Source organism: Schistocerca nitens, chromosome 1 (genome assembly GCF_023898315.1).
Source record: "Schistocerca nitens isolate TAMUIC-IGC-003100 chromosome 1, iqSchNite1.1, whole genome shotgun sequence".
Lineage (NCBI taxonomy): Eukaryota > Metazoa > Arthropoda > Insecta > Orthoptera > Acrididae > Schistocerca > Schistocerca nitens.
The window spans coordinates 1,302,306,717-1,302,378,805 of NC_064614.1; the positions used below are offsets into that span (position 1 = coordinate 1,302,306,717).

General features: G+C 41.7%; 1 protein-coding gene across 1 annotated transcript; it reads left to right on the plus strand.

Annotated features, from left to right (window-relative positions):
* Positions 1–9,181: 9,181 nt before the first annotated feature.
* On the plus strand, positions 9,182–56,489 carry LOC126202481 (geminin). Its single transcript, XM_049936870.1, has 5 exons — positions 9,182–9,366; positions 9,445–9,566; positions 19,238–19,347; positions 48,036–48,208; positions 55,502–56,489. The coding sequence occupies exons 1-5, from the start codon at positions 9,316–9,318 to the stop codon at positions 55,550–55,552; spliced, it is 507 nt and encodes a 168-aa protein (XP_049792827.1). The 5' UTR covers positions 9,182–9,315; the 3' UTR covers positions 55,553–56,489.
* Positions 56,490–72,089: the final 15,600 nt, after the last annotated feature.

Here is a 72,089-nt window from a genome sequence, read left to right on the forward strand (position 1 = left end):
AATGGTAGAACGATGGGTTCGATGACGGTTTGTATGTACCGTGCACTATTCAGTGTCCCCTCGACGATCACCAGTGGTGTACGGCCAGTGTAGGAGATCGCTCCCCACACCATGATGCCGGGTGTTGGCCCTGTGTGCCTCGGTCGTATGCAGTCCTGATTGTGGCGCTCACATGCACGGCGCCAAACACGCATACGACCATCATTGGCACCAAGGCAGAAGCGACTCTCATCGCTGAAGACGACACGTCTCCATTCGTCCCTCCATTCACGCCTGTCGCGACACCACTGGAGGCGGGCTGCACGATGTTGGGGCGTGAGCGGAAGACGGCCTAACGGAGTGCGGGACCGTAGCCCAGCTTCATGGAGACGGTTGCGAATGGTCCTCGCCGATACCCCAGGAGCAACAGTGTCCCTAATTTGCTGGGAAGTGGCGGTGCGGTCCCCTACGGCACTGCGTAGGATCCTACGGTCTTGGCGTGCATCCGTGCGTCGCTGCGGTCCGGTCCCAGGTCGACGGGCACGTGCACCTTCCGCCGACCACTGGCGACAGCATCGATGTACTGTGGAGACCTGACGCCCCACGTGTTGAGCAATTCGGCGGTACGTCCACCCGGCCTCCCGCATGCCCACTATACACCCTCGCTCAAAGTCCGTCAACTGCACATACGGTTCACGTCCACGCTGTCGCGGCATGCTACCAGTGTTAAAGACTGCGATGGAGCTCCGTATGCCACGGCAAACTGGCTGACACTGACGGCGGCGGTGCACAAATGCTGCGCAGCTAGCGCCATTCGACGGCCAACACCGCGGTTCCTGGTGTGTCCGCTGTGCCGTGCGTGTGATCATTGCTTGTACAGCCCTCTCGCAGTGTCCGGAGCAAGTATGGTGGGTCTGACACACCGGTGTCAATGTGTTCTTTTTTCCATTTCCAGGAATATATATATATATATATATATATATATATATATATATATATATATATATATATATATATATATATATATATACTCCTGGAAATTGAAATAAGAACACCGTGAATTCATTGTCCCAGGAAGGGGAAACTTTATTGACACATTCCTGGGGTCAGATACATCACATGATCACACTGACAGAACCACAGGCACATAGACACAGGCAACAGAGCATGCACAATGTCGGCACTAGTACAGTGTATATCCACCTTTCGCAGCAATGCAGGCTGCTATTCTCCCATGGAGACGATCGTAGAGATGCTGGATGTAGTCCTGTGGAACGGCTTGCCATGCCATTTCCACCTGGCGCCTCAGTTGGACCAGCGTTCGTGCTGGAGGTGCAGACCGCGTGAGACGACGCTTCATTCAGTCCCAAACATGCTCAATGGGGGACAGATCCGGAGATCTTGCTGGCCAGGGTAGTTGACTTACACCTTCTAGAGCACGTTGGGTGGCACGGGATACATGCGGACGTGCATTGTCCTGTTGGAACAGCAAGTTCCCTTGCCGGTCTAGGAATGGTAGAACGATGGGTTCGATGACGGTTTGTATGTACCGTGCACTATTCAGTGTCCCCTCGACGATCACCAGTGGTGTACGGCCAGTGTAGGAGATCGCTCCCCACACCATGATGCCGGGTGTTGGCCCTGTGTGCCTCGGTCGTATGCAGTCCTGATTGTGGCGCTCACCTGCACGGCGCCAAACACGCATACGACCATCATTGGCACCAAGGCAGAAGCGGCTCTCATCGCTGAAGACGACACGTCTCCATTCGTCCCTCCATTCACGCCTGTCGCAACACCACTGGAGGCGGGCTGCACGATGTTGGGGCGTGAGCGGAAGACGGCCTAACGGTGTGCGGGACCGTAGCCCAGCTTCATGGAGACGGTTGCGAATGGTCCTCGCCGATACCCCAGGAGCAACAGTGTCCCTAATTAGCTGGGAAGTGGCGGTGCGGTCCCCTACGGCACTGCGTAGGATCCTACGGTCTTGGCGTGCATCCGTGCGTCGCTGCGGTCCGGTCCCAGGTCGACGGGCACGTGCACCTTCCGCCGACCACTGGCGACAACATCGATGTACTGTGGAGACCTCACGCCCCACGTGTTGAGCAATTCGGCGGTACGTCCACCCGGCCTCCCGCATGCCCACTATACGCCCTCGCTCAAAGTCCGTCAACTGCACATACGGTTCACGTCCACGCTGTCGCGGCATGCTACCAGTGTTAAAGACTGCGATGGAGCTCCGTATACCACGGCAAACTGGCTGACACTGACGGCGGCGGTGCACCAATGCTGCGCAGCTAGCGCCATTCGACGGCCAACACCGCGGTTCCTGATGTGTCCGCTGTGCCGTGCGTGTGATCATTGCTTGTACAGCCCTCTCGCAGTGTCCGGAGCAAGTATGGTGGGTCTGACACACCGGTGTCAATGTGTTCTTTTTTCCATTTCCAGGAGTATATATATATATATATATATATATATATATATATATATATATATATATATATATATATATATATAGGGACACCATGCGGAGAAGAATCGGAGCTTCTCAAAAACTCGTCACACTCTCAAAACGAAACGTAAAAATTTTATTGGTACAATTAATGTGAACACCCTCACTAAAACAGGCAAATTAAAGCAACTCACCAACGCAATGGGAAAATTTAACCTGAAAATCACTGCACTGCAAGAGACAAGATTCACAGATGAAGGACACTTTAACACAGAGAATTACAGGATCTACAAGGGCAAACCTGCCATAAAACTAAGAGACAAACTACCACTTTTCGGAACAGGATTCGCCGTACACACTTCCGTACTCGACTCAGTTATTGACTTCACGTCTCCCAATGAAAGAGTCTCCCTGTTATCAGTAAAATCAGCTAATAAAGCATACACTCTGATCAATGTGCACGCCCCCACAAATCACCACAATAAAATCTACCCTGAAACAGTGGACAATTTCTGGGAAACACTAGAAGAAACAACAAATAAAGTACCTAAGCACCATGTAAAAATCTTAGTAGGCGATTTTAGTGCACAATTAGGGAAGGAAAAAAAATTCAGAGATACCACTGGTCCCCACACCAAACACAAACGTACCAACAAGAATGGTGAAAAACTAATCGACTTCTGCAGAAACTTTGGACTTAAAATAATGAGTACCCAGTTTCAAAAACCTGCACATAAATTAACCACATGGAGATCACCCAGTCTTAGACAGGGTGAATACCAAATAGACCATGTCGCAATTTCCAAAGAAAACATAAAAGAAATTCAAAACATCAGAACCCGCAAAGGTGTCTTTGAATCAGATCATCATCTTCTCCAAATAAAAACAAAATTCCAACCCAACAGAATGCTAAAAAGGCCACCCAAAAGTACCAAACCAGATCCGGAATATCTGCAACTGAACAAAGAAAAAATCATCATGCAAATTAATCAGGAAAAATCAAGACTGGAAGAAACTAACAGAGAAAATTCAGGAAGCCCTCAAATTAGGACAACCCCCTCACAACAGGAAACATCGCTGGTGGAATGCAACCTGTGATGAGGCAGTTGACAACCGAATAACTGCATGGAAAAAATTTAGCAGTCACAAAACTGAAGAAAACTGGGAGTACTTTCTTAAAACCCAAAAACAGACCTCAAAAATAATTAGAAAAGAAAAACGGGGATATGACAACAACAGACTCTCTGAAATCCAGCAGGATTTCATAAAAAATAATACAAGAAATTTTTATAAGACTTTCAGAGAAAACTTACAGGGATACCAAGCGCCTAGCTTGTGCTTCAAGAAACCCGATGGCTCTTTGGAAACCAACACGAAAAATAACTGCAAAATCTTAGCCCAATATTTCAGTTCCCTCCTCAACTGCGAACCACCCCAAGAAAAACTTGTCTTCTCTTCTCCAGTATTCACACACCCAGACTCACATGCCCCGGATCTTGAAGAAATTATGGAGATAGTCAAGCAGTTGAAAAATAACAAAGCACCAGGAGAAGATGGGATCATTGCTGAGTTCTGGAAACTAAACGATCCTATACTTATGCAGAAATTACACCGTATAATATCAGACATATGGATAACAGAGCAGATACCAGAGGACTGGAAATGCGCTCTAATTCACCCGCTACAGAAAAAGGGCGACAAGACAGACATGAACCATTAACAGAGGAATTTCCCTGCTCCCAGTCGCTTACAAAATCCTTTCCAAAGCGCTTTTAAACAGGATAGAATCCCAAGCAGATACACTAATTGGTGAATACCAGGCCGGATTCAGAAAAGGACGGTCATGTGCGGAACAGATCTGGTGCTTAAAGACAATATTACAAATGAGGAAATGCAGAAACACAGTAGTTACATTCATCGACTTCAGGAAAGCATATGATTCAGTGGACCGTGGAACCCTGTTTAAAATCATGGAAGAATTTGGGATCGACCGAAAGACACGAAAAATCACAGAACAGACACTTACAGGAACAACGGCCAAAGTGAAATTCATGGGAGAAGTATCAGAACCCTTCGAAATCAAATCTGGAGTCCGACAGGGGGACGGACTATCCCCAATCCTTTTCAATATTGTTCTAGAAAAGATAATCAGGGAATGGGAACCTCACGTAAAGGGTATCCAAATCGGTATCAAGAAAGAGAACCGAATTAAAGTCAAGTGCCTTGCTTTCGCTGACGATATTGCAATTATCACCAATAACAGAACAGAAGCGATTCACGCAGTGGAAAAACTACATGAAATTTCACAAAAAACCGGACTACAGATATGAAAAATCCCAATATATGGAAAGGCAGCCAGAAAATAAATCCCCTTTAATAACAAAATATGGTAAAATTGCACAAGTCTGCCATTTTAAATACCTCGGTGAAACTATACAGTCCTCAGGATTAAACCGAATTGCCAATGAAGAAAGAATCACCAAGCTCCAGAAAGCCTACAAGCTAACATGGACGCATTACAACAAGAAGTGCATTTCGACAGACGCAAAATTAAGGCACTATACAACAGTGATTCTTCCAGAAGCAATCTATGCAGCTGAAACAATGGTGATTGATGGTGATTCTAAAATTAAGGAAATAGAAAAGCAGGAAAGAAAAATTCTCAGGAAGATTTACGGTCCAATCAACAAAAATGGCATTTGGATGAAGAGACCACAAAACGAGCTCTATAGAAAGATCAACATAGTAACAGATGAAATCAGAAAGCGCCGAGCCAAATTTTATACACACATCTACAGGATGGAAGACTCCAGAACAGCAAAGAAATTATTCAATATTATAACAAGGAATAAATGTGGCACGGAATGGCTGAAAGAAGTCCAGAGGGATCTACAGCAGATCAACATAAAAAATCTCGAAGATCGCACCGAGTGCCGGCATAAAATCACAAGTGTGAAGTTTGGGGAAAGAACATCGCGTCAGCCTGGTAAAAAATGGACAGAGGAACGGAAGAAGGAGCATTCTGAGAGGATGAGGAGGTTTTGGGAAGCAAAGAAGAAAAACATCCGAAGATGAAATTATGAATTCAAGTTCAATCGTTCTCCTAAAGGGGAACAATCGTTATAATAATAATATATATATACACACACACACAGGGTGAAGCGAAATTCGCGCAGTCGGGCTTTGCAGTGTGACTCCTCACATGCCAGCGATAAAAAAATGTCTCTCGCCAAATTTCGTCCAGCAAGTACATCCGTCAGGAAAAGGAAGTTAAAAAGTGGCAATCTGGCAAAACTGTAACCACATGTAGGATAACTACCTCTGTCAGCATTTATTATTTTGGCTGTACAGTTGGTGCAGTGGGTAGAGTTTTGGGTTAGTGTGTAGGAGGTTGGTTCGATCCTGGGTTGAGGCGTGGTTTTTATTTGGTAAATACAGTCCAGGTGCTACATTATCTGGCATCTTAATCATCAACAGCGATTGCAGTGGGTCCTCTAAAAAACATTTCCGCTTACATACTGTAGTCGTAGAAATGGAAGATTTGTCAGCTTTGAAAGAAGCCCTTTCCAAATCGTGGACATGAATTTATTCACACCACTTCATCTACTAGATGCGAAACCTGTTTTCTTTGTACCCTCCTCCAATGGTTCCATAGATTAGTACCAACTACTATTCTTGTCTCGTTCAGGTCCATTACATTTCGTTAGGACTTTACGTTACCAGTAGGACTAGCAATATGCTTTGCGAATAATGTCCGAACTTGGTTAGTATTTGTATGTGTTACCACCAATGTCCCACTAATTATACCTTTCAACATTGAGTCTGGTAACCGCATGATGTTTAGTACATATCTCCATGCATTATTATTATTATTATTATTATTATTTTCTATCTATTGGATTGTGGATATATCATGTCTGTTACTGTTAGGGAAACAGTGTAATTCGAAACTGAATGTTTCGCAGCTAGCGTTGTCAGTATTAATAATGCAGAACAATAACTGTCAGAGGGGAAATGCACGTTAGGTGGAACAGTGGCAGGACTGATGGTGTGTTTATACTGTAAGCGCTGTCCGCCAGACAGGGACTAGTTGTGAGCAGAGTACTGCGCCTGTCACAGACTCTAATGTACATGCGCACGTCTATGGAATTTTCTCATTGTAAACCTCTCAACCAGTGTCGCAGACGTATGGCACACACAAATGATGCACATGTGGATACGCTTCTAGTCTTTGGTGCATCTGATAACAGGGCTGATGTTGCCACTCGTGAATATGCTGCTAAATATCCTCGTTCACGCCATCCAGACAAAAATGTGTTTCATCGTCTAGAACTGCGCCTCTCCTTCTACCATTGCGCGACAGAGGTCATCCTACGGACTTACCGTACTCCAGCTACTAAGGAAGCTATTCTGGAGGTCATACACCAAGAACCTCAGCGAAGTACACATAGCAGAGCAAGGCAGTTACGTGTCCCACAACGAATGGTCGTTAACATGCTGCATGAGCATGGGGTGCACCGCTATCATTATGCTTTCGTGCAATACCTACATCCTGCAGATCGCCATCAGAGGATGCAGTTCTGTGAATAGTTCCAAAAACAACAGGAAACCAACGATGACTTCGTGAGCATTGTTACACGTCCAGATGATGCAGCATTCACTCATGAGGGTGTCTTCAATATGCACAATGCCCACCATATCTGTGAGGTTAACCTGCATGTCAGCCACGACTGTGGATAGCAAGTTCAGGTATCAACGACTCGTGTCAACGACTGGGCTGGAATATTGGGTGACAGGTGTTTGTGCCCCTACATGTTGCCTGACAGGTTGACTGCATGCAGTCCTCTCAAACTATCTGCCTGATGCGCTGGAAGATGTTTCGCTAGATGTTCGGCATGGTTCTGACATGATGGTGCACCTCCACACTCTGGAATTGACGTGCGACAGTATTGGGACAGAACATTTCCAGGGCAATGGTTCAGATTTCTTCTTGTAGGGACACCTGAAGGAACATGTGTACTCAACTCCACCGAAAAAGGTGGAAGAATTGGTAGCGTGTGTTCATGCTGCTCTTGTTACTGTGGATGCAGCTTTCCTGCGAGGGGTTCAGTGTAGTATAATTCAGCGGGTTATACAATGTTTGGATGTACAGGAGGTTGCTTTGAGCATCTGTTGTTATGAGGACAACATATTATGTTGTGAAGGTCACGCAGTCATTAATATGGACATTATTATTGTCACTGGTTGCTAACATGTGACATCCTAGTGCTCATATTATGTGTAGTATAAATGACACGTAGATGTTGTGTTATTGTACTGTTTTATCATCTTTAGCATCTCGAAACTGATATTGTTTTTCTAGTTATTCTGTCCTATGACAGGTCATCTGTTTCAACTGTCTGTTTCTTATTTGTCTAACCACATATTTTTTGCGTTCAGTGTTACTAAATGTTGTAAATTTAGGATACATGTGACCTAAGAAACGGTGTATATTACAGTATGAAATGTCAGAATGAAATCAGCAAATTAAAAAAAAAAAAAAAAATGCACCCCACCTCAAGATCGAACCATCGACCTCCTGCATGCTAGCCCTAAACTCTATCCACAACACCAACTGTACAGCAATAATAATAATATCTTCTAGCAGAGGTAGTTACCATAGATGTGTTTACAGTGTTGCGAGATTGCCACTCTTTAACGTCCTTTTTCTGCCGGATCTACTCGCCGGACGAAATTTTGAGAGAGACGTTTTTTTATTGCTCGTATATGAGGAGTGCCTGAATTTCGGTCCACCCTGTATATGTGTGTGCTTGTGTGTGTCTTTATTTTAAATTAATTAGAATCACAAAGCCTATAAGGACATGTTCATGCTTCTATAATTCTTATGCCCCTTCGTCCTCTCCTATGCCCCCTCCCCTCCCCCCCACCACCACCCCAGAAAGGTAAATAATTCTGTATCTGCCCATGCTTCTGTATACTGGATAACATAAAATTTAAATGTATGTCGAGCGATCTTTTTTCATAACAACGCACTGCTAACATTCTTGAAGAACAAAGATTTTCTCTGGTGCAGTGAAGCAGAATAATAGTAATAGTAATAATAAGAGGTACAGTGTTCTTCAGCAACAAGACACTTTCGATTCCTAGGGTAGTGATAAAACTTGTTAAATTTACTTCTTACGCAATGATTAATAAAACCAATGAAATGGATTAACTTGAAAAGAATGAAACATCGATTACGCTGGCATCTGATCACGTACTTTTTCCAGGTTTTAAATTGAAGCCTCGAATGTTATAAAGACGATGTGGGACAAACAATATGATTGCAAATATTTTTACTCATTTAACATTGTGAGATAAATAACGGAATTCTTACTGCGTTACAGATAAAGTGAAACTGATTAAAGTAGCAGACTGCTAATTTGTTTATGTAATAAACTAGAGGCAATATTTTATTTTGAATTCATCTACTGGAATATCTTAATGACTACACACACACACACACACACACACACACACATATATATATATATATATATATATATATATATATATATATATATATATATATATATATATATATAATTCCGCAAACCAAATAATTGTACTAAGGGATGATATTTTATCATACATGTGGTTCTACCTAATCTTTTGTTGTCGTAGTCCGCTTCGATTTATTGGGACGAGCAGGCGATTCTGTTGGTAGGTTGGTAAACATCGAAGGCGAAATCTTATGTTGGCTGCATTGCTTGATTCGAAACTTGTGGCGGATTGTGTTGAATGTGGTGCAGAGAGTTGTTTACATTGTGTTAGCTGATGTGTTAATACAAGTATCTGCACCTCGATTTGGAGCTTTCCTCAGAGAATCCTGTGTAAACATCTCTATAATGAAGACGGTATCAGCAAGTACTTCGACCACAAAAAATGCTGACCAACAGGTACTAGCCGTTATCAATACTCACATGGTGCAATCAACTGTTAGCCAGTTACTCTACTTACATGGTGTTCTTACTTAGGAAAATCTGAAAAATGCGAGGAAATCATTACACGTACTTCAGCCTGCAGCCAGGGATAAGGAAAACCTTGTTGGCCCTGGAAGAGAGATGCCTTCTTCAGGAAAAGACAACTCGAAAATTAAGTAAATATTATACACTTTTTATGTTCAGTGTATTATTGCCATGTGTCTAGAGTTGTTACGTTACTCAATGAGTTATGTAACAGAATAATTGTCAGACGTATCCAAAATTCACAATTTAACTACCATATTTTAACATAATCTTTCAAGTTAGATTTGAATGCTTGGATGATATCTTTAAATTAACCCCCTCCCGTTATGAAACCGACAATGATAAGAACATCTTCACAACTATTACTTTGTTTTTTGGTATTAGTAAATCAGTCTTAACTGACAAAGGATTTTGTGAAATGTAGTTAAATACTGTCTGCAGATGACTGAAGTAATTGCGAAGCCGGATGGTTATTTATGAGACAGAATTTGTATATCCTGACATGTTTCCCCCTTTGGTACCTAGTGCTTAGCTTCGAAACAATATTAACGAACTTTCATGTTACATTATAGTAACTATATGAGAGATCTTGTAGAGGTGGCATATATCTTTTCTGTCTTCAGTGTTTATTCTTTTAATGCAATCGTGTCTTAGTTTGTCACAAGTTGCTATAAATTCGTGTTACATACTGTGATAATTAAGGAGAAGAGTTTAAGTGAACATCAGTGCTGCCCTGGAACTTTAGCCTACCATAGGGCCTACTGTTGTTCTGTCAGACATTAAAGATGCATTGACTAACTCAACCATTGTCAAGAGCAGTTTGTTCATAACGATTTGCAGTAATGAGCAGCAATAGCACTCTCACTACCTGCTAATTCAGTAATGGAAACAAAAAACAAAGTGTTGTGCTGTAATTTCATGGTTTGTAAGTCCATAAAGGTAATGTGATGTGCTATAGGCTGCTTCTGTTAGTGAGAAAACTTAAATGTGGGTCTATGACAGCTTATAAATTAGATTACTAATTGTTCTGTTAAGAATAGGGGCAGATTTACATAAGGGTCTGTGGCCCTTTCAGAACCACAAGAAAACATTCCTCAGGAAGTAAGTCTTCTAATGAGGCATGGCTTCAGAATTTTGTAATTCAGGGAACCTCATTGATCTTTCTTCTTAACTTATAATAGTAGCAATGTCCTGAATTTGGAGTAGTGTAGAGAAATAACTCTTAGAAACCGAATGAGGAAACTGTCAACTAGAAACAGTAGCTACTGCGTAGGAAGACAATGAGTCGATGCTGCAATTTCTGGTGTCAGGTATACTGTGTGCAATTAATGCTTCATTGCTATAAAATTTAAAGGTTTTAGTAGAATGGCATCTTTTCAAATGTTACAACAAATCACACTTTACCTGAATAAGTGATTGCCAGTTGAACATGAGAGAGGGCAATGTGTGTTGAAAATGTTGTTTCATACAGCTTTCTATAAGGAACACATAGTTGGTTTTTCATATTACGTTCAAATAAAACATCGGAAGAAACTTAATATGTTGGGAGGTCACATTAAGTATTATAGTTTAATTTATTAAGAGTTAGATATGGTACAACCCAAAAACATACCATTAAAACTTTTTCGACCATTAACAGATTCGTATTTAGTCTAGGTTCCCTATTATGGCCATGCTACTAGCCATAAGTAGACATGTGTGTGTCCTGTTTTGGCCTCGGTTAAAAATATAGGCCTATACAAAACATCTATAATACAGATTTGGTATGCTGTTATTGAGGGACTGAAGGATGCTATTGCAAGTAGGTTGCTATTGCAAGTAAGAGTTTAAGCATCTAGTACAATCATGCCAAAATATTATATATTATTCTATAATAAAGGAAATAAATTTAAATTAGATTGAACATGAGTGTGATACTGTGTAGTTCAGAATTATCAACTCTTTAATATTTCTTTCAGTATTTTGTGATTATTGTGTATGTTTCGAGTAAATGATTTAGTGTGTTGCACAGTAATGAGTTGTTACCCAGAGATAGCTAATTACCTCATAATACTTCAAGCTGTAACTTTGCAAGATTGTTTCCATAAAAGCAATGTATGATTCAGAAGACTTAAAATCTTCAGTAATTTGTAGTACTCTGCTTCTACTCAGTAACAATATATGGGGATCGAAAGTAGCATGTAGGCCTACCTGCTTAATTTCTTAATCTTTGTGGTTGATGTAAAAGAATACAAGAAGTTTTATATTAGGTTTAGACTACAGGGTGATCACGTAGTGATACCAACTTTCGGGAATTATGGAGAAGGGTAAATATTTCAATTTGAGATAAGGGACCCTGGTCCAGCAGTGACAGAATCAAAAGGTATAAGCGAAAATCTACTCAAGTCCTGCCTTAGCCTCACACTGTTCGAGCTAAGGGCCCCAGCTTCTGAATCCTCATCATGACATACAGAATTACCACTCATTACTTCCCAATGCGCTCAGATAATTTCCGCTGTTGGACTGTCAACAGTGCACAAAATGTCAGAGAGACTGAAAGTCCTAAGTCTACACTACAGTAATAACGAATCCCATTTACTTGCACAAGTTTTACAAGTTTCTACATTTACAGCAATTGTTCAAAATGGCATCTCCAGGATCAGTGGAGGCATCGCATTGTCAAACAAAGTTCTGTAGTACACATTGTAATATCCCCAGTGTTGTGACATTTTAGGCTTTCCCAGCATAATAAGTCTCGAAAGACTCTTTGGGTTTGCTGCTGGATATATCGTTGCTGCCAGTGTTCTACTAAGGGAGGTGCCACCTGCCCAGTCTTGGAGGGCAGCAACTGTGACGCCGTGTACGGTATGGTGGCCTATATAGGACGTCGATTGGGAGCTTGGTGTCAGTTCTAAGTGGGACTCATCAACAGAAGCAGCATTCTCCTGAAGAGGGCAACCAATTGGATCGCTGAAATATTGAATCGAGTTGATTTTAGGATCCAACAGCAAACCCGAAGAGGCTTTAAAGATCCACAGTGTCTTTTTGAACAGAGTTGTAGGCAGTGAGAATTCTTGCCAGGAGACCCTCTTCAGTTTTGACAGGTGTCTTGTACCCAAGATTTTTCGGGATTACAGAAGTGTCAGATTCCACCCGTCCACCCGACTCATGACGTCGTCAGTATGACGGAAATGGCTGTTCTAAGTGTCTCCAATGTGGTGCCTATGATTTCACTATATGCACACGGCAACAAACACGAAAATATGTATAAATAAGACAATAACATTTCCCTCCGAAAATACATTGAAACTAACGGGTCAACCGAGAGAAATTGGGGGTTTTAGGGAGGGGACAAGCTAAATATAACATAAAAAAACCACCAAAATCCCAAAACACACAAAATGGCGAACAAAAAAATAAATCTACAGGAAACGGACACTTCCCTTGACCACAGCTAACGATACCAAAACACCAACAGCATAAATTACAGAAATAGGAATCAGGCATTCCCTCTGACCACAGCTGATACCAGTACAGCAATACCTACCTATAAAACTACGAAAATTGGAATTGGTCATGTCCCTTGAACTATATAGGTCAACCATAATTATTGATACGAAAAACCAATACCTACAACTACGAAAAACAAAACCACAACACCTCAAAAATTCAAAAGTCAAACATCTCTACGTAAATTAAAACACATTCAATACACAAAACATTACAACTCGAGAAAAATTGACCCAAAAAAACAATTACCACCAACAAATATCAGCGGTGCAAAGTAGGCCGACCATCCCAAACACAGACACGCACCCGGAGGGCGCCATCAAACACAAAATGACATCTTCAAACCCAACCAATTCATAAACTCTGCGCCATAATGACATCACACATCACAACCAGCAGACAGATGGAATCGGACACTTCCGTTAACCTGATTTTTCAGATGGCCCCACCAAGAAGAAATCAAGTGGGTTGAGATCAGGTGAATGTGCTGGCAGCTCTGCCTACCCATTTTTCAGGGAATGTCTAATCTGGGTGTTCAGAACTCTTAGTCCAAAGTCTGTCTGTCTCATGTAATACCATTGGGAGAAAGTCTCTGCAAATATTCACACTCGTGAAAGCTGGTGGATATGCCCTATCTACTATTTTGGCCATGTTGTACACAGAAATAGACTGGCCTGAATATACTGTATTAATAATCTTTCATCAGGGGCACTGTTATAGTAACTTCTCAATGAACTGTAATAGTCTGGTCCATAAGCTGCAATTTGTTCTGGTATGTCTGCTGTACACGCCCATCCCCTAATGCAAAGGGTCCAGGGACACTGTCACTTGCTCACTCTTGATGGAGCCACTGTGATGTTTGTGGTCCCTGGTCAGATCAGTCTGACTGAAACGTGGCCGCTGGTGCTGCTGCCGAGGCTGCAGTCACCCTACCTCGGCGCACTAGTTCTCATATTCCCGCCTATGATCTCTGTGTTGCTGTCAGCAGGTAGTATCACCTTGGCAACACCACTAGTCTTCCCTTCATGGGAACAAACTCTGGGGAATTATACCTCTCCCAGTGGCTTGGCTGCCTCCTTCTTGGCTCTCTCGCCATGAGGAGATGATTTTTTGTTCTCGACCTTTGACGGTTCACCATTTCCTGATGGAATTCGCTTTTTTAACCACTTATCTTCTAATTTATGTTTTCCGTCTGGGTTCTCGGCTGTTTTAGCGAACAATACATAGGCTGTCGACTGCATATTATTTTTGATGCGTCATAGCAATATGGTGAAGGACATTTAATATTTAGTTCAGGACATCTGTTGTCTTGTGGCATACTTTATGGATCTTTCTCCAAGTCCCTGTTCTTAGTTGTCTTTCCTTCCATCGATTGTAGTCGCTTTCAACTCCTTTTTTGTATTAGTGTTCTACGGTTCTGATATGGGTGCATGTGACCTTAGTTGTTTTCCCACCCTAAAGCAAACTGAACAAACAATTTGTGTCAGGTTGGTGGAGGGAAAGTGAGAAGGACAATGCCATTGCTGTTGACTAAATTGAGGGCACAACAGAAATGTGGCTGTTGTTACTATTTAAAAGCATTAACACAATATTTTCCTTGGAGCATCTAACATACTTAATGAAATGCTACAGAAAAGTTCAAAGTTTGTTTCTGTCATCAGATTGGATGGATGTGCAGATCCTGCAGAACCCACCTCTCAGAAAATAACTTTTGATACTGATCCTTGAAAAAATGAAGAGAGATGGGATGGAATTGCCTACTGAATTTATTGTGCAGCTCAAGGTGACTAAAACACCTCATTCAGCAGGCGTACTTTCATTGACTTATTTTTCTCTCTTCTTTGCCACAATCTTCCCCGGCTTTTGTACAGTGGGGACACCACTCTCATCAGTGTTCCAGACCGACTCGTGGGCTTGTTGCCTGAGGCTCTCTGAGACAACGGTGGCTGTTTGTCCATAAAACCATGAAAAACCAGTCAATACCAGATTGACAGTTTGTTCCACCTGTGGGGTGTATTTTTGTGTTGGCCACAGCAAAATTGTATGCTTATTTAAACATATCTTTCCTAGAGAGGTCATATTTTAATTTGGTTGATTTTGTAAATTTTGTAAAGTAGTCCTTAAATATTTTTTCCTGATCTTTGGTAAAAAAATCTCTAACTTGGAAGTTTGGGTGAAGAATACTTGCAGTATTTGGTTTAGGCTTACATTTTGCAACATATCGTGTTACTGGCACTCTATGTGAAACTTCTTGGCTGAAGCTCTAACTGTAGAAAGTCCTCCTTTGCAGGCGGCTTCCATGGTAAAGCTCACAATTAAAAAAAAAAAACTGCAATACATATAAACAAAACTATTCAAATTCAGAATTTATTCGCAATAAATAATTTGTTTTCATAAATCTACATCTACGTAAATACTTTGCAAGCCACCCTAAGGTGTGTGTCGGAGGTTATCCTGTACCGCTACTTGTCATTTCCTCTCCTGTTCCACTCACAAATAAAACGAGGGATGTTTAGGTTACCGAGACAAAGGTACTATTATGGCTTAATTTTGCAAGTGTAAATATGGCCCCTAATGAATTATGCTATTAAGTAAATTGGAATTGGCTAAAGGCTTTTACAGGCGTGTTTTTGTAATAAGTTGTATAAAATGGTTCATGTGAAATAATGTCTGCTCTACAGAGTGTACCTGTGAATGTAATTTTAGCATAGGGGGTGGCTTTGTCGTGGCCTGAAAAGGACTTTCTACATTTAGGGCTTCAGCCAAGAAGTTCGACATAGAATGATGTTAACAAAATATGTTATAATATATAAGCTGATTGCAAATTATGCAAGTATTCTTTATCCAAACTTCCAAATGAGACAGTTTCCTGTAAAAAACTAAAAAAATTATAAATTCACACTTGAAACCTTTCAAATGATAGCTACCACACAGACCAAGTGATGCTAATAGTTGAGCCATTGAACTTCCCCAACCTGAGTGTCAGAAGTATCCCTATCTTCATCGTTTTCGTTCAAGTGGCTATTTCTAGGTTATGCACGCAGCCATTCAAGTGGCTATAGAACAAAAATAATGCTCAAAGTGCGTTGATTGCTTTCACTAAGTTTATTTGGTTAAACATAAAAGTTGAAAACCACTTACCAAATTTACTGCAGAAACATAAAAAAACAACAAACAAGACATCACAACACCTCTCTTGCTCCAAGGCAGCTGGTGGTTTTTTCCCTTATAAAATATTAATGAACAATAAACAGCGATACATTGACCTACAGATAAGAAAGCACGAATGGGTCAAGTTTCCCACGTGGTGAAGTATCCCCACTCTCCCCTGTGGAACAGTATTTCTAGGGCCCAATTGAGAATATTTTTCCACACTATTGACTTATCAGTACGTTCCCCTCCCTTCCTCTTGCCCTTTCCTCACGTACATACACTAGTGTCTGTTTTTGTTAGTAATTGTGATATGCACTGTATACAAATCTTGCAGTTGGGCCAGCCTTGCACTCCTCTCAGCTTGATGCTCCAAGAGGCTGCTACTAATTATGACACATCATATATAGAAATCTTGTCACAGTGCCTCTGGTGCACTTCTCAGCCTTCTTGCCTAAGAGGCAGCTTGTGTTGCTTGGGCCTTAAAACGGCCCTGAGTATTTCAACTGATGACACTAGCTAAACAGCACTTGGTGAAGAAAAGTAGACCAATAAGGTTTTTGGTATCAAAACATATGGAAAGGATCCAACTTTGGAGAAGAGTGCTGTAATCCCACAATTTCATTCTGGTTCTTGTTACTTGAGAGCCGGCCGGTGTGGCTGAGTGGTTCTAGATGCTTCAGTCTGGAACTGTGCGACCGCTACGGTCGCAGGTTCGAATCCTGCCTCGGGCATGGCTGTGTGTGATATCCTTAGGTTATATCTAAAAACAAAGATGATGTAACTTACCAAACGAAAGTGTTGGTATGATGATAGAGACACACACACACACACACACATACACACACACACATACACACAAAATTCAAGCTTTCACAGCCCGTGGTTGCTTCATCAGGAAAGATGGAAGGAGAGGGAAAGAGGAAAGGATGTGGGTTTTAAGGGTGAGGGAGCGGAAAGACTTACCTTAGGGGGGAAAAAAGGACACACACACACACACACACACACACACACACACACACACACACACACATCCATCCGCACATATACAGACACAAGCAGACGTGTAAGAGCAAAGAGTTTGGGCAGAGATGTCAGTCGAGGCGGAACTCTTTGCCATTACATATGTCTGCTTGTGTCTGTATATGTGCGGATGGAGGTGTGTGTGTGTGTGTGTGTGTGTGTGTGTGTGTGTGTGTGTGTGTGTGTGTGTGTGTGTGTGTGTGTGTGTGTGTGTGTGTGTGTGTGTGCGCGCGTGTGTGTGCGCGCGCGCGAGTGTATACCTGCCCCTTTTTCCCCCTAAGGTAAGTCTTTCCGCTCCCGGGATTGGAATGACTCTTAACCCTCTCCCTTAAAACCCACATCTTTTCGTCTTCCCCTCTTCTTCCCTCTTTCCTGATGAAGAAACTGTGGGTTGCGAAAGCTTGAATTGTGTGTGTGTGCGTGTGTGTGTATCATCATACCAACGCTTTCGTTTGGTAAGTTACATAATCCTTGTTTTTAGATATATTTTTCCCACATGCAATGTTTCCCTCTATTATATTGATATCCTTAGGTTAGTTAGGTTTAAGTAGTTCTAAGTTCTAGGGGACTGATGACCTCAGATGTCAAGTCCAATAGTGCTCAGAGCCATTTGTTTCTTGAGATTGGAAAATGAACTGTTATGTCTTGTGTAAAATGTTTCAATTTTGTGATAAAGAAGTTCGTGAATGTGTTTCCTCTACATTAGAAAATGTTAACTAATTTTTGCATCATTTTCTGCATTTGGATTGTGCAGTAGCTACCATTTGAAAGGTCGACACACCCAAACTTCTCTGTCTAATCTGTAATATATTAAAATGAGTCAATCCTTTTGATTCTTATGTTCTTTGTTTTTTTGTGGAGTCGACGTGTCCGGGGGTGTCTCACGTCTTCAAAGGCCCAAAATTGTGACCTCATTTCGTTTTCGAGACGTTCTCTGTGGTGTCCAGTGCTATCCATTGGAAAACTCTTTCTGCTTTTGTGCACGCTAGTGCTTTCTGTTATAATGTTTCTCTTTTTCCGGGTCATAAAATATGGGTGACAGGAGCTCACACTTAAAGGGGAAACCTACCTGCATGTCCCCGAAGCTTTAGGTACCCCAGGGCAGTGTCAAAAGAACTGCCTGGCCTTTCACTTGAGAGGCATTCTGAGGGTTGCAGCCAACAGTTAGTCACTAACCGACAGTCACTAGTGCTGCTGTTTATCATATTCCTTGGCACCAATTAAATATTTCATTCAGGTGGTTCTTTCATTATGAGTTTGCTTGCGTTATGTGACCATATCTGGAAAAATGGTCGAATCACACAGCATTTAGCAGTGTGTTGCTGGGAGCGATGTTTAAGAGTGGCAAGGCCTAAGTTCTGGCTGTAGCTGATGATAAAACCAGTAGTTAATGCGAACCATCAATTGAATTTGACTGGCATGCTGAGTAGGTGAATAGTTAAATATTTGTGGCAATTAGAGGTGAAATTGCAAAATAAATTCACAGATATGCACAATAGTATGTGTTGCTACAATGTACATATCAGGCTCTACTAAAATATTTAAATTAAAGATAGATGCATTAGATTGTGGCTCTCTGCCCAAACTATTGTCTGACTACAGTTTGGCTGTTGCTGACACACGTATTATGTTCGGTGGAAGTTTCCTGGAAAATATCAATTGAGAACTTATGGAGCCTATAGAAAAACAATATAAGTAACCTATTGAGTGTTTGTCTCACTGGTTTGATTGTTAAGCAGTTGCAGTTTGTTTGTTTGTTGTTGTTTGCTAGTCTGTTGGCTGTGAACTTCCCATATTTGCACAGTTGACTTAAGTGGGCTCTTGATCAAGTTGGATACCTTCCAATCCATTCTGTTGTTATAAACTGTCTGATGAGATGAAAACTTTCCTTCCAGTATGAGGTGCATTTTCAGGATGTTTTTGCTTCTGTATTTCTGTGTAACTTTATAAAGCCGAAATGCTCAAGAGTGTATGGATTTATTTTCCCTATGAGTGCAGTTCTTTTTATTGTACAGTAACTTTATCATTTGTATAACAACCCTTTGTGAGTTGCTCTTATGTTAACTTGACCCATATCATATTCCATTTATTCTGTTTCATGTACTTGTTATGAATTTTTTACCCCAAAACTTTCATGTAGGAATGTCAGTGAAAAGGACCAGAATTTAAAAAAGAAGAAACTCTGCAACAAGAGTGTACAGACAGACCCAGAAAAAGAACTTATCTCTGCAGAAGACCTAACTTCCACAGGTGAGTTGCATTCACCAGTTTTTGTATTTGCATTCAATTTGTGTATTGGACTGTTATCATGTTGTTGTAGTATGTTTAGCCACAGTGAAAATTTTACATTCTCACAAAAAGGGCAGTATTTGTCGGATCCAAATTCTCCGCTCACATTACGTGTCACATGCAGTATAAGTTTTGAACCAAGTGAACTGGTACTGTTGCCAAAAATCCATTATTCTGTGTTATTTTTACAGTAGTATGAGGCTCAGTATTTCTCACATTCAATTGAAATAAGTGAATACATGGAATCATGCTGCAAGACAGCTGTAATGCATATATGGGCACACATAGCAAGGGGGAGGGGGCAGCAGCTGTTCACTCCTCTCCCTCCTCCCACTAGTTGACTGAACAGTTCAAAAAGTGATATAAGGCAAGTAAACACCATACCCGGTATGGTATCTTACATGGTGCACTTTAATAAACGCTTAACACATGATCTATTCTGTTTAGTGGATCTTCAAAGTCCTTTGCTACCAGCGACAGAATGAGCTACATCATTGGCAAATCTATCCCCAGGCGGCTCGCCACTCTTTGGTGGGTTCATGATTGGCTACCGTGGGGCCCTAGCCTTCGCAGCATCTTTTCCCTTCTGTGCTGCATGTCTACCCTCTTACTATTCTTTTTCCCCTCCCTTGGGGAACATGTCTGGGGTGTTTTTGGGAATGTTCCGCATTGTCTGTAGCTGACATAAGAAGAGTCTTACCACTGTTTTTTGTTCCCTTTTCCTTTCTTCATTCACCTTCTGTCCTTCCTCCACTTCAGCTTTTGAGACACCTTTTTTTTTTTCCTTTTTTTTTTTTTTCTCCTCTCTGTGTACTCTTGAAGGCCGGTTCGCATGTCCCATGTGTAATCAGGTGGGGCCTACGCTGTCGCCTGCCCCTTTTTATTGATTCCTTTTTAACGGATCGAAAGTTTAGGGTACGTGTGGGTTCCGTATTGTCCGACGTCTTCCTCCAGGAGAACGGAGCGCCTCAGGGCTCCGTCTTGAGCGTAGCCCTTTTTGCCATCGCGATCAATCCAATTATGGATTGCATTCCACCTAATGTCTCCGGCTCTCTCTTTGTCGATGACTTCGCGATCTACTGCAGTGCCCAGAGAACATGCCTCCTGGAGCGCTGCCTTCAGCGTTGTCTAGACAGCCTATACTCATGGAGCGTGGCAAATGGCTTCCGGTTCTCTGAAGAGAAGACGGTTTGTATCAACTTTTGGCGATATAAAGCGTTCCTTCCGCCATCCTGACATCTCGGTCCCGTTGTTCTCCCATTCGTGGACACAAGTAAGTTTCTAGGGCTCACGTTGGACAGGAAACTGTGTTGGTCTCCGCATGTCTCTTATTTGGCAGCCCGTTGTACACGTTCCCTTAATGTCCTCAGAGTTCTTAGTGGTTCATCTTGGGGAGCAGATCGCACTGTCCTGCTTCGCTTGTATCGGTCCATAGTCCGATCGAAGCTGGATTATGGGAGCTTCGTCTGCTCGGCCATCCCTCGTATGCCGTCTCAACTCCATCCACCATTGGGGGTTACGTCTTGCGACCAGAGCCTTCTACACTAGTCCTGTCGAGAGTCTTTATGCTGAAGCTGCCGAATTACCATTGACCTACCGGCGCGACGTACTGCTGTGTCGGTATGCCTGCCGGCTGTTGTCTATGCCCGACCACCCCTCTTACGAGTCCTCCTTCGCCGATTCTCTCTACCGTCAGTACGGGTTGTATGTGTCTGCCCTGCTGCCCCCCGGAGTCCGCTTCCGTCGCCTGCTTCGACAATTGGATTTTGCCCTCCCTACCACCTTCAGAGAGGGTGAGAGCCCGACACCACCTTGGCTCCAGGCTCTGGTTCATATTTATCTCGACCTCAGCTCACTCCCGAAGGAGGGTACTCCGGCTGCAGTGTATTGCTCACGGTTTGTCGAACTTCGTGCTCGACTTGCCGGTCACACCTTTATTTATACCGATGGCTCCAAAACTGTCGATGGTGTCGGCTGTGCCTTTGTCGTCGGGGCCGCCATTTTTAAATACCGGCTCCTCGACCAATGTTCCAGCTTTACGGCCGAGCTTTTTGCTCTCCATCAGGCCGTTCAGTATGCCCGCCGCCACCGCCATTCATCGTATGTACTCTGCTCACTCAGTGCTCTTCAGAGCCTTGGAGCTCCCTATCCGGTCCATCCCTTGGCTCAACGGATACAGCAGTCCCTCCATTCTTTCGCTGATAATGGTTCTCCTGTCAGCTTTCTGTGGGTTCCCGGACATGTAGGAGTGCCTGGGAATGAGGCTGCGGATGCTGCAGCCAAGGCTGCAGTCCTCCTGCCCGGCCAGCCTCCCATTGTGTCCCGTCATCTGACGTTCGTGGGGATGTTTGTAAGAGGCTTGTGTCGTTGTGGTGGGATGCTTGGTCATCCCTCCAAGGAAACAAGCTCCGGGCAGTAAAACCGCTCCCAACTGCTTGGACAACCTCCTCCCGACCATCTCGGCGAGAGGAGGTCCTTCTGCCCATGTTGCGGATTGGGCATTGCCGGTTTAGCCACCGCTACCTGCTCTCCGGTGACCCAGCCCCGCAGTGCCCTTGTGATCAGGCATTAACAGTGCACCATGTTTTATTGTCGTGTCCCCGCTTTAGTGAATCTCGTGTTGTCCTGTCCCTGCCATCTACTTTACCGGATATTTTAGCTGATGACGCTCGAGCAGCTGCTCGTGTTCTGCGTTTTATAACTTTGACTGGCTTGTCCAAAGACATCTAACCTTTTTACTTATTTTATCTACATCTTTATTAGGTCTTTCTGGTGTCCCCCCCTCCCCTTGAGTTTTACTAGATTCCTGTGCTCTAACAACAGTGACTGGGCGCTAATGACCTCAGTAGTTGAGCGCCCTTAAACCCCACCAAAAAAAAAAAAAAAAAAAAAAGTGTAATTCCCAGCCCTGCGTCAACAGGGAGGCTTTGCACATATCCCTGGTATGGGCCAGGCCCAGGGAGGGGTGATTGCCTAAGCTGCTACCTTCCCAAATTGCCGATTGGTCCCTCTGTCAGGTGTTGGGGAGGTGTGACCTGAGGTGTGAACAATCACATAAGGCGGCTGTGCCCCCTTGTGAAGGGGGCCCCAGATGGGAGACGCTGGCAATTGTGGGGATCTTCTCACAATGAGCCAATCATCTTTACAATTAACCTCTATGAAACATAAATTGAATGAGGCCAACAATTCAAAGATTCTTCCAGCTGCTAAATGGTTCCTCATACTGAAGATGGTCAGTCCTTTGTGACAGTTATTCCATTTATTATTCATAAAGGTGTTGATGCAATTGCTGGCTCTGTGAAATCCTGCTCTTGTTTACAGAATGGCACTTTGCTTTTGGAGACAAATTCTGATTCTCAAGCACAAGTGCTTGCCACTTCGCTTCTCCACAGCTATCCTTTTCATGCCTAGGCCCACAGAACTCTGAATTCTTCCGCGGTGTTATTTACTCTAGGTTGTTCAACTGTCCGACCGAGGTCAAAATGCAAACATACCTCTTTGATCAAGGTGTCATTTCTGTCCATTGGGTGATGAAAAAGGTAGGTGCCTCCTAAGTGCCCACACACAAACACTCTTTTTCTCCCCTTTGGTAGAGTGGTGCTTCTGTCCAAAATCAAAACAGCCTGTGGAGTATCACAGTCCGACTATACATTCTGAACCAGATGCACTGTTACCAGTGTCATCGTTTCACAACCACATTCAAATGTCTTGTCGATACCCAGCCAAATGTGTAACCTGTAACAGGGAAGTGCACGAAGGCGATTGTCTGCCGCCTCCTCCCTGCTGTATCAACTGCAATGGCGACCATGCTGTCTCCTTTTGAGATTGCTTTGAGTTGGCTGTCCGGGAGATCCGGGTAAAGGAAAAAATTCCTTACCCAATCACTTGTAAGTTACTGGTTGGTTGCAAACACTGCGTTCTACCATCTGGCCCCTATAGTACTGTTCTTGCTACATCATGCTCCATGAAGGACAAGCTGTGCAGACATGCAACCTCAAATTCAGCTCTGAGGTTGTGAAATCACCCACTGTCCTGGTAGCATCACTGTCCCCTCGTCCAGCTGTGCAACAAGCCACCAAACTCTTGTCTCACGGGGCGAAGTCACAATCTACACAACCGGCAGGCAAGAAAGGACAGAAGAAATACTCCCGTGAAGACTTCCTGTGTCCCTCCAGCCAACAAACATCTGTGTCTTCCTCTGCTAAACGAAAAGACTCAATGAAGTCCCAAAAAGACAAAGAGTCTTCTCCTTCACAAACTCAAAGATCCTCTTTGAACATGTCGCCACATGATACCTTTGCCCAGGCGGCCTCTGTGTCGCCGCTGTGCACCACCAACTGTTTTTCTCCATTGGTCTCCTCAGGGCAACAGCACAAGAAAGCCGATGCTTCTGTGGACCTCATGGAGCAAGATCCTCCTGCCTCTGTGCCCTGAAGCAGCGAGTCTTCACAGACTGGCTCTCAGCAACCACCAAGGTGACACCCTTTAATTTTCGCCTCCTCATGACTCCCTCCAATGGAATGTTCGTGGACTTCAACAAAGAGGGTTTATGGTTGCTTTTAGAATCACAGCGTCCACTTGTACGCCTGCTTTCAGCTTCTGCATTTCTTCCCGGTCCGTTTTGACCTTGCGCCCCCCCCCCCCCCCCCCCCCCGCAGGTAGTATCCCTCCCATGGGGGAGTCGTACTGCTCTTATGGGATGACATTCATAGTCAACCCATCTGCCTGGCTACCCATCTTCAAGCTGTTGCAGCTCTCCTCTTCCTTCTTCACTTGACTGGTTCCCTTTGTACCACTTATATCCCAAAATCATTGAGTGTCACCGAAGCAGACTTCCTGAAGGTTACTGGGCAGCTACCTCACCAATTTCTGCTGCTCGGTGACTTTAATGTGCACCATCCCCTTTGGGGTTCTCCCAGAATCTGTCAGAGAGGTGCCCTCTTGGCTGACCTCCATATTCAACTTAACATCTTCTGCCTTAACACGTTCCTTTCCAACTCCTTGCAGTGCTATCCATTTGCTGACTCCTACCCCACCTGCGTGCACACCCAAATGGCAGCTTGCTAAGGCCGACTGGCAGCTTTTCTTCTCCCTGGCGACCTTTGACAAGATTTCCCCAGTTGTGATGACCAGGTGGAATATCTTACTTCTGCAGAACGATCCATTCCTCGCACTTCCTCTTTACCTCCCTGCGTCTCTCTCCCTTGGTGGACTGAGGCATCCCGCAACACACTTTGTGCGCAGAGACGTGCTCTCCGCATTTTTAACTGTGATCCTATGATGCCAAGCTGCATTTATTATAAACAGATGCATGCACAGTGTCATTGTGTTCTTCGGGATAGCAAAAAAGCTAGCTGGGTTTCATGCACTAGTTATTTTAAGTTCCACCCCCTCCTCTGTTGTGTGGGCCAACCTCCGACAGCTATCGGGGACCAAGATCCTTTCCCCAATTTCCAGCGTGACAGTAGCAGATGATGTCATTGTGGACCCTATTGCTATCTCCAACACCTTGGGCCACCATTTTTGGAAATTTCGAGCTCTTCCCACTATCACCCTGCCTTCCTCCTCCAGAAATGAGTGGAGGAGGCTCGGACGATATCCTTCTCTTCTCAGAATTGTGAATGCTACAATGTCGCCTTTACTATGAGGGAGCTAGATCATACTCTCAACTCATCCCAATCCTCCGCGTCAGGGTGCAGACGCTGTTCACATTCAGATGTTTTAGCACCTTTCTCTTGCAGGGAAGCACTTTCTCCTTCATAAGTACATCCACATCTGGGCAGAGGGCACGTTTCCCAGACACTGGCGTGAAGCCACTGTCGTACACATACCTAAGCCCGCTAGGACAAACACCTTCCTTCTAGCTACTGCCTGCATCCGGCCATCCTGATTTAGGTTTTCTGTGATTTCCCTAAATCGCTCCAGGCAAATGCTGGGATGGTTCCTTTGAAAGGGCATGGCCGACTTCCTTCCCTAATCCGATGAGACCAATGACCTCGCTGTTTGGTCTCTTCCCCCAAACAACCCAACCCTTTTCCCTCTTCTCTGCTGCGGCGTTTGAGACCTCTCTTCTTTCCTTTTCTTTGTTCCTCCCTTTCTCTTTCTTTCCTCCCTGTGTGTGTCTGAAGGCCGACCCACGCGTTCCCATGCATAGCCGGTGACGGGGTAACGCGTAATTCCCTGCCCCAGGTAGACAGGTAGGACTTGTACATACCCCCTGGTAATGGTCAGGCCCAGGGAGGGGTGATTACCCAAGCTGGTACCTTCCGAACATGCGGATTGGTCCCTCTGTCCATTTCCCAGGAGGTGTGACCTGAGGTGTGAACAATCACCTAAGGCGGGAATGCCCTCAGAGAGGACCCCCACAAGTAAGGAGTGTGCCATTGGCGATGCCGGTAATCATGGGGGATACTTCCGCAGTGGTTTCCTCTATGTCTGCAATTTCTGCTCACAAGCGAAAGTTGAATGAGTCAGCCACGGACAATTCTTCCATCAGTGCCACAGTTCCTTGTTGTTTCTCGGTCGGATGAAGGTCAAGATTTCTCCACAGTCAACCCTTTCATTATTCAGAAAGGTGTCGACGCAATTGCAGGTCCTGTAATGTCTTGTTCCCAATTACGAAATTGCACCTTGTTGTTAGAAACAGTCAGTGCCCTCCAGGCACAAAAATTGCTGCTAACTTCACTGCTACACACCTTCGCTGTCTGGGTGGAAGCGCACCGCGCTTAAGATTCATCAGGCGGGGTGGTTTATACACGCTCACTGGACAGATTGTCCAATGAGGAAATTCAAAACTACCTGTCTGACCAGGACGTAACAGCTGTACATGGAGTCATGGAAAGGGTTGACAAGGACGTGGTACCAACCTGTACTGTCTTCTTGACATTTGACAGAGTTCAACTTCCATCGAACATTAAAACGGGCTGTGAGATAATTTCAGTTCGCCCTTACATCCCCAACTCTACGCGTTGCTTCGGTGTCATCGGTTCAATCATACCAGCTAGTCGTGTTCCAATCCGGCCAAATGCGTTACATGTGGCAAGGATGCCCATGAGGGTGCTTGTCCACCTCCATCCCCTCATTGCATCAACTGTATGGGTGACCATGCTGCTTCCTCTAGAGATTGCGCCATTTTGAAAGATGAATGGCTTATTCAGGAAATCAGAGTGAAGGAAAAGGTGTCTACATTTGCTGCTCATAAGTTATTTGCCAGTCGAAAGCCCACTGTGCCTCCAGCAGGTAAATATAGCACTGTCCTTGCATCTCCTCGGCCTACTGAGGAGGCAGCAACGCAGATATGTGATTTCACCTTTAGTGACACGGTCGTCAGATCGGCCAGTGCAAAGATCACCTGTTCAACCTCCCCACTATCACCTGCTCACTCTACGGCTCACCCTTCATCGGCTCCTGCTAAATCACGAGCCCAAAAATCAGATACCCAGACTTCCAAAAAAGAGCCTACTCATGAAGATTTTTTCCGTACCCTGACTTCACAACCATCGATTCCTCCCTCATCTCAATGTCCTGTTTCCAAGAAGGCTCCTAAGAAACAAAGTTCCTCTCCTTCTCCACCACGACGTGTCTCATCTACAGTGCCACCTGGCGGTAACTGCCCTTGGCCGTCTTCCATGTCACCAAGGTGCACTGCTGGTGGCCGATCGCTGGTGGCAGGAGTTACCCCTGAACAACCTATGGATCAGGATCTTCTACCTTTGGCTGAATGCCGTTCCATGCTGTCGGCCGCCAGCTATCAGCAGTCATTGAGTTGGGAGCAACTGTGGTAAGATTCTTCCCTTTTCCGTCCATCCTATGTCAATTATCCATTGGAATATCCACGGCATTTCAGCCAATCATGATTTGTCGATCCTCTTATGATCCTACTCGCCGGTCATCTTCTGTCTTCAGGAAACAAAGCTGCATCCCCAGGATTGCTTTGTTTTCCCTCATTTTCAGTCAGTGCGGTTCGATCTCCCCTCTGTTGATGGCACTCCAGCACATGGGGGACATGATTCTTCTCCATGATGCTGTCCATCAGCACCCAATCCCCTTAAACAGTTCCTTCCAAGCTGTTGCTGTCCGTCTTTCCCTTTCTGGATTCACCTGCTCTCTTTGTACCGTATACATTCCATCGCCCACACCGATTGCAAGTGCAGATCTCCTTCACCTCCTTGGTCAGCTCCTGCCCTCCTAATTCCTGGTTGTGGATTTCAATGCCCACCACCCTCTTTGGGGATCTCCGCATACTTGTCCGCGAGGCTCCGTATTGATTGGTGTCTTCCACCAAGCGGATCTTGTTTGCCTCAACACTGGGGAACCTACATTTTTGTCTGCCACTACGACGAATTTCTCTCATTTGGACCTTTCGGTCCGTACTGTCCAGCTAGCTCGACACTTTGAATGGTTCGCTCTTGCTGATACACACTCCAGTGACCACTTTCCATGTGTCCTTCAATTGCAGCCACAACTGCCATATATGCACCCGCGACGCTGGAAGTTTGCCCAAGCCGATTGGACACTTTTTTCGTCTCTAGCGACATTCGATGACCGTCACTTTCCCAGCGTCGACGATCAGGTCACTCGTGTTACAGAAGTTATTCTTAGAGCCGCGGAACGTTCAATACCTCGCACCTCCGAATTGCCCCGGCGCCCCCCTCTTCCTTGGTGGAACGAGGCATGCCATGACGCAATACGTGAGCGGCGACGTGCTCTTCGCGTTTTCCGCCACCATCCTACTTTGGCCAACTGTATCCGCTATAAATAGTTACATGCGCAATGCCGTCGTGTCATCCACGATAGCAAGAAGGCAAGCTGGGACTTCTTTACTAGCTCTTTTAACACCTTCACTCCCTCCTCAGAAGTTTGGAGTCGGATTCGACGGTTATCTGGCGCGCCTGGTTTCTCCCCGATCTCTGGGCTCAAGGTCGCGCATGATACCTTAGTGGACGCCGTCATAATTTCTAACTCATTGGGTCAACACTTTGCTGAGATTTCAAGCTCTTCAAATTATCCGCCAGCCTTTCTCCCGAAGAAACGTGCAGCAGAAGTGCGACCTCTTGCTTTCTCGTCTCAAAATAGATAAAGCTATAATACTGTTTTCTCCATGCGGGAACTCCAACACGCACTCACTTCTTGCTCTTCCGCCCCAGGACCGGATGGTATCCACATCCAAATATTCCTGCATTTATCATACCATAGTTTGCGTTATCTCCTTCGCCTTTATAATCGAATTGGGACCAACAGTACTTTTCCCAGAAGATGGCGGGAAGCTATAGTCATTCCTGTTTGAAACCTGGAAAGGACAAACATCACCCCTCTAGCTATCACCCCATTTCTCTCACGAGTAGTGTATGTAAGGTTTTGGAGTGTATGGTGAATTGCCGTTTAGCTTGGTGGCTGGAGTCTCGAAGTCTTTTAACACCTGCCCAATGCGGTTTCCAAAAGCATTGTTTCTGCAGTTGACCATCTTGTTGCCCTCTCCACTTAGATCATGAACAATTTTCTCAGGAAACGCCAAACGGTAGCAAAATCTTTGATCTGGAGAGAGCATACGATACCTGTTGCAGGACAGGCATCCTCCGCACACTGTTCTCTAGGGGCTTTCGAGGTCATCTGCCCCTTTTTATTCGTGAATTTATGGCAGAGCGCACATTTAAAGTGCGAGTGAACACTACTCTCTCTCCCGTACTTTCTCCCAAGAAAATGGGGTACCCCCAGGGCTCCTGCCATCGCCATAAATCCAATTATGGATTGTCTCCTTCCCGATCTCTCTGGCTCCCTCTTTGTGAACGATTTTGTGATCTTCTACAGCTCTCAATGGACAAGCCTTCTTGACAACGTTTCCAAGGCTGTCTCGATCGCCTCCAGTCTTGGAGCATCAAAACCGGCGTTTGCTTTTCTCCCAGTAAGACCATTTGTGCCAATTTTTGGCGTCGTACAGAGTTTCTTCTGCCTTCCTTACAACTAGGCCCTGTCGACCTTCTATTCGTGGATGTCGCTAAATTCTTGGGTCTTATGTTTGACAGAAAATGTGATGGTCCTCCCACATTTCCTATCTTTCGGCATCGCTGTCTGCGATGCCTCAACACCCTCCGTGTTCTGAACCGTACCTCCTGGGGAGCAGACCGAGTGGTCCTTCTCCGCCTCTATCGCACCTTAGTGCACTCGAAATTGGACTATGGAAGCATAGTTTACTCCTCTGCTCACCCGTCTATTCTTCGGCATCTCGACTCTGTACTTCACCGTGGGTTGTGTTTAGTATCTGGAGCTTCTTACACCTTTATGCTGAGACTACTGAACCTCTGCTGTCCAATCGGCAAGCTGCCCTTCTGAGTTGTTATGCTAGCCATCTGTCTTCCATGCCTGCTAATCCAGCCCATGACCTTTTTTTCGATGCCTTCTTGGATTTAGGGTATGCAGGCCACCCTTCCTCTCTACTACTACCGGGAGTCCGCTTCCGCCAACTGCTATTTTCTCTTTCCTAAAACTTTCTTGACAGCTGGGGGTACAGCACCGCCTTGACTCTGCCCCCGGACCTGCCTGCTCCGTGACCTTTGTCAGCTTCCCAAGGCTGGTACCCCTTCTCTCGTTTATCGTCGGGCATTTGCTGCTCTATGTGCACATTGAAGGATGTCACATTTATTTACACTGATGGCTCAAAAACCTCGTTTGGTGTTGGGAGTGCCTATGTTGTTGGTGACACTCCTAATCGATTTTGGCTTCCCGACCAGTGTTCGGTTTTTATTGCGGAGCATTACGCTGTTCTCCAGGCAGTCCAATACATCCGTCGCCATCAGCGGATACAGTATATTGTATGCTCAGATTCGCTCAGCTCTCTCCTCAGTCTCCAAGCTCTTTACCCTGTCCACCCTCTGGTCCACTGGATTCAGGACTGCCTCCACTTGCTGGGGCGTCTCTGTGGCATTCCTCTGGATCCCAGGACACGTTGGTATCTGTGGAAACAAGGCAGCCGATATAATGGCCAAGGCTGCAGTTTCTCTTCTCCAGCCTGCTGTTCACATGGTTCCCTTCGCCGATCTACAGAGTGTTTTATGTCGTCGTGTTGCTCTTTTATGGCACGCACATTGGTCTACACTTCCCAATAATAAATTGCGGGTCCCTGTGCTTGGACCTCTTCCTCCCAAACTCATTGTCGGGAGGAGGTAATTTTAACTAGACTCCGGCTAGGGCACTCTCTTTTTAGCCATTGACATCTTATCTTTTAAGTGGCGATCCTCCCCCGCTTTGTCCCCACTGCTCTCAACTGTGGACGGTGAGACACCCTTTACTTGAGTGCCCCTGTTTTACTCCACTACGTGCCCATCTACAGTTGTTGCCTGATAAGTCTTCCATTTTAGCAGATGACACGTGCTCAGCCGATCGCGTCCTCGAATTTCAGTGTCGGTGAGTTGATGTCAGTGATTTGAAGCTCTTTTTGGGTGAAGACACCCCCCCCCCCCCCCCCCTTTTATAGTGGTTTTCTAAGCTTTCCTTCTGTTTTTTTAGTTTCCCAACTTTTTGATTTTCGCACCCATTGCTGCTGATTTCCAATTTTTATTTTTAATATTATACCTAAGCCACAGACCAGGCGCTAATGACCGTAGCAGTTTTGCCCCCTAAAACCAGTAAACAAAAAAGAGTACTAATACTAACGACTGCCTACAACAAAATGTGTCAAAGGCTTCAGAAGACTATGCAGTACTTCAGAACAACAAATTGCCACTGATGGGTGTGACGTCACAACTGTTTACATTAGATTCGTTTGAGCAGTTATGAGTGGGCTCGTGCACAGATGAGTCACGTATGAGTTGTACCTTCTCCTGCTTCTGGCTACAGAAGTGTGGCTGTTAGCGTTAAAAGTAATAGCAGCAAGCAGCCAGATGATACCTGGAAAAATTTTATTTGCGCGCCCAAGCTGCCAGATTCACGCAAGCACAACAGGTGCGGATCTGGGAGGGGGGGGGGCAAACTGGGGTATCTGCCCTAGGAGGTAATTTCAGGGGGGGAGGGGGCACCAAATTCATATTCTTCAGGAAAAAAACCTTGTTTTGCAAAGCACCTAGCATCCAGCGCATTTTGGTATGACGATTATTCATATTATTTTGAAATGCATCCCTGTTGGTTTTGAACACATTCTAAGTTGATTTTTGAATGCGTGCATAGTGAAAATGATGTCTCTGCCAGGGGAATCCCCATCACATCTAGAAATAAACTTTCCTGCAGGGAAAAGGGGTCAGGGCTATACGAGCTGAGCTCATTAAAGCCGAATGGGTTAATGCCAATCTCTGTTTACGTGGTTGACTGTGTTTGCGAATGATCAGCATTGTTACAGTTGCTAGCGAAAGCCATAGATTCAGACTCTCAGAATGGAAATAAAGGAATAACAGGTAAGAAAGATTACGTGTTATCTTCTCGGTGTATCCAAGAAAATGAAATTTTGACAGAAAGTGTTTGGCTAGACTGCTACACTAGTAAGGGCCAGTTGTACAGTTCCTGGCTAGCAGGCGCTTAAATTCTATTCTGGGAGTAGTGCAGAAAACGCCTTGTACGAACATGCAATAACGCCTAACTGGTCAATAAATGCGGGATAACTGAACCGGTCATTGTGGCAAGTTTAGTGAAGCTAACAGGAGAATTAGTTTTCAAACGGACGGGAATAGTTACAGAATTAGTCATGACAAATTTGTAAATGTCTGCTTGTGTCTGTGTATGTGCGGATGGATATGTGTGTGTGTGCGCGCAAGTGTATACCTGTCCTTTTTCCCCCCTAAGGTAAGTCTTTCCGGTCCCGGGATTGGAATGACTCCTTACCCTCTCCCTTAAAACCCACATCCTTTCGTTTCCCTCTCCTTCCCTCTTTCCTGATGAAGCAACCGTTGGTTGCGAAAGCTTGAATTTTGTGTGTATGTTTGTGTTTGTTTGTGTGTCTATCGACGTGCCAGTGCTTTCGTTTGGTAAGTCACATCATCTTATATATATATGTCACATCGATGATGTGACTTACCAAATGAAAGTGCTGGCAGGTCGACAGACACACAAACATACACACAAAATTCAAGCTTTCGCAACAAACTGTTGCCTCATCAGGTATATATATACACCTTCCACGCTGCCCTACAAAATTGGTGATCCCTTGATGCCTTAGAACATGTCCTACCAACCAATCCCTTCTTCTAGTCAAGTTGTGCCACAAACTTCTCTTCTCCCCAATCCTATTCAACACCTCCTCATTAGTTATGTGATCTACCCATCTAATCCTCAGCATTCTTCTGTAGCACCACATTTCGAAAGCTTCTATTCTCTTCTTGTGTAAGCTATTTATTGTCCACGTTTCACTTCCATACATGGCTACACTCCATACAAATACTTTCAGAAACGACTTCTTGACACTTAAATCTATACTCGATGTTAACAAATTTCTCTTCTTCAGAAACGCTTTTCTTGCCATTGCAAGTCTACATTTTATATCCTCTCTACTTTGACCGTCATCAGTTATTTTGCTCTCCAAATAGCAAAACCCCTTTACTACTTTAAGTGTCTCATTTCCTAATCTAATTCCCTCAGCATCACCCGACTTGATTCGACTACATTCCATTATCCTCGTTTTGCTTTTGTTGATGTTCATCTTATATCCTCCTTTCAAGACACTGTCCATTCCATTCAACTGCTCTTCCAAGTCCTTTGCTGTCTCTGACAGAATTACAATGTCATCGGCGAACCTCAAAGTTTTTATTTCTTCTCCATGGATTTTAATACCTACTCCGAATTTTTCTTTTGTTTCCTTCACTGCTTGCTCAATATACAGGTTGAATAACATTGGGGAGAGGCTACAACCCTGTCTCACTCCCTTCCCAACCACTGCTTCCCTTTCATGCCCCTCAACTCTTATAACAGCCATTTGGTTTCTATACAAATTGTAAATAGCATTTCGCTCCCTATATTTTACCCCTGCCACCTTCAGAATTTGAAAGGGAGTATTCCAGTCAACATTGTCAAAAGCTTTCTCTAAGTCTACAAATGCTAGAAACGTAGGTTTGCCTTTCCTTAATCTAGCTTCTAAGATAAGTCGTAGGGTCAGTATTGCCTCACGTGTTCCAATATTTCTACGGAATCCAAACTGATCTTCCCTTAGGTCGGCTTCTACTAGTTTTTCCATTCGTCTGTAAAGAATTCGCGTTAGTATTTTGCAGCCGTGACTTATGAAACTGATAGTTTGGTAATTTTCACATCTGTCAACACTTGCTTTCTTTGGGATTGGAATTATTATATTCTTCTTGAAGTCTGAGGGAATTTTGCCTGTCTCATACATCTTGCTCACCAGATAGTAAAGGCAAAGGACTGCTTGTGTCTGTGTATGTGCGGATGGATATGCGTGTGTATACCTGTCCTTTTTCCCCCCCTAAGGTAAGTCTTTCCGCTCCCGGGATTGGAATGACTCCTTACCCTCTCCCTTAAAACCCACACCCTTTCGTCTTTCCCTCTCCTTCCCTCTTTCCTGATGAAGCAACTGTTTGTTGCGAAAGCTTGAATTTCGTGTGTATGTTTGTGTTTGTTTGTGTGTGTGTCTATCGACCTGCCAGCGCTTTTGTTTGGTAAGTCTCATCATCTTTGTTTTTTGATATATTTTTCCCACGTGGAACTCATTTGGACCTTTTGGTCGGTACTGTTTGGCTAGCTCGGCACTTTGAATGATTTACCCTTGCTGATAAACATTCGAATGACCATTTTCCATGTGTCCGATTACAGCCAAAACTGCCATCTACGCACTCAAGATGCTGGAAGTTTACCCAAGCTGACTGGACACTTTTCTCCTCTCCAGTAGTATTTTATGATCATCAATTTCCTAGCATTAACAATCAGGGCACTCATGCTACGGAAGTTATTCTTACAGTCATGGAACGTTCAATACCTTGTACCTGCCCTTTGCCCTGATGCCCCCCAAGTTCCTTGGTAGAACGAGATGTGCTGCGATGCAATGTGTGATGCTGTCACATCATACGCAATAGCAAGAAGATGAGCTGGAATTTCTTTACTAGCTCCTTTAATACCTTCATTCCCACCTCTGTTGTTTGGAGTCGAATTAAACAATTATGTCGCACGTCTAGTTTCTCCCTGATCTCTGGGCTAACAGTTGTGCAAGTTACCTTAGTGGACACAGTTGCAATTTCTAACTCATTGGGTCAACACTGTGCTGAGATTTTGAGCTCTTCTAACCACCTACCAGCCTTTCTCCCAAAGAAGTGGGTAGCAAAAGAGCGACCTCTACCCTTTTCCTCTCAAAATCGCGATAGCTATAACGCTGTTTTTTCTGTATGGGAACTCGGACATGCACTCTCCTCCTCTCGCTCCTTTGCTCTGAGACCGGGTGGTAGCAGAGTCCAAATGTTGCTGCAATAGTGTGCATTACCTGCTTTGCCTTTATAATCGAATTTGGACAGACAGTACCTTTCCCAGAAGATGGTGGGAAGCTATTGTCATTCCTATTCCGAAACCTGGAAACGACATTTATCTCCCCTCTAGCTATCGGCCAATCTCTCTCACGAGTAGTGTATGTAAGGTTTTGGAGCATATGGTAAATTGCGATTTAGGCTGGTGGCTGGAGTCCCAAAACCTTTTAACATCTGCCCAATGCGGTTTTCGAAAGCATCGTTCTGCAGTTAACCATCTTGTTGCTCTCTCCACTTATATCATGGACAATTTTCTCAGGAAACGCCAAACGGTTTGACCTGGAGAGAATGTGCAATACCTGCTGGACGAATGGCATCCTTTGCACATTGTTCTCTTGGGGCTTTAGAGGTCGGCTACCGCTTTTCATCTGTGAATTTATGGCAGAGTGGACATTTAAGGTGACCAGGGCTCCATGCTAAGTGTTGTACTCTTTGCCATCGCCATAAATCCAATTATGGATTGTCTCCTTCCAGATGTCTCAGGCTCCCTTTATGTGGACGATTTTACAATCTGCTATGCCTCTCAACAGCCCAGCCTTCTTGAACGTTGTCTTTAAGGATATCACCTCCACTCATGGAGCATCAAAACCGGCTTCCGATTTTCTCCCAGTAAGACTGTCTGTGTAAATTTTTCGTATTTTACAGAGTTTTATCCGCCTTCCCTACATCTGGCCCTGTTGACCTTCTGTTCGCGAATATGACCAAATTCTTGGGACTTATGTTTGACAGAAAACTATGCTTGTCTTCCCACGTTTCGTATCTTTCAGCTCGCTGTTTGCAATCCCTCAATACCACCCATGTTCCGAGTGGGACTGAGTGGTCCTCCTCCGCCGATATCGTGCCTTAGTGTGCTCGAAATTGGATTACAGAAGCATAGTTTACTCCTCTGCATGGCTGTCTATTCTTGGGCATCTAGATTCTGTCCACCAACGTGGATTGTGTTTAGCATCTGGAGCTTTTTACTCTAGCCCTGTGGAGAGCCTTTGTGCTGAGACTGCTGAACTTCTGCTGTCCAATCGGCGAGCTGTTCTGAGTCGCTATGCTAGTCATCTGTCTTCCATGCCTGCTCATCCGACCCATGCCCTTTTTTCAATTTGGATTTTGAGTATGCAGGCATCCCTTCCTCTTTACTACCACCAGGAGTCTGTTTTCGCCAACTGCTAAATTCACTTTCCCGCCAATTTCCTACAACTTTTTTGACAAATGGGGGTACGACACCACCTTGGCTTCGCCCCCGGACCTGCCTTCTCCGGGACCTTCGTCACCTTCCCAAGGATAATAGCCCCCCCCCCCCCCCCTCCTCCCCCTATAGTTTATCGTCGGGTATTTGCTGCCCTATGTGCACAAATGGAGGATGCCACATTTATTTACACCAATGGCTCGAATACTACCTTTGGTGTCGGGAGTGTCTATGTTATTGATGACACAGGTACAGTATATTATATTCTCTGATTTGCTCAGCTCTCTTCTCAGCCTCCATGCTCTTCATCTGGTCCACTAGATTCAGGACTGCCTCCACAAGCTACACTAGGGGGCATCTCTTATAATTCCTCTGGATCCCAGGGCATGTTTGTATACGCGGAAACGACGCAGCCGATATAGTGGCAAAGGCTGCTGTCTCTCTTCCTCAGCCCGCTGTTCGCATGGTTCTCTTTGCCGATCTACAGAGCGTTTTATGTTGTCGTGTTGCTCTTTTATGGCACATACTCTTCAGTATTATAAATTGCGGGATGTAAAATCTCTTCCCTGTGCTCGGACCTCTTCCTCCCGGTCTCGTCGTCGGGAGGAGGTAATTTTAACTAGACTCTGGATTGAGCATTGTCTTTTTTTGCCATCGACATCTTTTCAGTTGCGATCCTCCCCCACTTTGTCTCCACAGCTCTCAATCGTGGATGGTGAGAAACCTTTTACTTCAGTGCCCCTATTTTAATCTACTACGCGCATGTTTACAGCTGTCACCTGATGTATCTTCCCTTTCAGCAGATAACAGGCGCTCAGCCGATCGCGTTCTTGACTTTATAACTGTTAATGAGATGACGTTGGTCATGTGAAGCTCTTTTCGGGGAAAACAGCCCCCCTTTAATTGCACTTTCATAAGATTTCCTTCTGTTTTTAGTTGCCTTCCTCCTTGAATTTCACTCTCATAGCTGCTCATTTAAATTCCTGTTTCCATCCTTCACTAAGTCATAGGATGGGCACTTATGACCATAGCTGTTTTGTGCCCTAAAACCATAATCCATATATATTTTTTTAGGTCCAATAATGTAACCTGCTAATATCTTAATTGCAGTTATTTTCTTACTGGACTAATTGACTAAGATATTTTTTTTTTGGCTTTATTTACTGCTCTTCCAAAAGACTGAGTACATTTTTAAGTCACAATATGAGAGTTAAAAGTATCTGTAGTTGAATCTACGCCATCTTCCTTTTTCTACCTACCACAGTCTCTTTCTCAAATCTTCCTTCTGTTTTCTTCAAGCTTTTTGTTTTTATCCTCTTTTTTTCCTTCACTTTCAGTCTCCTAGTTTCCATGATCCCTTTCTCTTTCTAAATGTTTACTCTACTTCACTGTGTCAGATTTCAACCATTTATAGAACTTCTTAATTTGGTTGGACTTAACTGCTGTTGCAGGCTCCATTTTCTCAGCACACCAGACTAGCCTTAAAGTCACAAAAATTGCACAATGAATTATTCAGTTATAAAAATTTTAATTAAAATGTAAACTACTTAAATTCTTACTAATGTAATACCTTTGACGAAATCATTTAACACCCAGTACAAAAAATTTTGTAACACCCATTACAGTAAATTGTCAGATAATTATTAAATATTCTTATAATTGTGGTTTCTTGAATACCGCATGTTTAGTCTGACTTTTCTAAAGATGCAATATCCTGCTACAGTGTGTCTCATGAAAGACACCCGGGACGGGTCACACGGCATGCCCATCGGCCGCAGCCACGGCGTCCATTGGCCGCTGCAGCACCTGACTCGCAGACACTAATCTTCCAGTAGTCAACTGTGCATGTGATTCCCCTGAATTAAGCGTAAGGTACAGTAGGTGCTCAAAATGGTGTCCCTGTGTCGTAAGAGCAGCCTGACATCTCCTGAACACATTACAGACACTCGACGAATTTCGGTGTCAAAATCTGGGAAATGACTAGTTGAACCCTGTCTTCCAACTCTTCGAGTGTGTAGGGATTGGTTACATATTTAACATTCCCTAAAGATAAAAATCACACAGATTTACAGCAGATCCGGAGAACAAGGAGATGAGTAACTATCCTATCATCAAAAACACTTTTTATTGCTGTCGTAGAAGCATTGGCGATGTGTGGTCTTGTGTTACCTTCATGAAATAACCATACCTCGTGTTGCCAGGTATTAGTTCTTGAATAAAAGGGTGCAGCATATTGTTCACATACCTGTCAGTCGGCAGCGCGTGGTGTAGTGGCTAGTGTTGCTACCTTTAGATAACGGGGTCCTGGGTTCAATTTCTGGCCGGGTTGGGAATTTTCTCTGCCCGGGGATTGGGTGTTTGTGTTCTCATCATTCCATCAATTAATGAAAGTGGCTAGATTGGACTGTGTACAGACTGGGAATGTGTACGGGCGCTGATGACCACGCAGTTGAGTTCCCCGTAAACCAAAACATCATCACATACCTGTCAGAGCATATTGTTTTGTGGGAAAAGATTGCTCCAATAATTTGTCTTGCCCTAATTGCACATCGCGCTTCTGATTTCAGATTATGCAGAAGTTGTTGTTGTAATTCGTGAGGATTTTTGGAGCTCCAGTGTCAATTATTCTGAGAATTTACGTACCCTGACAAATGCAGACATGCTTGATCAGGAGAAAAAGCATCTTAAGATCAGCTTCCCCATCATGCACAGGTTGTAACAGCCAGTTGCAATAACAACGTTGAGTAACAGTACCAGAGTTCCTCAGTTGATGCACTACTGTTATGGCATATGGTTCCAGCACAGCTGTGTGGCAGATGATCTTGACACAAACGGCTCAGAGATTTTCTTGGACTTCTTTCCAAGGCCTCCACTATCTTCTCTAATTTGTTTTCGGTTAAAACACTAGATTCTTTAGGCCTTCGTTTGTTTAACACGGATGCAGTCTCTTGAAATTTCTTCACTAATCTTCATATTGCTGAATCATTGGGAGCATGCATACTGGGGAATTTTCATATTAACTCAAGCCGACATTTGAATTCTGTTTTTGCATAGTTCACCACACGAAACACTTGTTAATCCTTCATGTATACCATACTAAATGGAAACTAGGCAGGAAACTCGAAACAACACACCCGAAACTCAGTCACACTATAGAAGACACGCATACAGTGTTTGTGTCTGAAGGTCAGGCCCAGTGACATACAGGCAGGGAAAGCCCTGGATTCGGTGCAGTTGCAATAATGAAGTGTACCAACAATATTTGAAGCAATTAAACTTGATATAAGAACTCAAGAGAAAACACCAATACACTCAGTCATACAGTGTAGGAAGGCATGCGCAAAGTATTGGTGTACAAGAACTACGCATAGCGACAACCACCATACACAGTGACAATAGCCGACAAATGTGCCATGCGACCTGGGGACTCCTCCTGGGCATCTTTCGTGAGACGCACTGTATATTAAATTACAAATTTGTAGAAACTTTTCTAGTTTTTGTATGACAGGTGTTAGTAACAACATACTTCTAAACAGATCATAATTTGCTCTAAATCTTTTATTTCCTTACTTTCACAATGACGGTTGTAATGTTCTAAACAATCCCCTCTACTTCCTGTTGCAGTGAAATAAGCATTGCTACAGCTAATTTGAATTCAGGACGACAACATTATGATGAAAAATTACTGTTATGTATCTTGTTGAAGCCTGGTCAAAAATAAATGTTTCTAGGAAATGAAATGCTACATATTTTTTAAAAACCAATCTTATATGGAAGAAATACAGCATTTAAGCTATTTATGAACATCATTTGTAATTATGTAAGTCAATTTTAAAAAATCGCTCATTAGATCCACTTTAAGCTGGAATGCCTGTAGAGCGTAAACTGTTGTGATATTGAAGCAGCCAGAACTCTTTCATGGGAAGTTCTGCTATTACTGGTGGGTTAATCAAACTATCTTTGAGCTTCATCAGACTGATATCGTCCTTTTTTCCCCCTAAGGTAAGTCTTTCCGCTCCCGGGATTGGAATGACTCCTTACCCTCTCCCTTAAAACCCACATCCTTTCGTCTTTCCCTCTCCTTCCCTCTTTCCTGATGAAGCAACCGTTTGTTGCGAAAGCTTGAATTTCGTGTGTATGTTTGTGTTTGTTTGTGTGTCTATCGACCTGCCAGCACTTTCGTTTGGTAAGTCTCATCATCTTTGTTTTTAGATATATTTTTCCCACGTGGAATGTTTCCCTCTATTACATATATAAAAAAATAAAAGGAAGGAGTGGATTAGAATTTGTGACTTACTTACATTGCGTGACATTTACCAATAGACCACCAGCAGATATGGCATTGTAACAGCTCAGTCTGAATACAACACTTCCTCCAGGCACTTCGGCATCCTACAGCATTGTCATATCATGCAGATGATCAGACTTAGAATTATCTGGTGCAGCTAATTTTATTGGGCACTTAGGTGAACGACTCAATCTTAGTCTCTGCAGTGGCCAGGATTTATGTCAGAGAGTTTACATATCTATCCAATGCATGGTAAACTATTCTTTTAAACTTGAGCCACAGTTGTTCCTCATGCTCCTATCCACAGGTGTGTGCTTTGAGTTCCTCTTTGAGATGTGACACGACTGCCCCTCTAACTTGTGAAACACGTAAATCTTCCTTCTTAGCTGCCTCCCCCGTCTGCATTTTAGTAGTCATTGTTGCTACAACTAGCTGGTGACCAACACATGTGTCATGTCTGTGAATGTCCTTCTCTACTGAATACTTCATCTGTGGCTTACCATACTGCTCAAAGGGTGAAATGATTTCCATGGCAATGTGAGGAGCAATATGCCTGATGACATCCTCTGTTGTATAATTAAAGTAAAGTTCCACCTGTATTATTATTATTATTTCTTTTCTTTCTCAGACGTTATGTCTGGTTAAAAATGGAAAGTGACGCGGACCTTGATCAAGCGTGACTTCCTTTTAACTGTACGGTATATGTTACATTGCATTTAGGAACTTCCGGGTAATTGAACATGTATCAATAATTACCGATTTCTGTAGTTGTATATATAAGTTTGGATGTAGCTGTATTGTGTTGATGTATTGGTGGATATTGTGTGGTATGACGCCTGTAGTTGATAGTATAATTGGTATAATGTCAACTTCATTCTGATGCCACATGTCCTTGACTTCCTCAGCCAGTTGGATGTATTTTTCAATTTTTTCTCCGGTTTTCTTCTGTATATTTGTTGTATTGGGTATGGATATTTTGATTAGTTGCGTTAATTTCTTCTTTTTATTGGTGAGTATGATGTCAGGTTTGTTATGTGGTGTTGTTTTATCCGTTATAATCGTTCTGTTCCAGTATAATTCGTATTCATAATTCTCCAGTACATTTTGTGGTGCATACTTGTTATGTGGGAAAGTGTTGTTTTATTACTTTATGTTGTTTGGCAAGTTGTTGATGTATTATTTTTGCTATATTGTCATGTCTTCTGGGGTATTCTGTATTTGCTAGTATTGTACATCCGCTTGTGATGTGATCTACTGTTTCTATTTGTTGTTTCCAAAGTCTGCATTTATCTCTTGTGGTATTGGGACCTTTAATAATATACTTGCTGTAATATCTGGTGTTTATTGTTTGATCCTGTATTGCAATCATGAATCCTTCAGTCTCACTGTATATATTGCCTTTTCTTAGCCATGTGTTGGATGCGTCTTGATCGATGTGTGGCTGTGTTAGATAATACGGGTGCTTGCCATGTAGTGTTTTCTTTTTCCAATTTACTTTCATCGTATCTGTTGATGTTATGTGATCTAAAGGGTTGTAGAAGTGGTTATGAAATTGCAGTGGTGTAGCCGATGTATTTATATGAGTGATTGCTTTGTGTATTTTGCTAGTTTCTGCTCGTTCTATAAAGAATTTTCTTAAATTGTCTACCTGTCCATAATGTAGGTTTTTTATGCCGATAAATCCCCTTCCTCCTTCCTTTCTGCTTAATGTGAATCTTTCTGTTGCTGAATGTATGTGATGTATTCTATATTTGTGGCATTGTGATCGTGTAAGTGTATTGAGTGCTTCTAGGTCTGTGTTACTCCATTTCACTACTCCAAATGAATAGGTCAATTTTGCTATAGCGTAAGTATTTATAGCTTTTGTCTTGTTTCTTGCTGTCAATTCTGTTTTCAGTATTTTTCTTAGTCTTTGTCTATATTTTTCTTTTAGTTCTTCTTTAATATTTGTACGAGGGCAGTTCAGTAAGTAATGCAACACATTTTTTTTCTCGGCCAATTTTGGTTGAAAAAACCGGAAATTTCTTGTGGAATATTTTCAAACATTCCCGCTTCGTCTCGTATAGTTTCATTGACTTCCGACAGGTGGCAGCGTTGTACGGAGCTGTTAAAATGGCGTCTGTAACAGATGTGCGTTGCAAACAACGGGCAGTGATCGAGTTTCTTTTGGCGGAAAACCAGGGCATCTCAGATATTCATAGGCGCTTGCAGAATGTCTACGGTGATCTGGCAGTGGACAAAAGCACGGTGAGTCGTTGGGCAAAGCGTGTGTGATCATCGCCGCAAGGTCAAGCAAGACTGTCTGATCTCCCGCGTGCGGGCCGGCCGTGCACAGCTGTGACTTCTGCAATGGCGGAGCGTGCGAACACACTCGTTCGAGATGATCAACGGATCACCATCAAACAACTCAGTGCTCAACTTGACATCTCTGTTGGTAGTGCTGTCACAATTGTTCACCAGTTGGGATATTCAGAGGTTTGTTCCCGCTGGGTCCCTCGTTGTCTAACCGAACACCATAAAGAGCAAAGGAGACCCATCTGTGTGGAATTGCTTGTTCGCCATGTGGCTGAGGGTGACAATTTCTTGTCAAAGATTGTTACAGGCGATGAAACATGGGTTCATCACTTCGAACCTGAAACAAAACGGCAATCAATGGAGTGGCGCCACACCCACTCCCCTACCAAGAAAAAGTTTAAAGCCATACCCTCAGCCGGTAAAGTCATGGTTACAGTCTTCTGGGACGCTGAAGGGGTTATTCTGTTCGATGTCCTTCCCCATGGTCAAACGATCAACTCTGAAGTGTATTGTGCTACTCTTCAGAAATTGAAGAAACGACTTCAGCGTGTTCATAGGCACAAAAATCTGAACGAAATTCTCCTTCTTCATGACAACGCAAGACCTCACACAAGTCTTCGCACCCGAGAGGAGCTCACAAAACTCCAGTGGACTGTTCTTCCTCATGCACCCTACAGCCCCGATCTCGCACCGTCGGATTTCCATATGTTTGGCCCAATGAAGGACGCAATCCGTGGGACGCACTACGCGGATGATGAAGAAGTTATTGATGCGGTACGACGTTGGCTCCGACATCGACCAGTGGAATGGTACCGTGCAGGCATACAGGCCCTCATTTAAAGGTGGCGTAAGGCCGTAGCATTGAATGGAGATTACGTTGAAAAATAGTGTTGTGTAGCTAAAAGATTGGGGAATAACCTTGTGTATTTCAATGCTGAATAAAACAACCCCTGTTTCAGAAAAAAAATGTGTTGCATTACTTATTGAACTGCCCTCGTATTATCTATTCCTATTTTTTGTCTGTATCCTAGATATTTATAGGCATCTGTTTTTTCCATCGCTTCTATGCAGTCGCTGTGGTTATCCAATATGTAATCTTCTTGTTTAGTGTGTTTTCCCTTGACTATGCTATTTTTCTTACATTTGTCTGTTCCAAAAGCCATATTTATATCATTGCTGAATACTTCTGTTATCTTTAGTAATTGGTTGAGTTGTTGATTTGTTGCTGCCAGTAGTTTTAGATCATCCATGTATAGCAAATGTGTGATTTTGTGTTGGTATGTTCCAGTAATATTTTATCCATAATTTGTATTATTTAGCATGTTGGATAGTGGGTTCAGAGCAAGGCAGAACCAGAAAGGACTGAATGAGTCTCCTTGGTATATTCTACGCTTAATCTGTATTGTCTGTGATGTGATATTATTTGAATTTGTTTGGATATTAAGTGTGGTTTTCCAATTTTTCATAACTACGTTTAGGAACTGTATCAATTTAGGATCTACTTTGTATATTTTCAATATTTGTAGTAACGATGAGTGGGGTACACTATAAAAAGCTTTTTGGTAATCAATGTATGCGTAGTGTAGAGACCTTTGTTTGGTTTTAGCTTGATATGTCACCTCTGCATCTATTATCAGTTGCTCTTTACGTCCTCATGCTCCTTTGCAACAGCCTTTTTGTTCTTCATTTATAATTTTGTTCTGTGTTGAAACTTCCTGGCAGATTAAAACTGTGCGCCCAACCGAGACTAGAACTCGGGACCTTTGCCTTTCGCGGGCAAGTGCTCTACCATCTGAGCTACCGAAGCACGACTCACGCCTGGTACTCACAGCTTTACTTCTGCCTATCTCGTCTCCTACCTTCCAAACTTTACAGAAGCTCTCCTGCGAACCTTGCAGAACTAGCACTCCTGAAAGAAAGGATATAGCGGAGACATGGCTTAGCCACAGCCTGGGGGATGTTTCCAGAATGAGATTTTCACTCTGCAGCGTAGTGTGCGCTGATATGAAACTTCCTGGCAGATTAAAACTGTGTGCCCGACCGAGACTCGAACTCGGGACCTTTGCCTTTCGCGGGCAAGTGCTCTACCATCTGAGCTACCGAAGCACGACTCACGCCCGGTACTCACAGCTTTACTTCTGCCAGTATCTCGTCTCCTACCTTCCAAACTTTACAGAAGCTCTCCTGCGAACTTTTCAGGAGTGCTAGTTCTGCAAGGTTCGCAGGAGAGCTTCTGTAAAGTTTGGAAGGTAGGAGATGAGGTACTGGTGGAATTAAAGCTGTGAGTACCGGGCGTGAGTCGTGCTTCAGTAGCTCAGATGGTAGACCACTTGCCCGCGAAAGGCAAAGGTCCCGAGTCCGAGTCTCGGTCGGGCACACAGTTTTAATCTGCCAGGAAGTTTCATATCAGCGTACACTACGCTGCAGAGTGAAAATCTCATTCTTGTTCCGTGTTGTATGTGTCATTAATTTCTGTGTAATGACTGAAGTTAATATTTTGTATATTGTTGGTAGGCTTGTTATGGGGCGATATTTAGCTGGGGCTGGGTTTGCTGTGTCTACTTGATCTTTAGGTTTCGGATAAGTTATTCCATGTGTAAGTGTATCAGGGAATGTGTATGGGTCTGCAATGTAACTGTTAAATAATTTAGTTAGATGTGAATGTGTTGAGGTGAACTTCTTTAGCCAGAAATCTGCTATTTTATCTTTTCCAGGGGCTTTCCAATTGTGCGTAGAATTAATTGCTCGGGTGACTTCATGTTGCAAAATTATCACTTCAGGCATTTGTGGTATCATCTTGTATGTGTCTGTTTCTGCTTTTATCCACCGTGCATGCCTGTTATGTTGTACCGGGTTTGACCATATGTTGCTCCAGAAGTGTTCCATGTCTGTTATGTTTGGTGGTTTGTCTATTTTAGAAGTGTTCCATGTCTGTTATGTTTGGTGGATTGTCTATTTTAATGTGTGTGTTATCTATTGTCTGGTAAAATTTCTTTTGGTTTGTGTTGAATGTTTGGTTTTGTTTCCTTCTATTTTCACTTTTTTTGTATCTTCTAAGTCGTTTGGCCAATGCTTGTAATTTCTGCTTCTTTTCATCTAACTGCTCTATCGCTTCTTGTTGTGAGATTTTACCTAACCTTTTTCGTTTTTTGTCTGATATTTAATTTCTTATAAATTGTGTTATTTGTCCGATGTCTTTTCTCAGTTTTCTATTCTGATCTGTAGCCTGTGTTGGCATGCTGGTTTTGTGGGTTTCTTCTGTGTCTTGGTTGATTCTGATCTCTGCCTAGTGTGTATATTTAGTGTAGTGAGTGCTCCTATGTAAATCAGTAGTTGTAACTCTTCCATAGTTGTATTTTCATTTATTTTGTTGTGTATGATTGTGTTGATAGTTGTTATTGTTTTTTCAACTTGTGGGTTATTTGGTAGTCTATGCAAGAATGGTCTAATGTCTGTATTTGTGTCTTTGTATTCTATTTATGTCAGCTGAAATTTTTCTTCTATATATAACATGTGTGTCACTTAGTGTTCTATTTTAGCTTGTTCTGGTGGCTGTCTTAAGATTTTGTTTTCCTCTGATTCTTTAATTGATGCATGTTGTTCATTGTTTGTTTGGTCTGGGATGTTTGAGTCCAATACTGTATTTTCTTCTTCTTCTGGTTGCACATTATTTTGTTCTAGTATTTGTTGTACTTGTGTGATGTTTTCTAATTCTGACTGGGGTATCCTGTTATATTTGATTATTACACGGATCTGATCAGCTAGTCGTTGTTCTGTTAAAAATTTTAATTCTGGGTATCTGGTAATAAATGTTGTGTATACTTGTGATCTGTATCCAGTTGTGTTGGTTCCTAGGTTTGTTGCTTGGTAATAACAAAACATGAGGTGTCGATTAACTTCATCTGACCATCTCATACTCTGTCTTTGTTTTCCTTCTAGGGTGGTTGCAGGAAGCATATCCTGCAAAACACCTCTATTTGGATTTAAATCATTTTCCAGTTGGCTACCAGTGTCGTTACCATTGTGGGCGGGCATAGGGTTCAAGTGTCATCCCCGTCCATGACGGCGCTTGTCCGAGGCTTCTTTAGTTCTGTCCTGAACCAACTAATCACACTAAAAGGGGGGTTAGCTCTATTAGTGGTTTGTTCTTTTCGTCGCCTTTTACGACTGGCAGAACATACCGGAGGCCTATTCTTTTCCCGGGCCTCCACGGGGTTTATTATTATTATTATTATTATTATTATTATTATTATTATTATATGATCCTTTTTTCCAGGATCCTTCCCCCAAAAAAAGCCTAAATCACAGGTCATATTGCTAATCCATGCACCTGGCTTAAAAGTTCTAGTTACCTGGTTATTGCATCCAAAAGTGTTCTGTACCATTTACGACATTCTCCTCCTGTGACTAATACCCATCAATTACACCATATTGGTTTTCTTAAAACTTTTCATCCTAGACTCAGTTTGTACCTAATGTCCTGTACTGAAAGACAGCTTTTGAAGTTCTTGGTTGAAGTTGAAGCTTTTGTCCAGTCTCCAAAGTATTGGAGCTGTTGGAGATAGATACACTAAAGGTATCAGACTTGCAGCATCTCCTGTATGGTTTAACCAATTTGGTAGTCCAAATCTTAGATTCTTAATTACATATTGATGTATAATGTAACATGAAATATGTGCAGATTACCAAGAAACTTTTTGTCATTGAATATGAAAAATGTGAAGTCTACCATTTGGAAGGTAAGTTTCTCTGTAGGTCTCATTTTCAAGGTTTTTCTAAATGTTCTATTAGAAAAGCTTCCTATTAATTTATTTGATGAGCTTTTAGTTTGACATTAATTCTCTCCTTTTGGTAATAATATGCCGCTCATTTAATTTTATGCAATGAAAAATCCGAGATGCTGAGTCGCAGAAAGGCACAACAAAAATACTGTCGGAAAGTTAGCTTTTGGCCAACAAGGACTTTGTCATTTAATTTTGCTGCTTGCTTTTTAGAAATTGCACAAAAGATCTGAATCTGAAATTGAGACCAAAAATAATAGTTTAATGTATCATTTCTGTTATGGCACCATTTCTCTTGTGTCCACAAACAGACTAGACAGTGGACATTCTTAGCTGAGAATTAAGAAACTGCTTCGTTTACATAATAGTCACTTGAAATTAACTACATAACTATTCAGAAACATTTTTGAGCTGTAGTTCCATCTGTTTTGAGACAAAACTGCATTACATCAATAATCAGAGTTCTAAAATTCATTCATGTTTAGGTTGTTGTGTGGTATTTAATTTTGAATAACTGCACTTTTTTATTTTTTTGAACTCTCACCACTATCCTTTTCAAGTAGATAACTTACCACATAATTTCACTGTTAATTGTAAAGGACTGTTTAAACTCGTTTTCCAAGAAGACATCAATATTATTATTTGTTAAATCTCTGTTTCAGAGGAACCCAGTGAAAATTACTGGAAGGTACTGGCAGAGAGGAGGCGTGTAGCTCTTGAGGATGCTTTAAAGGAGAATGAGTTATTACACCAGAAGATATCTATTCTGGAGGAGGAGAAAGAAGTGTGTGAAGCGATGTTGGAAGAAACTAAGACCTTGGTTGATACTTTCAAGGTAATGATAATAAATTGTATAATATGCATTGAAAATGAAAGTTGTGTTGTCAGAAGTGTTATGTATGTAAAGCACCAAGTAGACAAAAGTTTTTATTTGAGAAGGAAAGAACTGAAAATTCTCACCCTTTTCAGCTGTAGCAGGCTGGATGTGGGTGTAAACAGATTCTTTGTGGAAATTCGGCTGCTGTTAAATCATAGTCCCAACTTTCCACTTAATAGGCCATTGTTTGGTGATGAAACTGTAATCAATATATGCGTTAGTTGGCCAGAAATTACATAACTTTCAAATGACAAAATTTGAAATACAAATGGACTGATGGTATTCAGTAAACGAAAGGGTGGCAAGCGGTCTGGATAATGAGCAATTCGTAGGCAAATGGAATCTACTGGGAGAGTCAGGAAATTTTGAGGAACTCTGGCAATGTTGAATGAGCACCAATGTAGAAAAAGATAATGTTGTTGTTGTTGTTGTGGTCTTCAGTCGTGAGACTGGTTTGATGCAGCTCTCCATGCTACTCTATCCTGTGCAAACTTCTTCATCTCCCAGTACCTACTGCGACCTACATCCTTCTGAATCTGCTTAGTGTATTGATCTCTTGGTCTCCCTCTATGATTTTTAACCCTCCACGCTGCCCTCCAATGCTAAATTTGTGATCCCTTGATGCCTCAAAACATGTCCTACCAACCGATCCCTTCTTCTAGTCAAGTTGTGCCACAAACTTCTCTTCTCCCCAATCCTATTCAATACCTCCTCATTAGTTACATGATCTACCCACCTTATCTTCATCATTCTTCTGTAGCACCACATTTCGAAAGCTTCTATTCTCTTCTTGTCCAAACTGGTTATCGTCCACGTTTTACTTCCATACATGGCTACACTCTATACAAATACTTTCAGAAACGACTTCGTGACACTTAAATCTATACTCGATGTTAACAAATTTTTGTTCTTCAGAAACGCTTTCCTTGCCATTGCCAGTCTACATTTTATATCCTCTCTACTTCGACCATCATCAGTTATTTTACTCCCTAAATAGCAAAACTCCTTTACTACTTTAAGTGTCTCATTTCCTAATCTAATCCCCTCAGCATCACCCGATTTAATTTGACTACATTCCATTATCCTCGTTTTGCTTTTGTTGATGTTCATCTTATATCCTCCTTTCAAGACACTGTCCATTCCGTTCAACTGCTCTTCCAAGTCCTTTGCTGTCTCTGACAGAATTACAATGTCATCGGCGAACCTCAAAGTTTTTACTTCTTCTCCATGAATTTTAATACCTACTCCGAATTTTTCTTTTGTTTCCTTTACTGCTTGCTCAATATACAGATTGAATAACATCGGGGGGAGGTTACAACCCTGTCTCACTCCTTTCCCAACCACTGCTTCCCTTTCATGCCCCTCGATTCTTATAACTGCCATCTGGTTTCTGTACAAATTGTAAATAGCCTTTCGCTCCATGTATTTTACCCCTGCCACCTTCAGAATTTGAAAGAGAGTATTCCAGTTAACGTTGTCAAAAGCTTTCTCTAAGTCTACAAATGCTAGAAACGTAGGTTTGCGTTTTCTTAATCTTTCTTCTAAGATAAGTCGTAAGGTTAGTATTGCCTCACGTGTTCCAACATTTCTACGGAATCCAAACTGATCTTCCCCGAGGTCCGCTTCTACCAGTTTTTCCATTCGTCTGTAAATAATTTGCGTTAGTATTTTGCAGCTGTGACTTATTAAACTGATAGTTCGGTAATTTTCACATCTGTCAACACCTGCTTTCTTTGATATTGGAATTATTATATTCTTCTTGAAGTCTGTAGGTATTTCGCCTGTCTCATACATCTTGCTCACCAGATGGTAGAGTTTTGTCATGACTGGCTCTCCCAAGGCCATCAGTAGTTCTAATGGAATGTTGTCTACTCCCGGGGCCTTGTTTCAACTCAGGCCTTTCAGTGCTCTGTCAAACTCTTCACGCAGTATCTTATCTCCCATTTCATCTTCATCTACGTCCTCTTCCATTTCCATAATATTGTCCTCAAGTACATCGCCCTTGTATAAAACCTGTATATACTCCTTCCACCTTTCTGCCTTCCCTTCTTTGCTTAGAACTGGGTTGCCATCTGAGCTCTTGATATTCATACAAGTGGTTCTCTTCTCACCAAAGATCTCTTTAATTTTCCTGTAGGCAGTATCTATCTTACCCCTAGTGAGACAAGCCTCTACATCCTTACATTTGTCCTCTAGCCATCCCTGCTTAGCCATTTTGCACTTTCTGTCGATCTCATTTTTGAGACGTTTGTATTCCCTGTTGCCTGCTTCATTTACTGCATTTTTATATTTTCTCCTTTCATCAATTAAATTCAATATTTCTTCTGTTACCCAAGGATTTCTATTAGCCCTCGTCTTTTTACCTACTTGATCCTCTGCTGCCTTCACTACTTCATCCCTCAGAGCTACCCATTCTTCTTCTACTGTATTTCTTTCCCCCATTCCTGTCAATTGTTCCCTTATGCTCTCCCTGAAACTCTCTACAACCTCTGGTTCTTTCAGTTTATCCAGGTCCCATCTCCTTAAATTCCCACCTTTTTGCAGTTTCTTCAGTTTCAATCTGCAGTTCATAACCAATAGATTGTGGTCAGAATCCACATGTGCCCCTGGAAATGTCTTACAATTTAAAACCTGGTTCCTAAATCTCTGTCTTACCATTATATAATCTATCTGATACCTATTAGTATCTCCAGGATTCTTCCAGGTATACAACCTTCTTTTATGATTCTTGAACCAAGTGTTAGCTATGATTAAGTTATGTTCTGTGCAAAATTCTACAAGGCGGCTTCCTCTTTCATTTCTTCCCCCCAATCCATATAAAGTGTGAAAGAAACACAAGACTGCATAAAATATGTCGTAAAATGTAAAAGATAAGTTAGAAATGAAAAGTCAGAGAGGAAATGGTGACAGAAGAGTGGGAGACTGAAAGGGAGGTAAAAAAATTCAAACTGGTTACATGCTGAAGCAGAAATCAGACACAGGGTTAACATTTCAGTTGCTGTGTCGAACACTGGCTTTTCATTTGTTATTCCACCCGTTGTGGCGTAACAAGACAGCCACGCCACTCGGAAGTAGCCGAAGGGCACGCGTTAACTCACGCAGGCTAGTAGATAGGTCTGAAACAGGATACGTAATGAATGCTATAAAGAAAAGTACGTAGCTCCTGGAATACTTAACTTTAATCCATCCTTGTGGTACATCGCTCTTGACGATACAAGTGAGACTGTTTAGATACAAGCTATGTAATGCTAATGGTGCCTTGCTAGGTCGTAGCCATTGACTTAGCTGAAGGCTATTCTAACTATCGGCTCTGCAAATGAGCGAGGCTTCGTCAGTGTGCATCGCTAGCTACGTCGTCCGTACAACTGGGGCGAGTGCTAGTCCGTCTCTCGAGACCTGCCGTGTGGTGGCGCTCGGTCTGCGATCACTGACAGTGGCGACACGCGGGTCCAACATGTACTAATGGACTGCGGCCGATTTAAAGCTACCACCTAGCAAGTGTGATGTCTGGCGGTGACACCACACCACCCATCTGCTCTTGGTGCCTTATGTTTAGGTTGAGTCAGTTTTCATCGAATTGCCCTCAAGATATCTTGTTTCTTTGCTTTCATAAGTAATTAGAAACATAAGATTCTTCTCAGTAATTCAGTATCCCTTTATAGGTTTTGACTCCAATAGCTGCTGTTTTATGTGAATTACCCACTGTAGTAAGTCAAGAAATGGATAAGTCTGTCACTATTGAAGCAGCTATTTTTGATTATTCATTGTGACCTTCTATTTGACATGAAACAGTTGCATTGTTTCACTGCGAGTGATGGATGTTACAGCCTAGATTGTAGTATCTGTAGTTTTTTTAGTTAAGTGTTTCCATTTCGGTCACAAGTAGGAAAATCTAAGATACTAGCCAATTTTTTATGTCACTTATATAATGCATGATAATATGTAATTGATTCACCTTACTTTTGTTGAATCTGTATTGTGAGCTGTAGAATTCTTTTTAAATACTATGCAACTAGTTCAGTAGGTATTTGAAAGCCATGTGCAATGTAAGTTGATAGTTCTGTGGAGATTACAATATGTGGAGGTATTGATAGAAGTTGTTTGATATTGATTTGTTTTTGATAGTTACTAACCTTACTTAGCATTGTGTAGTAGTATTATGTAATTTCTAAAAACAAGGCTTCTGCTTTCATTTACCACTGCTGTGCCTTGAGGGAGGCAGAAAGAGCTCTTGACATTCCCCATGTCAAGTTCCTATTGTAAATGCTCATTTTAAAGAACACATTACATTAATCTTAATTGTTACACTGTGTAAATGTATTTTCCTTGTTCCCATGATTAAAAGTAACAACTATACATTAACTTCCTGCACTTATGGAGAGGAGACTGCATATAACAACAGCACATGTTACATGCCTGAAGCATAACTAAAATCTAAAACCTCGCTTTTTGAAATAGTAACACTACACAAATATCATGGGGAGAACAATTCCTAGTCTATAATATATACTAAGTGTAAGTAACATATCTAGTGTTCTTGGTGTCCTGTGTAGTGGTTTATCAAGGGATTCAGAATTACTCTTTGTGCACTGGAAATGGCAACGTGTCTGAAATTATTTCTTTGATTCACTTATGTTTAACTTGTATTTTATGCTGCAGATATCTGTAGAACCTTTCACGTTTGTCCATTTTAGAACAATAATTTGGACACATACAACCTTCAGATCCAACAAGGCTGTGTGCCATAACACATTAGAAATATACTAAACTTTCCAAAGACATAAGCCCTACAGTTAGTCCTTTCAGAGCAAAAAGCTAAAGATCTTCAAACAGTTTTTGTCCTTCGGCAATAAAGGATTGTTAAGTTGACTTTATATATCTCTCTTAATATATGTCTCTTTGTACTTCACATTAAAGTATCACTTCAGCAGAAATGATCAGTATTGATGTTAATCAGTGTTCATCTGGAGAAAAGTTTGTGTCAGTTGCTGTCAAGTGTCCTATTAATTCTGTAGCCACTGAACGCATTTTCTCTTTAAAAAAAATTGGCTCTTAACAACTAATTCTTCTTCTCCTTATCATTCTCTCCCTTCCACCCTTTTCCCACCTCCCTACCTGTCTTTTGACTAGTTGGTTGCAAACTGCACACAAATTCATAGTGTACCTCTTCACTTTCATCCTATGTCTTCAGTTATTTTTTGGATGCTTTCTATTCCTTACAGTATTTACCACTCTGTACAGCTCTCTTAGGGCATGTGTGAAGACATCAGGGAATAACTTCCACAGTACCTATCATGCTGCTCCATTTCTTATCAGTGCTTTCGCATGTGTCCCTTTCTTCAGTTCTGCAGAGAATTACTTATGTGCAGTGAATTCCTTGTCAGTATACCTATTTTTCAACATCCTTTCATAGCACCACATTTCAAATACCTTGATTGTCTTCTTTCCAGTTTTTCCCGTAGTCCCTGACTCACTATCATTCAATCCTGCCCTCCAAACATATGTTCTGGGAGATTTCTTCCTTGTGTTTAGGCTGATGCTTAATACTAGTAGACTTGTTTTGGCCAGGGATGCACCATTTTAAAGAGTGAGGGACTGCATCACTTTGTTACACCTTTTTTAATCTGATCTTTTTTGTCTTTTACGCTTAAAATTCCCTCTTGGTTCCTACATTGCCTGGAAAAAAGTGAAACACACAGAAATGGGAGAGTAAATGAAATGAAACTTCACAGGTTGAGAGGGGATGTGATGTTATTTCATCAGTTACAAAATCAAATCGAATTTACAAAATACTTGCAATAAAAGCTTGTTTATTGGTATGATATTGGACCTGAGCCGTGCGGTCTGAGGCATCTCGTTACGGTTCGTGCAGCTCACCCCGTTGGAGGTTTGAGTCCTCCCTTGGTCATGGGTGTGTGTGTTGTCCTTAAGTAGTGCTTAGGGACATTTCACCTCATTTGGCCTGGATGCTTGCACAGATTCAATTGTGAAGCGTGTCATGAGACTGTCATATGCTGTAGGGAAGCAAGCTGGCCCACAAATATGTAACTTATCATTTATGTCAGGGATACTGAGTCTGGAACAGAGTTGATGTCTGGTTTGTCCCACACATTTTCTCTGGAGGTCAGGTCTAGGGATCTTGCTAATCAAATGATCACCTCAGTGTCTCACACAATTCATAGAAATGTGTTCCATTGTGGATGAGTGTTGTCCTGTTGAAATATGACATTACAATACCATCGCACAAGAAAATGCAGGATGCACGGTGTTTGTGACGTGCTATTGTCCCATCAGAATTTCGTCAGTTCCTACCAGCTGTGACCTGAAGTCTTATTCTGTAGCTCCCCAAACCATGGCACCAGGAGTAATACAGCTGTGCATATCCAAAATAATGTTGAAGGGAGTCCATTTCATGAATGGCAAGTGCAGATCTTAAGGGGACGTGCTTGGTACACAATATGGCATTCCTCCCTTGTGGTGATCAAACACGAGACCTCGACTATGAGAATGTGTGCCCTCGTGTTCCCATGCAGTCCAGCATCAGGACACTGTTACTGAATGACCCACAGGTCTGGATGGTCTGGCCAAATGGAGATCCACAGTGAGGGACCTTTCAACCCAACTCTGCGAGGTGACTGTAGTGCTGTCTCACATTATCACACGACATCTCCATGTCTTTCAGTTATCATTCAACATCTGATATTCACACCCCTTTTATATCTTAGCAGGCCTAATAATAATACTATACATGAACAACATAAATGGACTATGGTGGTCATTCTAGATGTCACAGAGAATTCCAACTCTAAATCATTTACATAGTCGCTAGTGGTGTGCACATGTACAACGTTACACTGATATCCGATCGTGTCTTCAAGGTGCTTCACATTTTATGTCAGGTCATGTAAATTCTGAATTACATGTCTCGTAGACAATTGCATTTGTGAACAGAAAACACTCTCTCTTTACTTAAAACTTGTTCTCTCTCTCTCTCTCTCTCTCTCTCTCTCTCTCTCTCTCTCTCTCTCTCTCTCTCTCTCTCTCTCCCCCCCCCCCCCCCCACACACACACACACACACCACTGTGACATACATGTGATGTAGTTAAGATGCCCACGCATGATTTAATTGTGGTCTTCAGTAACACTGCACTAGATTAAATATAATAATTGTACATCTTCCCTGTGAGAGAGTTTGTTATCTATAATTCAGATTAAAATATTGGCTACATTTTAGATATTTGTTCTTTCAGGAAATAATCAATGACAGTGGTAATGTTTCAATTGAAGATGATGACCAGTAGGAGGAAAGAAGACTTTACCTGATCATGGAGTTACTCGCATGACTGTAACACTGTCTTGGTTTGCTGCCTACTTTACACTGAAATTAATAAGTGCTCCTCTAAATTTGCACTGTTTGCATTATGTAAAGATTGTCATGAACTCGTTAAGTTTCAGCTAATAGCTTATCAAGATAGTTGTTCACATTCTTTTAATTTCTGATGATCATTGTGGTGTATTATTTAATTGGTGTTGTGATAGTTTTATTAACCAGTTTCATCTCATATTTGTGTGATTCTTATACTTTATTTATTGCATAATTGCTCCAAAAAACTCAGTGTACATTTACATGAATACAGGTTGTATGCGAAAGATACAAAGCTGTGCAGTTATCAACATGTATTTTCTTAGCAGAATGCAAGACAGCTTTATATGACAGCAATCAAAGCACTTTGTCTGATTGTACAGCGTAACATGTGAGAAGTTATGGTCTTTGTTTCAAGCACTTGTCATAACTGACTGCAAGTATCCTTCAGTTTTAGAAGTTGTGGCATACAAGCACTATTATTTGTCACATTTGTTACAGTTAATTGTAAAGGTTGTTATTTTATGACGGGTAATGATTTCTTTTAAAATCGGCCAATCTGAATATAATTACTTACAGGAAGTAATTTTGTAAATTATCACATTAGCACAATTTTTATTTTGTGCAGATAATTAGAAAATAATTTTGAAATTATTGCTGTACGTGAAAAGTCTTTTTAATTGGAATGTCCTGAGGTGATTTGGGGTGCATTAGTGGTTTATTGTATGAGTGCACACAATATTTATTAAATTATGACTGAAGGATGCAACTTTTCTGATGTAACCTTTGAAAGAATGAGACTGGAAAATGAGTCTTATGTATTGATGTGTGAAATTTGAGTGGAAATATACCAGAAAAGTACAAAACTGATGTAACAGTGGACTTTTATTTTACTTGATTGTGTCAAAAGAAAAATCCACTTGAGAAAACTATAAAGTTGAGACAGAATTGCTGGCCATCACTGAATTTTAGGAGGAGAAATCTGTCTGCTACTGTCCTCAGTACAGGTGGGTCCCTCTAATCATGGGGTCATAGGTGCTTTTTAACCTTTTTCAATGTATCCCTCTGTCCTTCCTGGGGAAGCAAGTAATGATTCTGAAAAGTAGTATTAAGAATTTTGTCTTGTGAGGATTATTATTTTATCTCCTGATTTTATAGTTTTTATTTTAACTAAGGAATAGCTTTGATTTATGTAAATGCATTTGTGTCCAAACTTTTTGTATATCCACATTTGAGGATTCATGCTTGTAGTTTAGTTCATACATTGTGTTTATGACTTTTCACAGAGAGCATTTTTTAAAAGTATTTTTGCACTGTTGTATTGTAGCGTACGATATGAGAACTGGATTTATTTGTGTTGGAAGCTTTGGGCAGAACTGATACATTTCATGATTCCCGTGCTGTAAATGTGAATGGGGTATTGCTTATGAAAGCCTTAAAAAACTAGTACTTTCTTGCACCTTTTTATCAGAATTTGTAAACTATTATAGATCAATATTTACTACGGTAATACTGCTACCGTAGACTCCATGGGAGATGTATCCGTCATATTTCACTCTCATGAATGAGGTTTTAGCTTTGTGATGTTAACTACCCTATATAGCCGTATTTAAAGTGGTTCAGTTGACAGATAACGAGCTGGGCTCCTCGTCACCGATACACCATTGGGAGCCTGGCACTGCCAGTTCCCACTGTGTTGTCACATCAGGTGCATTGCACTGTGAAAAGCATGGTGCCAGTCATTTCTCAGTGTGTCATTGTAGTCAGGTGCCTTAAGATGTGTGATGAAATTAGTCAAAAGAGTGGCAAACCAAAGATGCCCGCCCCTAGGAAACTTTCTGATGTCAGACATGGCATAATTATACACAGTCAGTTGCATGAATTCATGTGTTCCTTGCAGAAATATTTCGGATGAACTGGTGAACTGAACTGCCGCTGCTCTACAAATCAGTAAATGATCAATCATGAGAATTATGAATAAGTAGTGGAGTCTTTTAAATTGGTGATGCTGGAAACAAAATGTGCCTTCTTGCGAGGACAGTCACAATACTCTCTCTCTTTTTATTTTATCCCCCCCCCCCCCCCCCCCAAGGAAGATCTAAAGATCCAATTCGTCTTGAAATATAAGCCTTTTTTTTCCTCAAGTAAGTATCCGACGTGTGAAGAGCCAAATGCTAACATTGCAGAGTGGATCTCTTTCAATATAGTAAATCATGCATACTCCATATCAATTCAGGTAGGCTAGGAATAAATCATACCTTCGTAGTCTCAGATGTTAATGAATTTAGCGTATGTTAAAATGAAGGGCTAAGTAAGGAACACGATTTTTTTTGTTTTCTCCAAAAAATTTTCTGCTCGGAGATACAGCCCTCCAAAGAAGACACTGTGCATACAATTTTGAAGATGTGAATTTTGGAAAAAAATTTAAAATGCTATATCTCTGGAACAGTTCTAGATATTTTGTTGTTGGTTTTTATTATTATTATTATTATTATTATTTGAAAGATAATTGCTTTGTGATTACAAAGAAATCCTCCATTTGGACTTATCTGTCAAAGGTCTGAACTTTTTTATAATTTATGGAAACATATTTTTTTTTCAAAAATGCCAATCCACTTTTTTTTCTTTTTTTTCCCCCCCTGTTGATTAGTACCATGTAGTTCAACATTCCCTGAAAAGGAGGGCTTCCACTTTTAGGTTGAACAGGTTTTATGAATAATTGAAATTTTTGACACACACAAAACCTGTTTTAGTACCACATTATCACACAACAGGCTCATAAAAATCAAAACCTAGTCTTATTTAACATAATTTTAGTTCTGAAAGATGAGTAAGAGACTCATTTTTCAAGCATTTTAAATGGTTCCAAAATGTGTGTGAAAGGTCCAGAGACTTAAATGTTTCAATTTATACAACTTCTGTGCACTCTGTTTTGTACTGAAATTAGCCAATCAATGAACTAAAAATGTGTTCCACTGCTTCAGTATCTTCCTTTGGTATAGAGTGATGCCTTTCTGTTGAACCAATAGGAACTGGAGCACTTACAATCTTCAAAACATTGAGAGATATGAATCTGAATATTGTCCTGTTGTTTCTGAGGTGTTGGCTGAATGAATGAAATTTCTTCTTCTTTGCTCTTTAAAGTGCGTGCAGTATGAGTTCGCCCATCACTTTGAGTCCAAAAATGTGTCTTCTGAATTCCTTTCACATGAGTGGTTTGTTTGGACCTTTTTTCTTTTTTCTGCTCATGGAATCCTTCAATTTCCACTTCGGACAAAAGAATGAGGGCTTTGGATGTGTAAGATTTCATGACTCTCATAAAATCCTCACCATTCTAAATCGCAGCTGTATTTGGTCTGGAAAGATTACGTTTTGTAGCATGGTGCTTCAGCTGGCCTCTTACACCATCAGAAGGCCCCTTCCCAGGTCCAGTAGCACTGTATACCCAGTCAGTTGGCACAAGCAACTTACTCAATTCAAACAGCTGGTAACGATTTTTAAAATGACTATGAGCACCATCAGAAATAATGATGATCCCTGCTTGCAGTTGAAGAATTTTGCACATTGCTAGCAAAGCATGTACTGAGTCATGTCCTGTGTCATCACTTATAACTTCAACACTTCTGATCTTGTTTTGAAAATATGTCACTATTGTAAAAATTGAAACCTCATCATTACTCTCCTTCTTCTTCTTCTTCTTCTTCTTGCATTAAGGCCTCTGTAGGAACACGGGTAGCCTCTTCGTGGTTGCATTTTCCTCCTCTTCTCCCAGAACCTCTTCATTCTTTCTCCTCTCCCGCTCTTCTTCAGAGATCTTCAGTGTCCTTTTCTCCTGTCGGCTCCACTGGTAACACTCTAATCTTTTCCTGTATTCTTCTCTGTTGTTGATCTCCGGCATATTGGATGGTGTGTATTTGTTCCTCCAATTTTCCTTTCCTTCGACCTTGATCCCCAATTCCAACCAGTCCTGCCGAAGTTCAACAACCCACTTGTCCTCCCCGTTGTTTCCCACACTCTCTTCATCATTCTGTCCATACTCATTCTAACTAAATGTCCAGCAAACTTTGCCCTTTTGAGTCTGATTTCCCCAGTCTCATGTTCCGGTACAACTCTTCCCTAGGTCTTTGCATCCACCTCTTTTGGGACCTAGTATTTTTCTCTCTTCTTTCTCTAGTTGTTCTGCCCCATTTCTTCCTGGTGTCATCGTCTCAGCAGCATATAATACTGCATTCCTCACCATTGCCTTGTAGTGGCTTATCTTTGCCTCTGTGGATATTCTTTTTATTGTATATCTCTCTCGTCATGCAGAAGGCTGACCTCATCTTCTTTATCCTCTCTGTTATTCTCCCCTTGCTCCTGTTATAAATTCTCCCAGGTCTTTAAATTTGTCCATCATTTGCACAGTGCCTTCCGGTGTTTCCCAGCCTGCAGTGGTATTTAATGTCTTTGTCTTATTATAGGCGACCCTCAGTTCCATCTTTCTGGCTACCTTACTCAAGTTGTCGAGTTGAGTTTTCTTCCATCTCACTTACTATTGCTATGTCGTCTGCAAAGGCTAGGCAGTCCACTTGAGGCTGTTTGTCCTTTTTGTCCCCCACATGGGTCTTTGGTATTCCCATTTCCTCATTTATTGCTCTCCACTGCCTTATCACTTCATCCAGTGCTATATTGAACAACAATGGTGACAATCCATCTCCCTGTTTAACACCAGTCTTGATCTTAAATTCTTCTGACAGTGCTCCTCTGAATCTCACCCTTGCTTTTGTGTCTGTCAGAATTTATTTTATGAGTTCTTGTGTAGTTCCATCCGGTCCTCTGTTCTTCAGGATCCTAACAAGAGTCTGTCTGTTGATGGAGTCATATGTCTTTGTGGAGTCCAACGATACCTGTGTACTTCTTGTGGGAGAATTACAGACCAGTTCTCAGCAAATCACAGTGAAGCACTAAACATAGTCCTTCTGCCTGTACACACCCTTTCACTTCTGCATTGTGTTGTTGCAGTTTCTTCAGACACTGGTGTGTTACTGCTTTCACTCACCATTTACCAAGTTTATGAATGAAACTGTCAAAGGCAACAGTTTTCTTAATTAGTTTATTTTCCTCCCATGTTGCATATGTAATTTCTGCAGACTTATCTGCTATGTCTTCCAGGCCAAGTGTCTGTGAAGACAATTCTTCCTTTCCATGGCAATCACCACATTCTTGAAATAAGTCTCTCGCTTTACGTCACAGACTACTAATGGCTTCACATGGCCAGTCAAAGGTGTCATATGTCATGTGCTCCAGTAAGTTCTTTGAAGTTACTACACAGTTCAAAATTCATGCAGTACACACATAAACGGACATCTCTAGGTGGATGTCGAACTGTCCACTTAGGTCATAGTGCATAAAATTTTGATCTTCCAATATGTGAAGTTGTATAGTTGCTCTTATAAACTGCAAAAGTTTCTTTAATACTGCGAGTCATGTACCTCTTCACTTTCACAACTTTTTGACCTTCAGCTGTTACAGCTATAGTCTTTTTTGTTGGCACTCTGGCGAGAACAGTCCCATTTATCTTCCACATAATACGACTGCACTATTTGAACTTCTTATATAGCTGCTTCTACAGCATGACCATAATAGGGATCTGGTCTTCAAAAGACTTCTTGTACAGACCTCACATTTCTTGATTTGTCTACCATGTTCTTTGATACTCATGAAATATGGTTCAAAATTGTTTCTTTGAAAATGTCTCTGGAATAATAGTTACAACTTGGACCTTTTCAATGTAGGGTGCACAGTATTCAACAGTTGAATTGATATTTGTGAAAAATTCCTTGCAAGAGTGCATTGGTTCATTTTCTTCTGAAGATGGAATTTCTACTTTGAAGAATGTGGTCAGTTTGGCTGTAGTGTATTCATCCATAGCTATAGTAATTTCTCTGCACTTTCTTGATTCATAGACCTTATGACTCAATTTCACTGACCATGGTTTCTTCACAGGACTAACACCTACTTCTGTAGCTGACTGATTCAGGGTATTTAATTCATCCTCTAATGATGCAAGATCTGCACCATGGGAGGCTTCACCTTGTTCAGATACTATCATTATTGTTGTTTTGTCAAAACATTTAGAACACAAAAAGTCATCACTGGAAACATCTTCACTTTGAAACAGAGTCTTCAAATGACAACACTTATTCCCAACGTAAACAAAGTCTGTTTTTTTTTTATTTGTCTTACATATAACTCTTTTATGGATATGCAAATAGTCAGCACACTTCACTCTCCTGTGGCCCCAGTCAGAAGACATTTCAAACAGTCCTTTTCACAAAACACAATGCAACTTTGTCAACTGGCAAATTCCCCACAAAAACACAGAAATTCTGGATGGTCTTGGGTTTCTTAGAAGCCTCTTCAGTAAACAAAGTAGCACTGAAACACTAAAATACAGATACCTGCAATGAACAACCACATAAAAAAAAACTGATAAGAAACTATAACAAAAGTCTAATAAATATCTGCAACAATGAAAATGAAAAGAAATAATGGCAACAAAGAATGTGGTAAGAAGTAACTACAACAAAGACAATAGAAATAAACATTGTAACAAAGAAATTAGTAAGAAACAACTTCAGTGAAGAACAACTTGCAAGTAAAAAAAAAATTTTTTTTCATTGAAATAAACCTGTCCAACTTAAAAGTGAAAGCTGTTCTTTACAGAGAATATAGCACTATATGATACTAATCAACAGAAAAAATACAACTTTTCTTGACTGGCATTCTTGAAAAAAAAAAAAATCTGTAAATTATAAAAATTCAAAAGACGACAGTAAAAGAACCTTGACAGATATGTCCAAATGAAGGATACAATTGTAATCATAAAGAAATTATATTTCAAATAAAAAAACTGTAACAAAATTTTTCTGAAATTTGCATCTTCAAAATGGTGTTTGCTGTGTCATCTTTGGAGGCCTGTATCTCGGGGCGTGAATTTTTTTGGAGAAAACAAAAAATGTGTTTTTTTTTATACACCTGAATTTTAACATACGCTAAATTCAATAATGTCAGAGACTATAAAGGCAACCCCCCCACCCCTGCCTGAAGTGATACGGGTTATACCCCATACTAAGAGTTGTGATAAAGTTAGTATTCTGCAGAAAAAATATTTTGGGTCACAGGTTATTAATGAAATGCCGAGATACTACAGGCTGGCACTGACACTTTTTTAGGTAATTGGTAGGGACAAATTTTGTCATTATTGTTTAACGTGATGAAACATGGGTGAATGCGGGATGTAGGTGAAAAGATTTGGTGGATGATGCCATCAGTGAAAGGATGGCAGCTTTAGTCACCTAAGGGAAGAGAAAAATGTTAGCACATGGCAGAAACTGAAAAAGTTTCTTTCCTAAATGTGTGTCATTCAGTTCAAGTAAGACCTCAATCACCCACAAAGAGGTGCATCACAATACTACTTTGAAATGATTCGAAGATTCTTTGCTTCAAAACTTAACACAAAAACTGTGTAATTGTTATGGATAATGCTCCATTTGTTCATATAAGACATGGTTCCCACGAAGGAAGTGAGGGAAAAAAGAAGGCTAGAGAGATGTAAGATAAGGTTTGACAGTTACTTGGAAAGGGTGGAATTAGTACAACTTGTCACAACACGAGCAAAGTGAAATCACAAAAAAAAAGATATAAAGTGTTCATATCGCCTCCCTACCATTGCCGTCTCTACACAACAGAACTTACTTTGGCTCAGTCCAAATGACGTGTAGCTATGGAGAATAAAAAGTTTGTTGACCTGAAGTGGAACATCATGTGCAAAAGGCAATTGAAAAAGTTAAGCCAGAGAACTGGCAGTAGTAGTAAAATGAGTAATGCAGGAAGCATGGAAAAATGAAGGTATATTACAGCAGAGTGCGATGAAGACTTGATTATATGTGTCACTAAGACAGCGACATCGTTAGTTCCACTGACTCTTGGGTTGTGCAGTGTTTTCCCTTTGACTAGTCTATAGTGTGCTGTAACTTCCATTAAATCATATATCTGTGAATTTATTTTGATCAGTTTTTGCTTCCTGTTGATACTAAGGAGTACTATTCAACCATTCCCTTCACCTCCTTGTGGTAAACTGTACTGCATTTTATGAAGACACCACAATGTTATTTCTATCAGTGTAATAATTTTTGAGGTATGTAGTGACAAGAAGGCAACTTTTTTTACCATTAAAATTTCTCCTATTTGAAAAACCAAAATTGCACTAGCCCTAATTAAAATTAATAATTATTTTTGAGGTGCTTAGAAATGCTGCTAAGGTCGATACCATATGTGAATTTCAGGAGAAAGAGATTTTAAACTTAACTTTAAGAGTTAAATATTGAAACAGTTGCATAAAAATACTGTTTTCAGAAGCTAGTGTATAGGAAACACAAGGTACTATGCAACACTGAAGCAATTCAGGCCAATGTATTTTGGTAATCAGGGGAAAATAGTAGAGGTGAGAATTCAATAGTTTTGAGATATTTGAGTTACAGACAGGCACAGTTAAGTCTATTAGTTGTGCCGACCTACAGCTTAACGTGTCGTATTTATGGTAAGTAGCGATTTCTCTTTTCCTACATTGTTAAAATGAAGACTATATTCTTGAAATGCTGAAAGATGCTGCAGAGATATATATCGTGCATGAATTTGGGATTTTTTGAATTGGTTTTCTTCTTTTGGCACAGAGAGTGATGTGCTGTGGCGGACGCTTGCAGACAGTGTACGATGCAACAAAACTGCAGCTTCAGACTTTATACATCAGGTGCCAAGTAGTTTAAATAAGACTATAAGCCTCAGAAAACCAGAGTGTACTACACTGTGGCATTCGGTTTGCAGAGCGAAACCTGTTTGACCGGTAATGAGTCCATCATTGACACAACACAGTGAAGTAATGAACTAATCAACTCTCTGCTTGCACATCCTGGACTACTGAAAAAAAGGGTCAGTGTAATGGTGCAGGTTACATGTTTTTGCAACAGTGTAGGTGGTAAGATGTAAAGGTAACTAAACAGCTGAGGTGATGAGTTGTCTGTGCACACATAAACAACACTGCAAATATTTGTGAGCTTTCTTTTGGTGTAAAAGGGAAGGGAGAAAGTGTAATTGTAATTGTGTAACTGGTGCTTAATAGTGAATTCGGAAATGCAGGTCTCTAAATTTGAAGATAAGCGCTGTCAGCCGTGGTCGGCACTTGGATGGGTGACCATCCAGGCCACCATGCGCTGTTGCCATTTTTCGGTGTGCACTAAGCCTCGTGATGCCAATTTAGGAGCTACTTGACCGATTAGTAGCGGCTTCGGCCAAGAATACCATCATGACGACCAGGAGAGCAGTATGCTGACCCCACGCCCCGCCTTTCGGCATCCTCCAATGGGGATGACACGGTGGTCGGATGGTCCTGGTAGGCCACTCGTGGCCTGAAGACGAAATGAGGTCTCTAAATTTAAAACTTCCATGCTTTTTTTTTTCCTCCTGAAAATCTCAAAGATGGACATCCTTCTTATTACATGGCAAACGGCACATAGAGAAAAGGAAATGTTAACTTCTTGCCCAACTAGAGTAAAGGTTCAACTTCAACAGTGATTACATCTTCAGCATTCTGTTTCTTTGTGATCAATGCTATTCATACAGACAGTTATGTCTGCATGCTTGCCCTCTGCACCCCAATACAAGGAAAAAATTATCTGTTTCATTGGAGCCAGACGTTTAACTTATTTTCTTTGTGAATTGGAAAGAGTCATATGAAACACAATGGTTTTCTCTATCAATTAGCAGTTAAATTCTTTGATGCTGATGTGAATGTGTGCTGTCTGACTACATGGGGCTGTATTAGATTTGCTATGGGAAGGATTTGTTGGGAGTCATTCAGCCTATTGAGACTATATGAAAAACTTTTTCATTGGTTACGCATGCATTTAACTGCTGAAGCAGCATGTAATTGGAATGCTTTCAGCTACATGAGAAGTCCTTTATTTTTATGTTAAAAAATATTGTTCATGTTGATGAAACAGAGGAAATCATAGGGCTTCATTTATGTACCACAAAATAAGTTACACTGTAGTATCTAAATAAATAAAAAAAAACATTAATATTCTGGAAAACTGATAGTAGGGATGTAGACCTAAAATTTTCTGTAGGAACTGCATTTCTTCTTCTTCTTCTTCTTCTTCTTCTTCTTCTAGAACCTCTTCATTCTTTCTCTTCTTCTCTCCCGCTCTTCCGAGATCTTCAATGTCCGTTTCTCCTGTTGGCTCCACTGGTAACACTCTAATCTTTTCCTGTATTCTTCTCTGTCATTGATCTCCGGCATATTGGTCAGCGTGTATTTGTTCCTCCAATGTTCCTTTCCTTCGACCTTGATCCCCAATTCCAACCAGTCCTGCCGAAGTTCAACCCACTTGGTTCCTGTCTTTCCCCTTGTCCTCCCTGTTGTTTCCCACACTCTCTTCGTCATTCTGTCCATACTCATCCTAACTATATGTCCAGCAAACCTTGCACTTTAGAGTCTGATTTCCCCGGATATTGTTCTCATGTTCCAGTACAATTCTTCTCTAGGTCTTTGCATCCACCTCTCTCCACCTCTTTTGGGACCTAGTATTTTTCTCTCTTCTTTCTCTAGTTGTTCTGCCCCATTTCTTCCTAGTGTCATCGTCTCAGCAGCATATAATACTGCATTCCTCACCATTGCCTTGTAGTGGCTTATCTCTGCCTCTGTGGATATTCTTTTTATTGTATATCTCTCTCGTCATGCAGAAGGCTGACCTCATCTTCTTTATCCTCTCTGTTATTCTCCCCTTGCTCCTGTTATAAATTCTCCCAGGTCTTTAAATTTGTCCATCATTTGCACAGTGCCTTCCGGTGTTTCCCAGCCTGCAGTGGTATTTAATGTCTTTGTCTTGTTATAGGTGACTCTCAGTTCCACCTTTCTGGCTACCTTACGTAAGTTGTCGAGTTGTGTCTTTGTGTCTTCTTCCGTCTCACTTACTATTGCTATGTCGTCTGCAAAGGCTAGGCAGTCCTCTTGAGCCCGTTTGTCCTTTTTGTCCCCCACATGGGTCTATGGTATTTATTGTTCTCCATTGCCTGATAACTTCATCCAGTGCTATATTGAACAACAATGGTGACAATCCATCTCCCTGTTTAACACCAGTCTTGATCTCAAATTCTTCTGACAGTGCTCCTCTGAATCTCACCCTTGCTTTTGTGTCTGTCAGAATTTATTTTATGAGTTCTTGTGTAGTTCCATCCAGTCCTCTGTTCTTCGGGATCCTAACAAGAGTCTGTCTGTTGATGGAGACATATGCCTTTGTGAAGTCCACGAAGGTTATTACTGGCTTTTTGTTTTTTAAGGCCCTATGTTCTATCAGTTGTTTCAGGATAAATATCTTTTCTATACAACATCTTCCCTTCGTGAATCCCGCTTGGTAGTCACCAACTGTACTTAAGACCTGTTCTTATACTCTCTTGAGCAATAGTTTTGACAGCACCTTGTATCCGACCTCTAGTAGCGATATTCCTCTGTAGTTGTTTGCATCTCTCTTGTCCCCCTTCTTATGTATTGGTACTGCAATTGCATTCTTCCATCCTTCTGGCAAGTTCTTTGTTCTCTAGATCTGGTGAATTATGCTGGTCATGTTGTCTATTGCTTTGTTGCCTCCCCACTTTATCATCTCGGCTGCTATACCATCTTCTCCATGTCTATCCTTTTGGCCCATATCAGACCAATGAATTGTTCCATGAAATTTAAAATCAAGACAGGATAAATCACAGAATAAGCAAGTTCATAAGAAGTTTAAACAAAACCACATTAGGTGTTAATCTTCAACAAAGGGGAACATATATTTATTTCAGAAATCCGTACAGCTGTGCGTTGCAGAAGCATTTTTATCACTGAATGTACTTTGTGATGTGCTGGTACACTCCAGACTGTGCAATGCTACATACTGTATTTAAATGTGCTTTATGATTCTTGTTAATTTGGTATCTTGTCTAAAGACTTTACTATGTGATCAAACAGCATTCCACTCCACTCAACAAGTAAGTTGGGAGACAGAACTACTAGTTAGTGCTTATGTTCATCAGATGAAATGTGGCACTGGTGATGCGTGCAAACGTAAAACTTTGAAGTGATGTTCCACCTATCTTCCATAATTAGTAATTCTTTGGGTAGCTGTCGTCTCCTCACAACAGTTAGGTTCCTTCTGTCCTGGGGTCTGAGTGAGCTGCCCTTCCTTGTGAACCTAACCCAACCCATGCCTTTCTTCTCCATGAGGAAAAGACTATTAGTTCTGAAAGTAAGTTAGTGTGTCCCTTTCACTCCCATGTGTGCCTCTCGGGAATAATACACTTCTCCTGAATGTAAGAACAGAGCAGCTATTCTGCCCCACAATTTATTTCTGAACTGAACTTTCCTTTCATACATTTAACACCCCACTTAACAGGCTAACTTGTAGACAACTTTGTTTCACCAGCCTGCCTAACCTGTTTTGTCGTTGTTTGCTAACCAGTATCACATAACTTCAGATATGTCCTCTGATTTACAGAATATAGGAATATTTTCAATCCAGATGTAATGTTACTAACCTCTAACTTCTTTTGGCATTGAAACTGGGGGTGGGGAGCAGTGAGTGAGTGTTTTAATCAAAACTTCACGATTCTTTGTGAGAGTAAGCCAGAATTGTTCACTACAAAGTAATAGTTCAAATTATTACTGTTCTTGCTCATCATACTTTGCTGCCATAAAACTGAGTGAGTTTTCTCACTTAAAGCATCACAATTCTCAGGTTTGGCAACAGCTCACATTTACGTTTGCTCTACCCATTATATCGAACAACATTTTAACACCACAGCTTTTTACTTCTGCATCACAATACTACATATAAACAATTACTTTTATCACATTAGTGGGTCTATGCATTACCTAGGTGGCGTCACTTTTTACACAAGCCTGTACCACATCATTAATTCTCAACTCCCTCTTGTTACTCTGTCACTCTACTCCTGAAAATGTCTGCACTTGAAAATGATACCTAGCTACCCAAGAACTAGGAAAGAATAGTACAGTAATACTGCCCACTTGGGCTAAAGACCAAAGGATAAGACATTGTACTCCTGCAGTATATTCCTTTCTTTCTCTTTCTTTGGAAATTCCTCACATTTTAAACCCTGCCTCATTTCGTACAACAAAGTTATTTGTATTATTCATTCTGTCTCCCTCCCTCCCTCTCTCGTATCCATATATTGATTTTAGTCATTAATCTCTTTAGTTTTTATAGTGAATTGTTGTGGATTGCAGTTAGGCTGATGCCTTCCCCATAAACATATAGGAATGAAGCACCTTTCAAAATTAGATGATCCGTTCACTAGACGACATGAACAATGTTATATTTAAAGAAGAAGAAATATGTTAAAACTATTTGTTCATTAAGACACATCCTAGCTTATATTAATGTTTGACAGAGAAGATAGTATTCAGAACGTCAGGCGTACAGGAGGTTATATATTCCTTTCTGCGCGCCTCTCCATGACTAATTTTTAAATTGATGGTTCCTTCATGTGTCGCGCGCACCTCTCTGTGACTAATTTTTAAATTGATGGTTCCTTCATGTCTCAGGGTGTGGTCTATCAAGTGATCCCTTCATTTAGTCAAGTTGTGCCACACATTTCTTTTCTCTCCCAATTCAGTTCAGCACTTCATCTTTAGCTACTATCTCTACCCACCTAATTCTCAGCATTCTTCTGTACCACCACATATCAAAACATCTGTTCACTTCTTGCCTGAACTGCTTATTGTTCACGTTTCAGTAATGTAGATACCTACACCTGAGACAGTTATCTTCAGAAAAGAAATTTGTATTTCATGTTAAAAAATTACACTTTACAGAAATGTTTTTCTTGCTATAGCGAATGTATAATCTACATCATCTCTACTGCAGCCAGCATCAGTTATCTTGCTACCCAAATAGCAGAAATCGTTTACTACTTTGTGTCGCATTACAGACAAAAGGTCGTATAAGTATGGGTCATGGCGTTAGAGTGGAAGTGCGGTTGCTTAATGACTGGGTATGCAAAATGAGAGAGGTGTGTGAACCAGGTGTTACCTAAATGGAATTCAGATGTCATATGAGTCGGAAAGTTTAGTGGAAATTACCAGGGCAAATTCTGGCAGCTGGAATGCTATAGTGTTGGACTCGTAAAATTCAGACTCAGCAAAATCAGCATACGATGACATGAAATGCTGTATTAGTCGTGTGGAATACCGCATTGAACTTGCAGAATTTTTGTGCAGTGGCACTGAACTTTAATAATGTAGGCTGAATAGCTGGAGCTCTGAACTAAACTAGTTTGTTGGTGACAGTCTTCAGTGTATTTTACAGCTGAAACATGTGGAATTATTTGGCAAAAAACTGTAGCTTACATCTGAAAGATAATCTCTCTCTTGTGCGATCTTTTGTTGGACGAGACCCTCATATGTTTACTCTGTGCAGTAGACTGAAGATCCTTATAGCTGAATTCTATTGATTAAATGGGAACATCAAACAAATTCTCGTGAGTCACTTGTAGTTACTGATTGCTCACTTATATTTTAATAATCGCAGGTGTTAGAAACAATGACTTTGAACTTCAGTGGAACGGTGTGTGCCGGTGTGTGGTCACTACCTTAGGTAACCAGGAGTCAAACAGTTTAGTGACTACACATTGTTCCAGCAGTTGTCGTGCTGAAAGTATACAACAGACACAATATTTTTCTGATCGGACATGTCACTATTGTCAGGTGCGTTGACTGAGTTCCTGACGCAGTGCAGCTGACTTCTATCCCCTCCCAACATTCATTCTGTGGTCTGTGTCTGAGGGTGCATGTCAGCAGTAGTGGAGATGCTTGCATCTGCATCTGTGGTAGCATCGATGTAGTTGCTTTGTCCACGGTAGTCACCAGAGTGTTGTGTTTGCTGAATGTCTTCTTAATTAGACTCGGTGCTGGTTCCAAAGCCTTGCCGAGATCCCGCGAGGGCTACACTGAGAAGACACAGAGCCTGCTAAATGATGACTCCTATAAAAAGATCAATATTGACATCACCAAGGAGATGGAGAACAAGGCCAGTGCACTTCTCAAGGAATTGGAGTTACCAGGGTGGATCATGAAGAAATTGTCACGACATTGATCTCAACCTACAAGATTTTATGGACCCCGCAAGATCCACAAAGATATGGTGCTGTTAGCCACATTGTCAATAACATTGAAACACCTAATTTGCTAGCAAAATATCTGACAGAGATACTGAGTCCTTATGTAGGTAAATGCCCACATCATATCTGCAATTCTGTGGATTTTGTGAAATGCCTCAGTAATTTCAGACTGAGCATCTCGGATATTGTGGTGAGCTTTGACACCAGTCACTAGAACTCATTGCTCAGAAACTGGACAAGAAGACCACTGATCTTTTCGGGTATGTCCTAACCTTCACGTATTTTCTGTTTAGTGGAGAATACTATGAGCAGACAGAGGGAGCCAGAATGAGCATCCCTCTCTCGCCAACAGTTGTGAATTTGTATATGGAGCACTTCAAGGAAAAGGCACTGATGTCAGCCAAATGAAAACCCAGCTTTTTTCTGTTATGTGGATGACACAGTCATCATCTGGCCACATGGAAGTAACAAACTTCTTTCAGAGCTCTGTACATCCCAGCATCAAATTCGCTGTAGAGACCAAAGATGGTGGAAGACTACCATTTTGGGACATTGCTGTGCCCCGTTGTATCTTCTCTAAAACTTAGAGCCGCGCTCCTTGGACTATCAGTGTGAACTTACTTGAATGCCGGATACAGGCTCAGCTTCCCCGCAGCTGCGGCATCTTCTGCTTGCATCAAACTCTTCTCCAAAGATTCTATATTTTGAAGAAGGTGAAAATTCATCTACTATTCCAAAATCCCATTATCTAGTCCAAATAAAGATTCTCTCAAAATTCAGGTGCTGTTAACATATTCTATGATCAAAATTCAATACATCATTTCACTGCCACATTAAACAGTAAGCCGACACTTTCTTAGGGCATTCACACACGACTGAATTCAACCAAATTAAATAACATTTTTTCTCAACGATACAGTACTAATATACATGTCCGTCTGCTCGAGACCAAGTAACTATTAATAATAATCTTTTTTTCTTTCTTCTGTTGTCTCTCCACAACACGCAACAATCACCAATGTTTTTCGTGCATGAAATTCGTCCACAGAATTCTGGGCCGGAAGTTTTTCTTTTCTCTTTGCTGCAACCGAGTGCGTCACTTGTTGGCCCGGTTTTTCTCTTCTTTCTCAGTTAGCCTGCACAAATAATGTTCTGCGGCAGTGTGTATCTGTTTATGCTACAACCCACTACAAAATAACGTGTGTTCGAAGCGGCTGGAACACAAGTGACTCCAGACTTTCGTAAAATTCTGGGGGCAC

What these genes read in the sequence shown, in the direction of transcription:
- LOC126202481 (XM_049936870.1), top strand. Translation starts at nt 9,316, where the DNA reads ATGAAGACGGTATCAGCAAGTACTTCGACCACAAAAAATGCTGACCAA. An exon ending in AAAGACAACTCGAAAATTAA is followed by an intron (nt 9,567 to 19,237) that starts GTAAATATTATA and finishes ACTTTCATGTAG; the next exon opens with GAATGTCAGTGAAAAGGACC. An exon ending in CCTTGGTTGATACTTTCAAG is followed by an intron (nt 48,209 to 55,501) that starts GTAATGATAATA and finishes TTGTTCTTTCAG; the next exon opens with GAAATAATCAATGACAGTGG.